Source organism: Neoarius graeffei, chromosome 22 (genome assembly GCF_027579695.1).
Source record: "Neoarius graeffei isolate fNeoGra1 chromosome 22, fNeoGra1.pri, whole genome shotgun sequence".
Classification (NCBI taxonomy): domain Eukaryota; kingdom Metazoa; phylum Chordata; class Actinopteri; order Siluriformes; family Ariidae; genus Neoarius; species Neoarius graeffei.
Window position 1 is genome coordinate 230,977 of NC_083590.1, and position 72,089 is coordinate 303,065.

At 43.1% G+C, this 72,089-nt stretch overlaps 2 protein-coding genes across 3 annotated transcripts; one reads left to right on the plus strand and one right to left on the minus strand.

The window, feature by feature from the left end:
• Nucleotides 1–6,442: 6,442 nt before the first annotated feature.
• Nucleotides 6,443–23,707, minus strand: LOC132870480 (DNA-directed RNA polymerases I, II, and III subunit RPABC2). The gene is made up of 5 exons (XM_060904124.1): nucleotides 23,605–23,707; nucleotides 11,442–11,511; nucleotides 11,200–11,330; nucleotides 8,438–8,509; nucleotides 6,443–6,950 (listed from the first exon to the last, which is right to left on the minus strand). The coding sequence occupies exons 1-5, from the start codon at nucleotides 23,622–23,624 to the stop codon at nucleotides 6,860–6,862; spliced, it is 384 nt and encodes a 127-aa protein (XP_060760107.1). The 5' UTR covers nucleotides 23,625–23,707; the 3' UTR covers nucleotides 6,443–6,859.
• Nucleotides 23,708–26,489: 2,782 nt separating this feature from the next.
• LOC132870477 (GTPase IMAP family member 7-like) lies at nucleotides 26,490–56,070 on the plus strand. 2 transcript variants are annotated; one of them, XM_060904120.1, is made up of 4 exons: nucleotides 26,490–26,575; nucleotides 27,151–27,219; nucleotides 51,338–51,415; nucleotides 52,408–56,070. In XM_060904120.1, the coding sequence occupies exons 1-4, from the start codon at nucleotides 26,563–26,565 to the stop codon at nucleotides 53,319–53,321; spliced, it is 1,074 nt and encodes a 357-aa protein (XP_060760103.1). In that variant the 5' UTR covers nucleotides 26,490–26,562; the 3' UTR covers nucleotides 53,322–56,070. The 2 variants fall into 2 exon arrangements, with proteins under 2 accessions (XP_060760103.1, XP_060760104.1); XM_060904121.1 differs by lacking the exon at nucleotides 51,338–51,415.
• The last annotated feature ends 16,019 nt before the right edge of the window (nucleotides 56,071–72,089 follow it).

Sequence of the window (72,089 nt, forward strand, 5' to 3'; positions counted from 1 at the left end):
CCATATGCACTTTACACCAATCACATACACTTTCACACCGATCACATACACTTTACACCGACCATATGCACTTTACACCGACCACATGCACTTTTACACTGATCACATACACTTTACACTGACCATATGCACTTTACACCGACCACATGCACTTTACACCAACCACATACACTTTACACCGACCACATGCACTTTACACCAACCACATACACTTTACACCGACCACATGCACTTTACACCGACCACATGCACTTTACACCAACCACATACACTTTACACCGACCACATACACTCTACACCGACCACATACACTTTACACCAATCACATACACTTTCACACCGACCACATACACTTTACACCGACCATATGCACTTTACACCGACCACATGCACTTTACACCAATCACATACACTTTCACACCGATCACATACACTTTACACCGACCATATGCACTTTACACCGACCACATGCACTTTACACCAACCACATACACTTTACACCGACCACATACACTTTACACCGACCACATACACTTTACACTGACCACATACACTTTACACCGACCACATGCACTTTTACACCAATCACATGCACTTTACACTGATCACATACACTTTCACACCGATCACATACACTTTTACACCAATCACATGCACTTTACACCAACCACATACACTTTACACCGACCACATACACTTTACACCGACCACATACACTTTACACCGACCACATGCACTTTACACCGACCACATGCACTTTTACACTGATCACATGCACTTTACACCGACCACATACACTTTACACTGACCATATGCACTTTACACCGACCACATGCACTTTACACCAACCACATACACTTTACACCGACCACATACACTCTACACCGACCACATACACTTTACACCAATCACATACACTTTCACACCGATCACATACACTTTACACCGACCATATGCACTTTACACCGACCACATGCACTTTACACCAACCACATACACTTTACACCGACCACATACACTCTACACCGACCACATACACTTTACACCAATCACATACACTTTCACACCGATCACATACACTTTACACAGACCATATGCACTTTACACCGACCACATGCACTTTACACCAACCACATACACTTTACACCGACCACATACACTTTACACCGACCACATGCACTTTACACCGACCACATGCACTTTTACACTGATCACATACACTTTACACTGACCATATGCACTTTACACCGACCACATGCACTTTACACCAACCACATACACTTTACACCGACCACATGCACTTTACACCGACCACATACACTTTTACACCAATCACATACACTTTCACACCGATCACATACACTTTACACCGACCATATGCACTTTACACCGACCACATGCACTTTACACCGACCACATGCACTTTACACCGACCACATACACTTTACACCGACCACATACACTTTACACCGACCACATACACTTTTACACCAATCACATACACTTTCACACCGATCACATACACTTTACACCAACCATATGCACTTTACACCGACCACATGCACTTTACACCGACCACATGCACTTTACACTGACCACATGCACTTTACACCAACCACATGCACTTTTACACTGACCACATGCACTTTACACCGACCACATTAACTTTTACACTGACCACATACACTTTACACTGACCACATACACTTTTATACTGACCACATGCACTTTACACTGATCACATGCACTTTTATGTCTATCACATAAACTTTACACCGACCACATGCACTTTACACTGATCACATGCACTTTTACACCAATCACATGCACGTTTACAATCACATAAACTTTACATCAACCACGTGCACTTTACACTGATCACATACACTTTTACACCAATCGCATACACTTTACACCGACCACATGCACGTTACACTGACCACATGCACTTTACACCGATCACATGCACTTTTACACCGATCACATGCACATTTACAATCACATAAACTTTACACCAACCACATACACTTTACACTGATCACATACACTTTTACACCAATCACATACACTTTACACCGACCACATGCACCTTACACTGACCACATGCACTTTACACCAACCACATGCAATTTTACACCAATCACATGCGCTTTACACCGACCACATACACTTTACACTGATCACATATACTTTTACACCCATACACTTTTACACCGACCACATGCACTTTACACCGATCACATATACTTTCACACCCATACATTTTTACACCAATCACATACACTTTACACCGACCACATGCACTTTACACCGACCACATGCACTTTACACTGATCACATATACTTTTACACCCATACACTTTTACACTGATCACATATACTTTTACACCCATCACATACACTTTTACACCCATTGCATACACTTTCACAGCCTTTACAGACACTTTCCACCCATCACATATACTGTACTTTCCACACATTACAGACACTTTTACACCCATCACATACACTTTCCACACATCATATTCACTTTACATCAATTGCATACACTTTTACATTCATCACATACACTTTACGCCAGTCACATACACTTTTACACCCATCAGATACACTTTTACACCCATTACATACATGTTTACACCCATCACATACATTTTCAACTCATCACAGACACTTTTACACTCATCACATGCACTTTCCACCCATCACATACACTTCACACCCATCACATACACTTTTACACACATTGCATACACTTTACACCCATTACATACACTTTACACCCATCACATACACTTTACGCCAATCATATACACTTTTACACCCTTCACATACAATTTTACACCCATCACATACACATTACACCCATCACATACACTTTACAACCATCACATACACTTTTCACCCATCACACACACTTTACACCCATCACATTCACTTTACACCCATCACATACACTTTTACACCCATTCCTTACATTTTTACACCCATCACATACACTTTACGCTCGTCACATACACTTTTTGTGCATTTGTGTCATTGACAACTGCAACAATCTCCTTGCTGGCCTTCCAGCTTCTGCCATCAGAACCCTGCATCTCATCCAGAAAACTGCAGCCTACCTGGTCTACAACCTCCCTCATTCTTCCCACATTACCCCTCTGCTTGCTGACCTGCACTGGCTCCCTGTTGCAGCTCACCTCAAATTTACAGTTTTTACCCATTGCTTGAACACTATAGACGCATGCTTAAACCAAAGTAACATAACTTGAAGTTGTTGTTACTATACCTTAAACAAAGTGTAACCATACCTTAAACAAAAGCATTGCTTTGCACTTTAGTTGCAATTCTGCAACACACTTGCTCCTGCACACTACACACTATTTCATACATAAGACACTTCATTCAAAAATGAAATCTCAGGGAAAACACATCTATTCAAAATACAAAACACATTGGGTAATTGAAAATACTGAGACACACACCTGAAAATACTTACTTACAAAACTGAACACCAATCAGCCAGCTACAAAAAGGCCTCAGTGAAGCCATTTTGAGAACTTTGCAAGCATGGAGAGTTAGAGGCAGAGTTAGAGGAAGACAGAGAGAGAGAGAGGAGGAGGAGGACGACGACGACAACAACAACAACAACGATGATGACGATGTGGTCGAAGAGGCCATGCAAGGACCATTATTTCTGATGACATAAAAGCAACTTTGGTGGACCATGTCATAAACCATGGTCTGACTGTGAGGGAAGCTGGCAGAGAGTCCACCCTAATCTAAGCCGTTTCACAGTTTCATCCATAATAAGAACATTCTGATTGGAAAACAGGTATGTCTTCAACTCTCTACTCTACTCAGACTGTATCTAGAGTATTTACAGTACTGTACCATATCACATTACCGTATCACATGTACTGTATTACAGGGTGGCTAATGCTCCTTTTCGAACAAAAGTGGTAGTTTTGTGAAACATACTGTGATAACATGTTGAGATGTTTCAGTACTGTGTATGGTATATACAGTAAAGTACAGTATATACAGTATTGTAAAAAAGAAGCAAACCAATAACAATTTGTGGTTGTATTTTTCTACAGAATGGCTAGAAGACCTACTGGGGGTGGATGCCAACGGCTGTTCACCCAACAGCAGGAACTTGCCATTGTGAACCTAGTCAGAACAAACAATGCAATCCGTCTCCACCAGCTACGGCAACAAATACTTGCAGATAGGCAAGTATTCAACAACATAAATCGAGTAAGCATTACCACTTACTTGGACGCATCTTGGTAAAGCACAACATGACCATGAAGCAATTGTACAGGGTCCCATTTCAGAGGAACAGTGTCAGGGTCAAAGGACTTCAACATGAATATGTACAGGTAAGTGTTACAGTCCTTTACATTTACAGTACAGAATGGGTGCAGTCCAGTAACAGATGAATATGTACCGTTGGATCACTACCACATAGGTACCTGTGTGGTGGGGTGGGGCGGTTCTGTATGTGTAGTACTGTAGTTGTGTGCTTTGAGTAATGCCATCCACAATATGTATTTTTTGTTACAGAGAATCTTGGACAGGCGGCACGGTGGTGTAGTGGTTAGCACGGTCGCCTCACAGCAAGAAGGTTCTGAGTTCGAACCCAGTGGCTGGCAAGATGAGAATCTTGGACATGGATGGAGCTGCACAGCCTCATGAATTTATTTACATTGATGAGGCTGGATTCAACCTTAGCAAAAATAGACGATGGGGATGTAATATAATTGGCCAAAGGGCAAACGTTCACGTCCCGGGGCAGCGTGCCGGAAATATCACCTTGTGTGCCGCCATAAGCTTTCGAGGGCTACTGCACCATCATGCCAAGCTGGGTTCCTGTAATGTGCAACACATAATCGCACTTCATGATGCAGTTCTACAGGACAGACCAGAGCAGCCCAAGTTTGTTGTTGTCTGGGATAATGTTAGTTTCCATCGGGCTGCGCTGGTCCAGAACTGGTTCACCAACCATGATCAATTTGAAGTTGTGTACTTGCCCCCTTACTCGCCATTTCTAAGCCCTTTGGAAGAATTTTTTTCCCTCTTGGAAATGGCGCGTATATGACCGCCAACCACATGCCCACATGCCTCTTCTGCAGGCAATAGAACAGGCCTGTGGAGATATTGAGGTAAGGTCAATCCAAGGATGGATTCAGCACACAAGGGGATATTTTCCCTGATGCTTAGTGAGAAAAGACCTTGCTTGTGATGTTGAGATCCTGTGGCCAGACCCCAACAGACGGCAGAATCCTTAAGCCCACTTGCGCACAATTGTGTTTTTCTGTGTTTACAGTAGTGTATTTTTTGTTTTATTTTTGCTTTAACTGAATTTACTGTACTGTAATGTACACTACAGTAATGTACAGCATTATTTCATTTTTTGGTTGTTGTGAAAACGTGCCTTCTGTGGAACTGAATAAAAACAGTGGAAACAAAAGACTGCAGTTTTATATGAAGTAGACTCGTGTGTTGCTGCTGATCTGAAAGCGTATTCATATGATGCAAGTGGGTATCATTTTGTCATCAGAGTGACATTTTGACAAAGGATTGTTAGGTTTTGATAGCAGAGTTTCAATTTGACATAGATGTGAATGGTTTATTTCCCAGTGTTGTGTCTTATTTGCTTGTGTGTAGAGTTTTGACACAATGAGCCAAGTTTTGCAAAATGTGTTCAAGCAATGGGCAAAAACTGTAAGGCATTGGTGCTAGCTTACCAGGCAGTCAAGGGGTCAGGTCCAGCATACCTCCAGAGACTGATCTGACCCTATACGCCAGCCAGTTCCCTACGTGCCCCTCCTGCTCTCTGCTCCTGCCCAACCTGCTGTCTGTCCTGGTTCCTTGTTGGTGGAATGACCTTCCTATTGAGGTCAGAACTGCCAACTCCCTGACCACCTTCAAGCACAAACTGAAGACTCACTTCTTCAGGCTGTACTTCTCCCCTGCCTACTGTGTAATTGTGTAGCGGTCTTGACCAATTCAGGCTGTGTACCGTCTAGCCTGGGGTTAGCCACTGGAGTTTTATTTTCTCTATTTGGTTGTACTTTGTCAGTTAATTTGTGTGGTTGGTTTGTTTCCTTGGCTTTGCTGAGTATTGGTATTTCAACAGAATATTACACCCAGTGTTATTTTGTCACTTGTTCAGTTGCACTAGAACTTTCTTGTCTTGAAGTTTAGCACTTTGTGTACCTGACTTTTGCACTTGTTGTACATCATTCTGGATAAGTATCTGCTGAAGGCCATGTAACGTAATGAAATAAAGCATGTTTAAATTTTAATACAAAGATCTAATTATTCAGAGCCAAAGCTGTCAGAACAAGACAGGGCTATATTCCAGAACCTTTACACTCACATATTCTGGATCTTACGTCAAAATTTAATGACAAACACCAGCCTCAGAACCAGATCTCAAGCCATCACTTTATTTATTTCAACATTCCTTCAAGAAAGTACAGCTTTATTAAAAACATTGAGCTCTTTTATTGAGATAAATAAAATGTAATAACTCCGAATATCTTTTATACAAAAAGATGTATTGTGTTACTTTAATAAAACAAACTATAATTCATTTCAAAATGAAAGTGTGACTACTCCCTCTAGTGGAGAGAGTAATTCACTGCGCGCGCACACACTGAGGCTATTGTACAGGGCCGTGTGTACTGAGGGGTGTGAGCTGCAGTGTGTTTACTGGTGTGTGTTTATTTTAAACCAGAGACCCTTACTGATGATTAAGTTTACACGCATGTTTTAGCTTTAATCACCGTTTACAGATTCACTGGTGTTTCCTTTCCAGTCAGAATACCGAGACTGTGTGTGTGTGTGTTTAGTCCGTGATGATAAGCTCGTCACAGCCCCAGTCCTCATAGCTCCCATCAGGCAGATACCTCCGGATGATGATGGGGATCTTTCTGCCTCTGTAAAGCACATAATGAATCACCTTTAAACACCACATCAGTGTCTGAACACCACAGTAAATGTTTCAGTGTTCTGATACTGCCTCAACACCAGGCACTGCCCGAATGCCCAATCTGCCCGACCAAGACATTCGGGCAGAAATATTTGAGTGCGTTAGGCCCATTCGAGCACACCTATGGTCGGCTTCTTTAAGCACAAAAATAATTTTCGAGTGAGTACATTACAAAAAACAAGACGCATTAACCAGCATCCTCGCCTCCCCTCTGATCATTCTGATTTTTTCTTCCCGATTTGTAACGGTGATTCTGATTGGCTTACTTCAGGCGCACGTGCGCATGTGTGTGTTCTTAAAGTGGTGCTTATAGTGTTTACCATCCCCCTATCAAGTAGCATCTGTGACCGGGGATTCTCAGCAGTCAAAAGAATCAAAAGTGACTGGAGATCGCGCGTGCACACACACACACACACACACAGAGATATGTTTGTGGGTAATTCTATGGATCTGTGATGCCTGCTGGAAGAGAAGAGCAGGGAGGATTGGGAATCGAGTGGCAAAAATTTGTTTACACAAGATACCAAAACTTGTAGCGTCCTAGCAACCATCCCAAAGATGCGGACAAAAAGCCCAGACACTCCTATTTACTCTGGCAAAAACGATACAGGATTAATCTGCAGGGCAAAAGGTGTCAAAAATTAACGTTGAGGCCTGTACAAACATGCCACACATTTCCTGTTTAACAGGAAGCAGAGGAAAAAGGAACAGTGTGTAAATGTAAACCAGACAGCGCATTCAAATTTTTATAAAAGTCTCATCACTGCTGAGTTCTGGACTCTGATTGGTCAGAAGGTGGTGATTAATTTTCTATAACAGCAGCTCTGACAGTAGTGCAGCTGCACATCACAACAATGTTAATAAAACACTTAGGGACATGCTGTTATAGGAAAATAATCAACTTCAGAATGGTAACACTAACTTAACTTCAGCACACCACACTGTAACTCACACACGCACGGTTTTTAAAGAACTGGTTATTATAATGAATTACAGGCAGAAATCGTGAGGATCAGAGCGTGTGGTAAACGCCTGTAACGCACACACTACAGAGCAGGTCAGTAATCAACACTCAGGCTTAAATATACAATCACGGAAAATAAAATAGAACATTAATTCAGGACAGTGTTTGTGCCAAGGCATACAGCGCACACCTTCAGAGTAACCATGGAGACGGTTCAGCGTGTGTATGATGCCTCCCTCTGGTGGTGAATGCTGGAACTGTCAGTGTGTAAACACTAGTGGAAAACGAGTACTGAAATGCTGAGTTTTGTTTCTACACAAACAAATCAGTAGCGCCACTGTACTGAGAAACTGAATCCAATAAATATCAAGATAAACTAGAGCTGCTTTGCACATCTGTGAGAGAGCACACACACGGCGTGAATGTCGAGTTATTATTACTGCTACTGTGTGTGTGTGTGTCAGTCATACTTGAGCTCCTTCATGGCGATCTGCAGAGGGTCCGTCTCTCCCTCCAACTCCACCATCACTGGTGCACACATCCTGTGTGGACAGGAAGTGATGTCACTCAACTCTTACTGGTTTATCATGATAATGGCTGTGTCCAAAACCACTCACGTGTTCACGACTCCCTATCTAAAGGACGATACAGTGAGCTCATTGGGAAAATGTAAAAACGCTTTCGAATGCAACTATGCCGCACCGTTATTTGCGTCATTACTGTTGCACAATTAAAACGTGCCAGATCAGTCGGCTGGTGGGTTTCAAAATAATAAACACATGCATGTGTTTGCGATAAATCCATATTATACTAAGCGTATTTCCCACGTTAATCAATACAGAGTACCTGCAGCTTTCAGTTCTTTTAAATCAAGGCTGAACACTTTCTTCTTTGCCTTTTATTAAATAAAACTTGAGGCTTTTGATTAATTCCTCACTCTGCAACGTAACTTTTACTCCTATATTTTATGTCTTATTCTATTTTAGCTTTTTTCTGTTCTCTTACTATTTTTAATTGGACTTGAATGTCTGTTTATGTGTTTCTTCCTCCGTCCGTTCACCCCAACATACTTTGTTTCCAGTGCAACCACAGTGCATGATGGGATATATTGCTTGGTTAGTGCCCATCAGTTGTACACTACTTTTTGTGATGCATCGTGGGACACAATGAGTTCACTATATACAGAGGTGCTCGAAAGTTTGTGAACCCTTTAGAATGTTCTATATTTCTGCATAAATATGACCTAAAACATCATCAGATTTTCACACAAGTCCTAAAAGTAGATAAAGAGAACCCAGTTAAACAAATGAGACAAAAATATTATACTTGGTCATTTATTTATTAAGGAAAATGATCCAATATTACATATCTGTGAGTGGCAAAAGTATGTGAACCTCTAGGATTAGCAGTTAATTTAAAGGTGAAATTAGAGTCAGGTGTTTTCAAATCAATGGGATGACAATCAGGTGTGAGTAGGCACCCTGTTTTATTTAAAGAACAGGGATCTATCCAAGTCTGATCTTCACAACACATGTTTGTGGAAGTGTATCATGGCACGAACAAAGGAGATTTCTGAGGACCTCAGAAAAAGCGTTGTTGATGCTCATCAGGCTGGAAAAGGCTACAAAACCATCTCTAAAGAGTTTGGACTCCACCAATCCACAGTCAGACAGATTGTGTACAAATGGAGGAAATTCAAGACCATTGTTACCCTCCCCAGGAGTGGCCGACCAACAAAGATCACTCCAAGAGCAAGGCGTGTAATAGTCAGCGAGGTCACAAAGGACCCCAGGGTAACTTCTAAGCAACTGAAGGCCTCTCTCACATTGGCTAATGTTAATGTCCATGAGTCCACCATCAGGAGAACACTGAACAACAATGGTGTGCATGGCAGGGTTGCAAGGAGAAAGCCACTGCTCTCCAAAAAGAACACTGCTGCTTATCTGCAGTTTGCTAAAGATCACGTGGACAAGCCAGAAGGCTATTGGAAAAATGTTTTGTGGATGGATGAGACCAAAATAGAACTTTTTGGTTTAAATGAGAAGTGTTATGTTTGGAGAAAGGAAAACACTGCATTCCAGCATAAGAACCTTATCCCATCTGTGAAACATGGTGGTGGTAGTATCATGGTTTGGGCTTGTTTTGCTGCATCTGGGCCAATGATTGCCATCATTGATGGAACAATGAATTCTGAACTATACCAGGAAATTCTAAAGGAAAATGTCAGGACATCTGTCCATGAACTGAATCTCAAGAGAAGGTGGGTCATGCAGCAAGACAACGACCCTAAGCACACAAGTCGTTCTACCAAAGAATGGTTAAAGAAGAATAAAGTTAATGTTCTGGAATGGCCAAGTCAAAGTCCTGACCTTAATCCAATGGAAATGTTGTGGAAGGACCTGAAGCGAGCAGTTCATGTGAGGAAACCCACCAACATCCCAGAGTTGAAGCTGTTCTGTACGGAGGAACGGGCTAAAATTCCTCCAAGCCGGTGTGCAGGACTGATCAACAGTTACCGCAAACGTTTAGTTGCAGTTATTGCTGCACAAGGGGGTCACACCAGATACTGAAAGCAAAGGTTCACATACTTTTGCCACTCACAGATATGTAATATTGGATCATTTTCCTCAATAAATAAATGACCAAGTATAATATTTTTGTCTCATTTGTTTAACTGGGTTCTCTTTATCTACTTTTAGGACTTGTGTGAAAATCTGATGATGTTTTAGGTCATATTTATGCAGAAATATAGAAAATTCTAAAAGGTTCACAAACTTTCGAGCACCACTGTAGGGTGTAATAATTCTCACTATACATTCAGACAGCACTACAAAATGGTGACCTCACTGTACAGTTCACGACAGAGTGAGTCGGGAGTGATTTCGGACACAGTGGATGTTCACACACAAAGAGAGAGATGGTGTGTATCAAGTGACTGGTCACTTTATTAGGAACACCTGTACATACAGTATTCATTATCCAATCACATGATTCAGTAGTTAAGGCACTGTGTTACTGATCAGAAGGTTGCGAGTTTAAATCCCAATAGACCCACACTGAGCCACACATTTAATACTCAAACACTCCGCTGTGTCCTGTCTAAACGGAAGGGGTTTTGGGTAGGTGGGTGGGGGGCGAGTAAGGGAGATGAATATAAATAATATCCTGAATGAGCAGGTGTTCCGATGAGACAGGACTGTGTGTGTGTGTGTGTGTGTGTGTGTGTTTTTACGCAATCTGCAGTGCTCTCGTGCCCAGCACTCTGGCTCTCTCGTATTTGGTCATGTACGGTGTAGTGATCCTCTTCTGATTGGCCTGCTGTCCTTCTCCTGCAGGGAGGATCTGTACGTTCTCCTGATCCTCCTACACACACACACACACCTGGTCATACACTCTGTATTGAGAGTATAGTGAACTGCAAGTTTGGTCAGTTATGAAAACTAAACTGAACCATGGATTGAGAGTAAATCTTACATCCTCCACATTTTCCAGGTCGTCCAGCCCCTCGTCCTCCTCCACATCATCAAAATCTCCATCATCAAAACTGTGACACACACACACACACACACACACACACACACACACACACACACACACACACAGAGATTTGATTGTGTGATCATGTGCAATTACATTTCCACATCGTCAGATCTGTCTGAGCCACTTTCAGTTTTTTATCAGCGTTATTATAAATCTGTAGCACTCTCACACAAACACGGCCACATCCACGTCTCCAGCGTGAACAATTAAAACTCAGCAGCGTGTTTTATATACAAATACCATTCAAAATTCTAAAGTTTGGACACACCTTATAATTCCATACTTTTTTCTTTATTTTTATGAATTAAAAGTCCCTTCCTGTCAAAGTAATGATGGATGTCGTTTCTCTTTCCTTGGTTGTTCGGTTCTTGACACAATATGGATTACTGCAGCTGTGGAATCGGGCTGTTTACTGTATTTTATTATTTACTGTTTAATATTTTATACGATCATGTATTTTGTTTTTTTAAACACTTTTGTTTACCACAAAATTCCAAAAATGTTCCAGATGTTATTTCATAGTTTTGATGTCTTCAGTTTTGTTCAAAAACATAGAAAAAAAGTCACAATATAGAAACCCCTCTGAATTCGTAGAATAGGGGGGTACAAACTTTTGACTGGTACTGTACACAAGTCTTGGCACCCCTTTTTAGTACTTCTACATAATGGATTCAGTATAAAAACATTTTCGATTCCAATCACCAGTTTTCAGGCAGAAAGTGAAATGTAGAGGGAAATGTTTGTCTGTCAGAACAGAAAGCAGCATGTTGTGTCAGAGACTCTCCGGATAAACTCACGGTGAAAGCTGCTGGGTTTCTGCACCAATCACAAGCGAGTGAGAGACTTAAAGGGTCCATTAGAACCGAGACTGGTTCTGGAAGCTGTTCAGTAAAACTTCCAGCTCATTTCCTGAGGGGAGCGGACACAGTGTCCCTGAGAGGAGCGGACACAAGGAGCAGACACAGTGTCCCTGAGAGGAGCGGACACAGTGTCCCTGAGAGGAGCGGACACAGTGTCCCTGAGAGGAGCGGACACAAGGAGCAGACACAGTGTCCCTGAGAGGAGCGGACACAGTGTCCCTGAGAGGAGCGGACACAAGGAGCAGACACAGTGTCCCTGAGAGGAGCGGACACAAGGAGCAGACACAGTGTCCCTGAGAGGAGCGGACACAGTGTCCCTGAGAGGAGCAGACACAGTGTCCCTGAGAGGAGCGGACACAAGGAGCAGACACAGTGTCCCTGAGAGGAGCGGACACAAGGAGCAGACACAGTGTCCCTGAGAGGAGCAGACACAGTGTCCCTGAGAGGAGCGGACACAAGGAGCAGACACAATGTCCCTGAGAGGAGCGGACACAAGGAGCAGACACAGTGTCCCTGAGAGGAGCGGACACAGTGTCCCTGAGAGGAGCGGACACAAGGAGCAGACATAGTGTCCCTGAGAGGAGCGGACACAGTGTCCCTGAGAGGAGCGGAAACAGTGTCCCTGAGAGGAGCGAACACAAGGAGCAGACACAGTGTCCCTGAGAGGAGCAGACACAGTGTCCCTGAGAGGAGCAGACACAGTGTCCCTGAGAGGAGCAGACACAAGGAGCAGACACAGTGTCCCTGAGAGGAGCAGACACAGTGTCCCTGAGAGGAGGGGAGCGGACACAGTGCCCCTGAGGGGAGCGGACACAGTGCCCCTGAGGGGAGCGGACACAGTGCCCCTTTTCCACCAAATCAGTTCCAGGGCTGGTTCGGGGCCAGTGCTGGTGCTGGTTCACAACTCGTTCAACTCGCGAGCCAGCTGAGAACCAGTTTGCTTTTCCATACCTCGCGGTGCTAAGAGGAGACACGTCATTACGTCGCTGCATACGTCAGTTACGTCGCTGTATACGTCAGTTACATCGCTACGTTTGCATAAACCTTGGCGTGAATATCGAAGCAAAAACAACACGGAAGAAGCAGCAGCAACAACAACAACAATAATAATAATGGATGACTTCGTGTTTGTACAGCTGCGGCTTCTCGTCGCTTAAAAATGGCGATCTTCCGCGGTCTTGTTATTGTTGTTGGTCTTAACAACTCCGCCCCCCCCCCGCTGACATAAGCGGTTCTTTCCTCTGGCCCAGCAGAGAGTTGGTGCTAGCCTGGAACCGGTTTTTCTGGCCCCAGAGCCAGTTCTTTGTCAGTGGAAACAGAAAACCCGGTTCCAAACTAAGCACTGGCCCCGAACCAGCCCTGGAACTGCTTTGGTGGAAAAGGGGCAACAGTGTCCCTGAGGGGATTATACTTCGTTTACACGTAGCCAGGTATTTATGAAAACGGGTATCTTCTCCTCCCCGGACTAGAAAATAATTCCGTTTACACAATGCTGAAAAGCAGCCAGGGAAGGCTGTCAGAAACATGTCAAACAAATAGAAAGCCAACCAGAGATCTGAAAGCCGAGGGGGAGGGACTGTCAGATCACAATGCTGAAACTCCTCCCACTGTTTACACGCAGCATGAAAATGGAGTTTCACAAGTCTCCACTTTGCCCGGAGTTTTTGAAAGCAGCTGATTTCAGTGACTGAAACTCCATTTACAGGTAAATGATGGGCGCAACCGCATAAATAAACCTCCGTGTTTACAGACACCCGGCTGCGTGTAACCGGGGTCTCAGTCTCACCCGATTCACCCCTCCGGAGAGAGAGATAGAGCGCAGACTCCACACACACCAGCTCCGAGCTCACGGAAACTAACATACATAAACTTTATTTCAGACACCAGAAGTCCATATGGCATTTAAATATATATAAAAAAAACAGTATAAATGATAAATTAAGACAAAAAATAAAAGCAAAGAAATAACAAGCACATACGTAAGGACAATTATAAAAAATATAAACTCTTGCACCAATGCCTCCTAATCCTGGACGTAAAACGGTAACAGCTTTTTAGCGGACTGGCCAAGGCCTCAATTATAGCATTCTCAGACCTATCTATATGACACATAAAACTATACATTAAATGTCTTAAAAGTGCCTCAAAAGTTGGCACTGCAGAGGACACAAATAATTCACTGGCACTATGCCACCTAGGGACCCTGAGTAACAGCCTCATTGCATCATTATATGCTACCTTGAGTCGCTGCATATTACCCTTTTTAAAGCAGGACCACAATTGAGAAGTGTATAAAGGTGTGATGTATGTTCTGAACAAGGAGCATTTCACATCATTGGAGCACATAGAAAACTTGCGTATAGGCATATTAGCTTGGGACTAAATTTTACATCTCTGTCGATAGATGTCCTTGTCATCTGACCAGTCATCGGATATGACCTGTCCAAGATATTTTATTTCATCACACACAGCAAGAGGACCGCCTGACAAGGAAAACGTGGGAAAATTTGATTTCCTGTCCCCAACGCTTCTAACTATCATTATTTGGCTGCTCTTAGCATTATACTGTATATCAGGGGTGGCCAACCAGTTGGAGACCAAGAGCCACATTTTTTATTGTATTACCGCAAAGAGCCACATCATACACATGGGCACACGAACATCACCCATCCCTTCCTCTCTCTCTCTCTCTCTCACACACACACCTCTGCTCAGCCAGATTAATAGTAAATGTCACACACCAACATATTTACTCCTACAGTACTAAGACCACAGGCTGAGGCCAGTCATTTTTAACAATGAACATTGTGTGCACTTACTATGCATGCTGCTTAGTGGGACTCATGGCATTACCAAAAAAAGCCGCACCATACACATGACCACACATGAACATCGCCCCCACAGACGCACACGCTCACGCACCTCTGCTCAGCCAGATTAATAGTAAATGTCACACGCCAACATGAGAGAAATTTACTCCTTCAGTCAGTACTAATACCACAGGCCAGTCATTTACAGCAATCAATATCGTGTGCACTTACTATGCATGTTCAGGGTCTCTGCACATTTCTGACCAGCAAAAATAATACTTTTTAAGACCATTTTAAGACCATTGAGTATAAAAAATAAGATCACTACCGCGGAACAAATACGTACAGTAAAAAAAAAAAGCACACTCTAGGTTAAGTTCAAAGCATTTTTTTTAATAAATAAGTGCATCTTCTGCAGAACCCACAGTATTTCTGCCTTCAGCGTAGCGGTTGGGGCGAATGCCGCGAAAGCACTTGTGCTGGGACCCGGCAGAGACGCTAAAGCTGGCATTGCACTTTTTGTGACCGTAGAGGCGAACATTGGCATGGGGACTGTTGTTGCCCGACTAGCAGCATAGCGCATATGCTTTTCCCCTTTCGAGTGAGCGTCAAGGGCTTTACAGCCCATTGTTGTTAACTTGATGTCTTTCCGACATACCTTACATCTCGCTTCATATTCTGAAGTTGCTGTTGTTAGCCAACTTTTGTATTTTGGCTCCTCAAGCCACTTGTTACTAAACTTACACTTCCCCATCTCCGTTCATGTTCAAGTTCAACCACTTCTTCCTCGTCTGCTCTACTCTCAATGGTTCTACTACATGGATAAAAGAACACACTGCCCCCTGTGGCGTGGTTCCTGCACTATTAGAACTAGTGCTAGACACACAACGGCTCTTGTGCTACTTGTTCAGCATCTTGATAAACGACGCTGGTTGAATAAATAACGTTAGCGCGAAAAAAAAATCCAGACATATGTTTTTTTTTTTCCATTTACCGTAGGCTACCTGGATGAAATTTAATACCTCCCATGTGAAATTTAATACCATAGCTCAAAAAATAGCGAAATATAATGCTTTTTAAGACCTTAAAAAACACATATTAAAAATAAGACTTTTTAAGACTTTTTAAGGATCCGCGGAGACCCTGATGTTGCTTAGTGGGACTTCTGACATTCCTTGCCTTGAACAATCCTCTTCAAATCTGGCTTGTATTCCGTCGTTGCCACTCGAAGCAGTTCTTTCACATGGGTTTCAGTCAGAACAGAACGATGCTTTGACTTCACGTGTTTCATGGTAGAGAACACAGACTCGCAGACGTATGTTGACCCAAACATTGACAGTATCTTAAGCGCAGCCTGTTTCACATTCGGGTATTTTTCCAATGGCACACTTTTCCAAAACTCAATGGTGCCTTCCCTCAAAACAGGTTTCAGTTGGTCTTCCTCACGAAGATCGATCATCTCCAACTCAGCCGCAGCCTCATCTGTGACAAGCGGGGCTTTCAAACAGTCCATCTCCGCATTGAATGGGTCGACGAGGAACGTAACCTGTGGCCTTTTCAGTTGTATATCACGGAACCGGGTTACAAAGCTTTCGTGCAGGTTTTCAATTAGTGTTGCATATCTGGCTCCTTGCTTATTCAGGGAGGCGGGAAGCTTTGAAATGAGCTAATGACGACTGACATATAAGGCAGAATGGCTTGCCATTACGTTCAACAAAAAAGTATAAACTCTCCCACTCTGTTAAAAATGTCCTATGTTCGTCTTCATATTTTCGTTTTGCTGTGCATTTTTTCATTGCCATTTTGAGAGGCTACTTGACACAAGATACACCTTGCCCAAAAACTTAGCGACTATCTCACGCACATGCACGTTTGATATGACCTGAAAATACCGTAATATACCCAAGCAAAGCGAAGATGCATTTGACAAAAATACCATACTGAACTCAAGCAAAGCGCACACGCACATAAAAAAAACCACAAACACCAACTTCGATATGAACGTAAGAGCCGCATGACACCGGGCAAAGAGCCGCATGCGGCTCGCGAGCCGCGGGTTGGCCACCCAAGCTGTATATCATGATCCAGGCCATACTGAGAGCACAGCACACCTTTAACATCTGCTGTCGCCCAGCACTATAAGGACACAGCAGGACCAAGTCATCTGCATACATCAAATGGTTAACAATAGTGTTGCCCACAAGGCAGCCAGTTTTTAGTCCATTTAACTGATCAGAGAGATAATCCATATACACATTAAATAAAATAGGAGACAAAATCCCACCTTGACGCACTCCATTACTGACAGAAAATGGAGCCGACACAACATTATCCCATTTAACCTGAAACATTTGATGAGCATACTAAAACACTAATATTCTCACTAAAGGCTTAGGGACACCTCGATCTAACAACTTTAGAAATAATTTTTCATGATTGATTCTATCAAATGCTTTAGATGTGTCAATGAAGCACAGGAAAACAGTTGAGTTCAGGCTAGTGTATCTTGCTACAATCTCTTTGAGAGCATATATACATAGATCAGTCCCATGCTTTCTTTTAAAACCAAACTGATTATCATGAGTATACACATACATTTCTATCTTAACTAGCAGTATTCTCTCCAAGACTTTGGACAAGACACTGGCTAGTGCGATAGGTCTGTAATTGCTAATACTGTTAAGCTTACCAGCTTTATCCTTAAGTACAGGCACTAACATTACGGCCATAATAGATTTGGGTAGGACTCCATGAACTATACAGCCAGTAAAGCACATAGACAATAAGTGACAGAGCTTATAACTGGCAAATTTTAAATGCTCTGCAGTAATGCAGTCCAAACCACAGGCCTTATTATTATCCAGAATGTTAATGGCATCAGTGACATCAGCTGCCCTTACTACCATATCAGCAGAGATGCCATGTTCAAGACGGATATGAACAGAGTTACTTTTCACACAGTTAAAAAGGTTACAATAATGCTCACGCCAAAGATCAGCTATTTTTTCTGGGCCACTGACACCTTCAATGTCTGAGGGCAGGGGAGTTTTACTATTGTTCATGACTTTTACTTCTTTCCAGAATTCAGTAGGGTTACTACTCTGTAGCTTTCTAGCAAGTGAGTCTGCTCTCATTGTGTCCTCATTTTTCTTAATAAAACGGAGGGCATATTTAAATCTAGCATTGGTACGTTTTTTCAACTCTAACAAATCTCCCTGTCTAGGTCTACCAGCCTCAACCCAATTTCTAAATGCCTTTCTTGCCACAGCATGCTGTTCAGCCACAAACTCATTACACCCAGGTCTAATGTTTGGAACTTTACACTTACTATTAAACAAAGATACACTGGAGGTATTAAGACATTTAACAATATCATCATACATGACACACAGTTCATCAGTATGTTGTACATTCTTACAGTTGATATCTGTGCACATTAAAGCCTCTTTGGGCAAGACAATATTATTTAGACAACTATTGCCGCTTTTCCACTACAAACGCGGCTGAGTCGGGCTGAGCCGTGCCGTGCTGAGTCGAGCTGGGTGGGGCTGTTGGAGTTGCATTTCGACTACAACCGCGCTGAACCGTGCTGGCTGGAAGTGGGTGGACACATTGGGTGGAGTTAGCGAAAGTGGGTGGACGTCAGGTGATGTCGTTAAGCAGCGCAAACAGTGACATCAGTGATCTTTTAAGCGGTAGTCTCACGACCCGAATAGTAAACAATAAACATGGAGGACATGGAGTCGTTAGTGTTGCTGGTCTTGGTGCTGTGGCTTGTTGTCACTGACAACGCGGACAAATACTGGCAAGAGCGTATAGATGAGGCGAGGCGCATAAGGCTTCAGAAATTCTCGTAATTCTTCTCCTTCCGGGTTTGCGGTGTTTACAGATCCCAGCGCGCTCGCGGGGCGTGTGTGGGCATGTGAGGACACTCCTCCTCACCAATCAGTGCACAGGGGAGTGTCTGCTCACGCCCCCAACCTCACTCGGCTCGCTTTGGCTCGCTTCAGCCCCACTCCAAAACGGTGCGAGTTTTAGGGGCTAAGCAGGGCTGAAGCGAGCGGAGTCGTGCTGGTTTTTGGTAGTCGAAACGCGAGCCGTGTCGGGCTGAAGTGAGCTGAAGCGAGCTGAAAAAGGGTAGTGGAAAAGGGCCATATCTGTAAGGTTTAAATACCCAGCCATATCCTCATCACACAGTTTTGACCAGTCCAGTTTACTTGAGGGAGCAGTGTTATTATTGCTGGCCAGCAGGGGGACATTCTCAACATTTAACAGTGCAACTAAGGCTACGTTTACATTAGACCGTATCTGTCTCGTTTTCTTCGTGGATGCACTGTCCGTTTACATTAAACCCCCTGGAAAAGCCGGGAAACGGGAATCCGCCAGCGTCCACGTATTCAATCCAGATCGTGTCAGCTCCGGTGCTGTGTAAACATTCAGAATACGCTGTGCTGAGCTCTAGCTGGCGTCTCACTGGACAACATCACTGTGACATCCACCTTCCTGATTCGCTGGCGTTGGTCATGTGACGCGACTGCTGAAAAACGGCGCGGACTTCCGCCTTGTATCACCTTTCATTAAAGAGTATAAAAGTATGAAAATACTGCAAATACTGATGCAAATACTGCCCATTGTGTAGTTATGATTGTCTTTAGGCTTGCCACCCTTCCACTTGCAAGTAATAAGTGATCTGCGCTGGGATCACACACACAGCGGCTCAGTCCCGAATCGTGGCTTGTTCACTTCACTCGCGCGCTCTGTGAGCTGCGCAGGGCCGGAGTGCGCACCCTCCAGAGGGCACTCGCTGTTCAGGGCGGAGTGATTTGGAGCGCAGGATGCCTGCGGAGCAGAGTGTATCCGTGTATTGGTGTTGCTGTGTGCACGGCTAACGGTTTAAGTGTAAACGCGAATCGTTTTAAGAACGTTAATCTGATGATCCGCTGATTCGACGTAATGTAAACGTAGCCTAAAGGGATGTGATCAGTAGTGGCAAGATCATAACAAATCTCCACATTTTCCAGAGAGGCATGGGCATCAGCTGTTGTCACAATGTGGTCTAACCATGATGTCGTGTGCCAAGCTTCACTTATGTAGGTAAAACTAGTGCTAGGCAACATAGATGTACTTGATAGTATTAATTTAGACTCATTACAAAACTTCTGCAGGTGTTTAGCAAACAAAGACTTGCTGTCTGACATGTCAGCATTAAAATTGCCCACAACATAAACCCAGGATGAGCTGTTATCCTCTACAAAAGACTGGATAAGAGTTAATCTATTCAGAAATTCATGCTCATATGCTTCATATGGTGTATAGACATTCAAAACAGTGAATTTATTTTCATTGTAATTGAACTCTAGCCCTATGGCCCAGTTAACATTTAGTCTGACCACTTTTACCATAGGGTCATATTTAATGTTCCACAATATGGCTACTCCACCAGCCATCCTACCTCGCACCAGCCTAGTGCTGAGGTCGGTAGTGGACTCACCAGCCCCATGGAAGTTCATGTGCAGAGAGTTCAGATTATCCAGATCTTGTATCGGTAACCACGTTTCTTGCAAACACAAAATATCACATTTATCCAACAGCATATCAACCACCAGACGGCTTGCTTTATCAGTAGCGGTATGGCCTACTCGCAGGCCATGAGTGTTATATGAAGCAAGACCATACCTGTCAACCCTCCCGTTTTTCCCGGGAAATCCCTTATTTCGACTTATTTCCCGCTGTCTTCCCGTTTTTTTTATTTTCCCGAAAATATCCCGTATTTTCACATTATATAAAAGTCGGTAGGTCCAGAATTCATGACGCGCCTCTGACAGGAGTTTACAGCAGGAAGTCGGGCCATGAATTCACATCCCCGCCCTCTCAGGCATCAGTAATTACAAAACTCCGTCCGGAGGCGAGGCTGAGCAAGTGATTAGGTCCAGTGTTGCCAGATTGGGTGGTTTCAAGTAGGGTTGGGCAGTATTACGGTAAGAAGGTATCCCGAGGTATCCAAAAGTACCAACGGTATCGGTCTCATTACCGTCATTTAAAAAAAATATATAATATCTAAATAAATATGGAGTACATGAGGTCATAATATAAAATAATAAATTGAAGATCATCCCGAATAACTGTGTGATCGTATTTTCACTAATTCTATCAATTTCCTAAAGAAGTTCTCATCACGTGCAGGGTTGTTTATGTCGTTACCATGGCAACCCTGCGTGACATTTGGAGTCTGACAGAAAGCTTCGCAAGAGACTGAGACCGGGAGTGTCATGGCTCAGATGGCTAAGGCACCGTACCATAAATCCGGGGACCCGGGTTCGATTCCGACCCGAGGTTATTTCCCGATCCCGTCTCTCTCTCCCCCGCTCATTTCCTGTCTCTCTATACTGTCCTATCTAAAAAAAAAAAAGAGAGACTGAGACCACGGTTGAAAGATGGCAAGTCAAGATAACGAGTTAGTGGCAAAAAAAAAAAAAAAAAAACATCGGCAGTGTGGCAGTATTTTGGTTTCAAACCAAATGAAAAATCTAATATGTCCCCTAAGGCACACCATAGCCTGGGGTACTCCACTTCCACGAGATCTCTCCAATGAGTTGTGTTTTGAGTAGGTTACATGAGTAACAACAAGGTAAAATAATATAACGTATGACATTTGGGATGTGGGTAATAAACGTTTGAAATGTCATCTACTGAAGAAACGGAAGAAAACATCGTAGCGTAAACTGTTCGGTTTCTGGTGGGAATTAGCAATGCGCTTGCTATCTTTGTTGGGTGTGTTAAACCGTATGGATTTAAGTGGAATAATTGTAAGGAGTTATGTGATCAAGACAACGTTTTAAGCAAGGTAAGGCCATTTGATTATTAATTTCCCCGCCATGGCATGACGTGGGCCCATATGATTTTGCCTTGTGCAGCTATCACGCATTTGAATTAGGTTCGCCTCATTTGCGCTGAAGAATATGGTTTATCGCGCAGTCTAAACGGACTTGGGTGTTGGTTGATTCGTTTTCTTTTTTTTATTTCCCATGCTTGAAAGGGTATGATCCTGCTCATCGTGTACTTTTTTTTGATGGAGTAGGTGAAATAGTGCTGCAAATGGCATTTCAACGCAGACGTGTAAACGACAGTTGAATGCTATTTTCAAGATGAAGGAAGAGTTGCGTGATACTTTGAAATATCTCTTAATCCATTCATCAATGCACAAAATTCGCTTTGCTGCTTAATCCATACCACAATGCACACAATTCGCTATGCTGCTTTTAAATAGTACATTTGAGGCATAGGCGCACGTTACACAGTAGGCCAAAACAAAATATTTTTTTCTCGGTAATACCGTATACCCCGGGAAAACACAGACAGTTTAAAGGTATCAAAATTTGGATACCGCCCAACCCTAGTTTCAAGTGCATTTTGGCGGGTTTTGAACATATTTTGGGCTGGAAAACGTCAGCAGTATCTGGCAACACTGATTAGGTCTGAGGTGAAGATGGCGATGCTAATAGCTAAGAAAAACATTAGCCTCTCTTTCTTTGATGATTTCAGCAAGTGCGTGGCTGGAATGTTCCCAGACTCTTCCATCGCAAAGAAATTTTCCATGGGGAAAACGAAAGCCTCCCAAATAATCAAAGGTAAGCTACACATGTTTACATTAAGTATGTCCTGGCTAAGACCTCATAAATAGCCGAGTGTAAACTAATTGGTGTATTAACTGTTTTATCCACTCATTGTCTATTTTATTTTCTATCTGAAACTTACCCATTTTAAATCACTCTTGGTTTAATATTTTATATTACTCTTTCTCTCTTTATTACTCTATCTATCTATCTATCTATCTATCTATCTATCTATCTAGTGTTCCGAGGCCATGACTATGGTAAAACCATAATAAATTGCAATGGAATTGAATTTATTGACTGGTTATATAATGACCTTTCTTATTTTAACATAAGATCCGTATTTTAGCCCTTAATTTGGGAAATAACTGGTACCACTGAAAGCAAATAAAAATAAATGTATAGTTTATTCACAAATGCACTCTATAAACCATAAGCATATTGAGTTTGGGTCTTGGCTATCACCAACATGCACCAGAGTGCAGGAAATCACAAATACTACATAGAAAATTGCCCCCCATTCAACTACACACCCACTTTTGGTGAAGGGTATGACTTTCCGAAATTTTCCCTTATTTTGAGTTAAAAATCTGGGAAATATCCCTTTTTTTCAAACCTCAAAGTTGACAGGTATGAGCAAGACGCGTTTAGTTACTTTTGGCGTTCCCCGCAGAACAGCTAGCCTTCTTCATCTCGTCGTCACCCACAGGCGCAACTAACCGCCATTCACCCTCTCATCTCAGTCATTCAGCGGATTCGGTTTATTTACTCTTTACTGTATTCACTCTGTAATCACTCTATAAACTTTACTTACTTATCTTCGTTGTCAGACATTTTTTTTCGACGAAACAAACAGCAGCGAGTTTCACCTCAACACCGCACACACCGGCACGATAAATAAACTTCCGCTTGCTTTCTGCCGACTTCCGGTTGGGGCTCACTTATAATACCTCCGGGTAAAACCGTGCGCTGTCACACTGCGGTTCCGGAATTCAGAGACCCCGCTGACTCTAAACCCGAACCTCCCACTTCCGGTCTGTAACTGTGGTTCTCCATCTCCATTCTGTGACCCTTTACTGCACGTTCCGGCTCACACTGTACAGCTCGGCGATTTATTTACCCCCTTACACACATTCTCTTCCTCTCACTCTCTCATCAGGGCTCTTCTTCATCTTCATCATGTGACCTGTTTTTGCACATTCCGGGTCATACAGCACAGCCTGGACTCCAACAGCTCATGCACATTCCCCTGAAACATGTCCACTTCTCACACTTGTATATTTCATATTTCTTTGATTTCTTATTATATGCATATAGCTACTTTTTACTTTTTGTCTTTGCTAAATTCTTCTGTCTTAACTGTTCAAGCACCAAAGCAAATTCCTTATGTGAGAATGGACTTGGAATCGATTCGGATTCAGTCCAAATTGTAAACAGACTGTTTAAGGTAAATTCACTAAAACACCCCCTGCCTGGGTCACCTGGTGTCCAAGCAGCACTTAAAGACAGCGAAGGCTGGAACATTTCTTGGAACAGCAACGTACTACATCATACCCATGAGAAATCCTCATCCCAAGCCCTGGTCTCTCTCTCTTTGTGAGTGTGTGTATATGAGAGAGATCTCAGTTTTATACAGAATATATGTATCTTATCATATTTTATGCTTTCTATTGTATTCTATCATAATGCATTCAATTCTGCTCTATTCTGTCAAATTCCCTTATTTTCTCTTATATTCTATTACCTTATCATAGCTGTCGATCCTGCTCTATATAGAATGTGTATACTATTTTTGTTGTATTCTGTTCGATACCACCATAATGCTTTTGATTCTATTCCCATCTGTTCTATTCTATTCTATTCTATTCTATTCTATTCTATTCTAAAGCATCGTGATACATTCTGTTCTAGTTTGACATGTTCCCTTCTTTTTTCTCTTGTGATGTATTCTACTGTATTGCCATGGCTGTCTGTTCTATGGATAATATGTGGAGTGTTTTGTTGTGTTCTGTTCTGTGTCTTCGTGATGCTTTCTATTTCTCTCATATTCCCTTCTTTCTTTTAATCTATTCTGCTGTATTGTCCTGACTGTCTATTCTTTTCTACAAACTAAATAGAATATATGTAGCATTTTGTCATATTCTATGTCTTCAAAATGCTATTTGATCATATTCCCTTTTGTTCTCTTAAAATATATTCTATTATATTGTACTGTCTATTCTATTCTATATTATTGTTTTTTGTCATGTTCTCTTCTGTTCTGTGCATGTGCACTCTATCTGAATATATACTAATTTTTCATTCTATTCTATTCTATTCTATTCTATTCTATTCTATCCATAATGCATTATACTGTCCTGGGTCTGACTTTAAACTGTAACCGGTGGTGAGTCTCAGGTCCAGGAGGACTTGAGTATTGGGGAAAGTGGAGTTACCCCTTAAGCCCCATTGCACCAAAGTTCGCTGTGATCCGGAGTGGTAGCATCTGCCTGGGTTCCAGCTATGGGTTAAATAGTACATCACCAATAAGGCCCTGGCAGCAGAGCGCTTTTCGGTGCAATGCGGCAGATGAACCCAACAGGGTCAATGGCACACCACCAGATATCATGTGGAGGAGCCACTCAAATGGCCAATGGATGGCATCACTTGGCAAGTCAGTTGTCACTGCAAGGCAACTTCCATACCCGTTGGGTCTGTGGCACTTTTGTGAACCACTTGGCATCAGGTCTGGAGGTCCAGAGAGACGACATGATGGGGTCACGACATCATTTGTCTTACCTTACTGTGCAAGGTGCTTTGTTAGGGAAGGAGAAAGAAAGTCACTACTGTGGACAACTCTGTTGCTCTGGTGTGGGCCTTATGGCCCATCTCTGTTTCTGCACATCCTAATGAAGCAGTCATCATCACTAGCAATAGACAGCTGACAACACTAAAACATCACTAAAGTAACGACTCAATCCACACATTTAAGCACAAAAGGTTTCCTCTGCTGGTGTTAAAACAATTAAACCAAATTATTCATCCTAGAGCTTTTTAAGTGTTCAAGGAAAACCTGAGAAATATTAAAATATTCACCTCTGTGTCATTCCCACAGTTTTCCTGTTGAGTCCTGTGTGTTTTCAGAAGCTCCTCATAGGTGTTTGTTTCAGTTTTAATGTTTTCCTGTTATTCCCATACCGACTGTTTGTTTTAACTCCATGACTTTAGTTTAAATTGAGTGCAAGTATATTGATAAGTACTCTTAAATCAGGGTGGGTCATATTTCCTGGTCAGTGGCATATTTCCCAGACGGCGTCCGATATACGATTTCCTGTACAAAGAAAAACTGAAATAATCTCTGGAAAAATAAATTGTAGTAGTAAAAGAGCTGTTCAAAAAAAAATGATGAGACTGAACTGGAAAAGGGAAAAAACAGTAACAGTGAAGGAGAGCGCTATAAAGATCTGTAAGGAATGGGAGTAAAGTTGAGAAAATAAGAGGAGGTAATGAAAGGGGAAGAAAGTCAGGAGATACTTTTCTTGGAGCAAATTTGATCAGATACAACGCTTTAACACACAAATCAAATCCACACGGTGGCTTCACTCGCCTCTACAGTGGGGAATGATTTTTACTCCTAGCTCAGTGGAGGAGAACTGAAAGTCTGGCCACCAGGTGGCGCTCAGCTCCCTCTCAGCTCCCCCTCAGGAGGAGGAAGTTGACTCTGATCTGGAGGAGGACTTTACCCTGACTGCGAGACTGGATTGAAGAATAAACAGCGTTCAGATGACAGGAAATGTCGCGATCAGGTAAAGAAATAAAATAGAACCTTGTGTTTAAAGGCGCATGTTTACACTGAGCTCTGTGTGAATCAGACTCATGTAGAAACTGTGGAATGGAAAGAGACACATTTAGTTTCGGTTTAACCCGCGACTGCTGCGTACATTACAGGACACAGTCTCTCTCTCTCTCTCTCTCTCTCTCGCTCTCTCTCTCAGGTGGATCAGGGATTTATTATCTGCTGCTGTTCTGGATCATTGTGTAGTTTTTAAAAACAGCAGGAGGCTGAGTGTAAAGCTGATTAACATCTTCATCACTCACAGTGGGTCTCTGCCTCAACTTAAGTTGTTTAATGGATCAAAGTGTAAATATCAGGAAGTGAAAGCTGGAATTCTGATCCATGATATCATACTCCTCTCTTCATCTTGAACCAAAATGTCTTTGGTGTAAAGCAAAAGATCTGGCCTCGTTGTTCCAATACTTTTGGAAGAGACTTGCAAAAATCTTAAAAATAGTTACACACTAACCAGAGAGTAATCTGAAGAATATGGAGTGTGCTTGTGTGTGTGATTTATAAAGGACATTTTCATTTTCAATTCTCTAGTGGGAAAGCATGAGAGAGAAAAGGAGGGACCATCAGGAAGACAAAGTCCTGATAGGCTGCGTCCAAACAGTAAGAACACACACACACACACACACACACACACACACACACAATAACATTGATTTTAAGCTTTTGGCTGATTACTGCTTCATGGTGATATTCATTAGTCTAAAAACTAGGGTTACTACAGTTGTGTTATAGGGCTATTTACTGTATTATTATTATTTACTGTTTGATCTCAAAGCTCATTAAGAAGGCAAGAATCTCGTCCACTAATTAACTTTTGACGAGACACAGCTGTTAATTGAAAAGTAATCCACGTGACTCCCTCATGAAGCTGGTTAAAACGATGGCAATAGTGTGGAAAGCGTCATCAGAAGAATCACTGGGTACACTGAAGAATCTAAAATGGGTCAGTCCATATGAAATCACCGGAGGCCTCCCAACTGACCATCTCCGATTTGCTTCATCCTTTCACAAACTGTTATTATTCCCAGTAAACACCAGACAACATTTCAGTCTTATATTTTTATTAGTTTTTGAGATATTGAGGCTTTAAAAATGGGGCGTGACACTGATTTTACTGTAAAAATGAGTGGTGCAGAAGAAGATGCTAAGTTCAGTAAGTCATTACTTTTGAAATATTCATGCTAGATGCATGAAATTTTCAGGAGTTGTTCTTAGGTACTAGGTGTCTTTAACTACTATAAAAGAAGATCCACAGTTGCATAGTTGTCAGTTTATAGCTTGCTGTAAACTGTGTTAAAAAAAAATTTGTCCTTTGGAGCATTTTTGGCCCTCTGTATTTCCACACTGAAGCACGTCAGATCTTTCAAATTTTGGCATTTATTTCTCATGTTGTAATACTACTTTGGTGATGAAGTATTTTTCTAAAAGAAATACAATTTTCTGATTCATAAGGCATTAAAAATGAAAAAAAAATCATTTCATGTGTATATTTCAAATGTATATTGCTCATGTATGACCAGGTCTACCATAAAAATAATTACACCACTGGAAAGAGCATGTCTTCATTAATGTATTCACAAAATAAGAAGTTGGTATCTTGACCCAAACTATATTTATTAAGGTATCAAATACGCATGTTTTGCTACAGACCGAAATGCCATTTCAAGGCGTATGATATATACTCCAGATAATACATAAAACCTGGAAACTGACATTCATATAAATTTTTAATATTAGGCTATTATTAGCATCCTTCAGAAGCACATAGCTGTTTGCTTCTACTTGCTGTCGAGATACAGTGGCTGATGTTTGAAGTTTTGCTTCTACTGACACTGTAGTTTGTTTAAATTGTAGAACTGGGTATAGTAAAGCTTGCAGAATAAAGATAAGGTGAATATTTAGACATAAAATACAAATATTAGTTCTCTGATACAATTTTGTGATTGTATTTTAAGTACAGTGGCTCTGTATTTTACATTTCTGTTTGTGGTGAAACATGGCGTATTTGATACCTCAGTAGTTTGGTTCAAGTTACCAACTTCATATTTTGTGAATATATTAATGAAGACATGTTCTTTCCAAGGGTGGCACGGTGGTGTAGTGGTTAGCACTGTCGCCTCACAGCAAGAAGGTCCTGGGTTTGAGTCCAGTGGCCGACGAGGGCCTTTCTGTGGGCAGTTATTTTTTCCATGGGGCCACATGAGAAACAGAAAATTTTGTGGAGGGCCGGACCAAAAGGCTGAACTAAATTCTGCATAATATTAATTGTGTTTGTTTATATAAAGATATATATATCGGTGCGGTGGTATCAAGCGGTGGTATCCATGTCATCCTCAAGCTCGGGTCCTCTACCAGAGGCCTGGGAGTTTGAGGGTTCTGCGCAGTATCTTCGATGTTCCTAGGACTGCACTCTTCTGGACTGAGGCTTCAGATGTTGTTCCTGGGATTTGCTGGAGCCACTCTCCCAGTTTGGGGGTTACTGCCCCAAGTGCCCCCACTACCACGGGGACCACGCAACCCTTGACCTTCCACATCCGTTCCAGCTGCTCTTTCAACCCTTGATACTTCTCAAGTTTCTCATGTTCCTTCTTCCAGATGTTGGCGTCAGCTGGGATTGCCACATCTATCACCACCACCCTCTTCTGCTCTTTGTCCACCACCACTATGTCCGGTTGGTTAGCCAGGATCTGTTTGTCAGTCTGGAAGCTGAAGTCCCACAGAACCTTGGCCATGTTGTTCTCAGCCACCTTCTGTGGTGTGGCCCATTGGGACTTGGGTACTTCTATTCCATACTGGTTGCAGATGTTCCTGTATACTATCCCAGCCACTTGGTTGTTCCTCTCCATGTACGCTGATCCAGCTAGCATCTTACACCCTGCTACTATGTGCTGGACTGTTTCAGGGGCTTCTTTGCACAGTCTGCATCTTGGGTCTGATCTATTCTGGTAGATCCTGGCCTCTATGGCTCTTGTGCTTATGGCCTGTTCTTGTGCTGCCATGATTAGTGCCTCTGTGCTGTCTGTCAGTCCTGCATTATCCAGCCACTGGTAGGATTTCTTGATATCAGCCACTTCCTCTATCTGACGTGGTACATGCCATGTAGGGGTTTGTCTCTCCAGGTTGTCTGTTCCTCCTCCTCCTCTGCACTCTCATCAGGGTTCTGCTGCCTGAGACATTCACTTAGCAGTTCATCCTTTGGGGCCATCTTTCTGATGTATTCTCGGATTTTCGATGTTTCATCCTGGACCGTGGTCTTGATGCTCACTAGCCCTCGGCCTCCCTCCTTTCCGCTTAGTGTATAGTCTCAGGGTGCTGGACTTGGGGTGGAACCCTCCATGCATGGTGAGGAGCTTTCTAGTCTTGATATCTGTGGCTTCTATCTCCTCCTTTGGCCAGTTTATGATACCAGCGGGGTATCTGATGACTGGTAGTGCGTACATGTTGATGGCTCGGACCTTGTTCTTACCATTCAGCTGACTTTTCAGGACCTGCCTTACTCTCTGGAGGTATTTGGCTGTGGTTGACTTCCTTGTGGCTTCTTCATGGTTTCCATTAGCCTGTGGGATGCCAAGGTACTTGTAGCTGTCTTGGATATCACCTATGTTGCCCTCTGGTAGGTCAAGCCCCTCAGTCCGGATCATCTTGCCTCTCTTTGAGACCATCCGGCCACACTTGTCCAATCCGAATGACATCCCTATGTCATCGCTGTAGATCCGGGTGGTGTGGATCAGCGAGTCCATTTCTCGCTCGTTCCTGGCATACAACTTGATGTCATCCATGTAGAGCAGGTGGCTGATTGTTGCCCCACTACGGAATCGGTACCCGTAGCCGCTCTTCGTGATGATCCGACTGAGGGGGTTCAGGCCTATGCAGAACAGCAGTGGTGATAGCGCATCTCCTTGGTATATGCCGCACTTGATGTTGACTTGGGCAAAGGGTTTTGAGTTGGCCTCTAGGGTTGTCTTCCACATTTCCATTGAGTTCTGGATGAAGGTCCTTAGGTTCCTGTTGATCTTATACAGTTCCAGACATTCCAGTATCCATGTGTGTGGCATTGAGTCGTAGGCTTTCTTGTAATCAATCCAGGCAGTGCACAGGTTGGTCTGTCTCTTCTTACAGTCTCAGGCGACTGTTCTATCGACCAGTAGCTGGTGCTTGGCTCCTCTGGTGTTACTGCCAATCCCTTTCTGTGCCTCGCTCATGTATTGAGCCACATGCTTACTCATTTTTGCCGCAATGATGCCTGACAGGGCCTTCCATGTTGTGCAGAGACAGGTAATTGGCCGGTAGTTGGATGGGATGGGGTCCCTTCTGGGGGTCCTTCATGATTAGGACTGTCCTGCCTTGGGTTAGCCATTCTGGGTGGGTTCCATCCCTCAGCAGCTGGTTCATCTGTGCTGCTAGGCATTCATGGAGTGCAGTTAGCTTCTTCAGCCAGTACGTATGGATCATATCGGGGCCTGGTGCTTTCCAGCTCTTCATGTTTGACACTCTTTCTTGGATGTCTGCCATGGAGATGGTTACTGGTTCTTGTTCTGGGAGGTTGCTGTGGTCAGCTCTTAGGTCCACTAAAGGCCCAGTCCCACTGGCCGATGGACACAAAACGTATGCAAAAAGGACACAGCGGACGAGCAAAATTTCGGGGGTGGCTCTATCCATTTTCATCCGCTCCAGAAATGGACAAAATTGGTGAAAATTTGCGAAAACAGAACGGAAAAGAATGGACGTGGGTAGTATATAGTGGGGATGTTAAACGCATTTTCATAGGAAGCCAAGCGGATGGAAGTGGATGACAGCTCCGAAGGGGTTACCGGTGATAACTGAGAAGCAGATGCATAGCAGAAAGAGCGGATGCATCACGTACGCCTAACGGAAATGAAGGGGATGTTGCGCGGATGTATATCGGATGGAGACCGATTGTCCGCTAGTTGTCCTTCTACATACTCTAGACATACTCCAGACATCCTCAATATACGAGATACATCCCAGATATAAACGCTTTGTCCGTTTTGAATACTTTATATACGAGATGCATACGCTTATATCCTTTCTATTTCCGTGCTACTAACGATGAATAGATGTTTCATGTACCTTATCTTTCCTCCCTCTTTCCATTTTCAGCTGCAGTGGATGTGAGTTGCGAGGATGCCCAGAGGATGCAGAGAGGATACAGCAGACGTTTAACGGATGATAACGGACATAGAACATTTGTTGCTCGTATATGTCGCGGATTTACATCGTACACGGCGGAAAGTTCATCCGTTCTAAAAGTTTTGTGCAGCTCAAAACTTTTTGCGCGGATGAAATCACAGTGGACGGATGCTCGATGGATAGAGCGTATGAAGCACGTATGCAATGAGTACACAACGGATGCATAGCGTTTTCCAACGGATGGCAAAGATTTTTTTACATTTTACATCCTCTTTGCATCCGTAAGTGCAGTGGGACCGGGCCTTAACCATTGGGCATCGGTGTTGTGTGATGCCGTTCTTTCCCATATGTCTTTCCAGTATTTTTCTTTGAGTTATACTTCCTGGGTACTGAGTTGTACTTCCTACTTCCACCTCAGCTCTTGGTGGGTCTGACCAGTTGTTGTTCCCCTGCCACTGAGAGTACACCTTGGCTGGTTCAGTGGAGAACAGCTTGTTTATTCTTCTGGCCTCTCCCTCCTTGGTGTATCTCTTCAACCGGGTGGCCAGAGCTGTTAGTCGCTGTTTGGCAGTTTCGAGTGCCTCTGGTATGGAGAGTGAGTTGTACTTCCTGGGTGCCCCTTTATTCACCATGTTCCCTTTCTGTAGTTCATGATTAGGACTGTCCTGCCTTGGGTTAGCCATTCTGGGTGGGTTCCATCCCTCAGCAGCTGGTTCATCTGTGCTGCTAGGCGTTCAGCTAGCTGGCTAACTTCTCTCCATGCTGCCTTTATCTTGGCCTCTAATCGTCTCTTCCATGGTGGATACTGTTTGTTATGTCCTGAGCCCACCTTGTGTCCAAGCATCTCCATGATTACTGTTGCTGTACTGTGTATCAGCTTGTTGGTCTGTTGGAGATTGTCTTCAGAGCAGCATTCACATCTACTAGTAGATCTTCTGAAGGTACTTGGCAACTCAGCTTTGGTATTCGTTGGGGGCTCCAGGTTTCCAGTTGGGTCACGATCTTCCTTCTCAGGTCAGCAGCTCTTGTGTTGAGGCTGTTAGGTGTTGGGGCTTGGTACCCAATTTCTGGTTGTGGGGATGATGACATCTCCCCGCTGACCTGTCTCCCCCTTGCCGTTGTTGTATTTCATTAATCTCTAGTTGTGATAGTAGATTTCGATTACGGATGTTGGAACACTGGGCTAATAGCTAATAGCTGATTGTGGGTTTCGAAGTATCCAATGGTCCCACATTCGCTGCATGTATCCCCTCTCTCTGGGATTGCTTGTATAGTAGCATTCCAGCAACTCCGTTTTTTCTGTCCTCGTCCATCGATGTCTTGTTCCAGTAGCCCATTTCTCATCAGTTTGCCCTGGTTCCCTAGCAACCGACGCAGACCTTGTTGACCCGGGCGATGTCTGAGCCGGTATGACTCTATCAGTTATGTCTTCACTCATTCCTGAGGTAGGCTGAATATATGGAATGAAACTTGGCTGACGTCAACATGAACGAAACTTGCCTAAGGACCCTTACTGGATGATGTTTTGCCCTGACCGGGATTCGAACCCCGATCTCCTGTGTCATAGTCAGTGAGCATTACCACTGTACTATCCAGCTGATATATATATATATATATATATATATATATATATATATATATATATATGGCATGCCATGCCATTTAGGAAATTAATCTTTGAATATATGGAATGAAACCCTGAATATATGGAATGAAACTTTGTATTCTGCCCCCACTCCCACAGCTCGGCAGATAGACAACAGGTCCCAAGAAAAACTCTGACTCAGAGGAGAGTATTAGAGTATATTGAGAAACGCTGTAAAACTCAAACAAAATTTACAAATTAGTTTTATATACAGAAAATACCGTTATACAAATATGATCCACGAGGGAAATGACTTTGTCACCGTAGCTTCGTTGCACATAAAAGAAGTAAACACTAATAAAACCACAAGCATTCGCCAGAGTGTTAACAATGTCTTTATTGTTTAAAATAGCCGCAACCAAATCCCGAGCCAACTGACTCATTTTTGCTGCAGGACGGCGGCAGTGCCTTCATGACGTCAGCCAAGTTTCGTTCCATATATTCAGAGTTTCAATCAATATATTCAGAGTTTCATTCCATATATTCAGAGTTTCATTCCATATATTCAGGGTTTCATTCCATATATTCAGGGTTTCATTCCATATATTCAGGGTTTCAATCCATATATTCAGAGTTTCATTCCATATATTCAGGGTTTCACTCCATATATTCAGGGTTTCATTCCATATATTCAGGGTTTCAATCCATATATTCAGGGTTTCATTCCATATATTCAGGGTTTCAATCCATATATTCAGGGTTTCATTCCATATATTCAGAGTTTCACTCCATATATTCAGGGTTTCAATCCATATATTCAGGGTTTCAATCCATATATTCAGGGTTTCATTCCATATATTCAGAGTTTCATTCCATATATTCAGAGTTTCATTCAATATATTCAGTTTCATTCCATATATTCAGAGTTTCATTCAATATATTCAAAGATTAATTTCCTGAACGGCATGCCATAATTTTATATATATATATATATATATATATATATATATATATATATATATATATATATATATATATATACACACACACACACACACACACTAGTGCATCTCAAAAAATTAGAATACCATGAAAAAGTTCCTTTTTTCATAATTTAATTCAAAAAGGTAAACTTTCATATATTCTATATTCATTGCATGTAAAGTGAAATATTTAAAGCCTTTTTTGTTTTAATTTTGATGATTATGGCTTATAGCTCATGAAAATCAGAAATCCAGTATCTCAAATTATTAGAATATTCCCTAAGATCAATCAAAAAAAGGATTTACAATACAGAAATGTCCAACTTCTGAAAAGTATATTCATTTATACACTCAATACTTGGTTGGGGCTCCTTTACCCCATAGATTCTCTATGGGGTTCAGGTCAGGCGAGTTGGCTGGCCAATCAAACACAGTAATATCATGGTCAGCAAACCATTTGGTAGTAGTTTTGACACTGTGGGTAGGTGCTAAGTCCTGCTGGAAAAGGAAATCAGCATCTCCAAAAAGCTTGTCAGCAGATGGAAGCATGAAGTGCTCTAAAATCTCCTGGTAGATGGCTGTGTTGACTTTGGACTTGATAAAATACATTGGACCAACACCAGCAGATGACATGGCACCCCAAATCATCACAGACTGTGGAAACTTCACACTGGGCTTCAAACACCTTGGATTCTGAGCCTCTCCACTCTTCCTCCAGACTCTAGAACCGTGCTTTCCAAATTAAATCCAAAATGTACTTTCATCTGAAAAGAGGACTTTGGACCACTGAGCAACGGTCCATTTCTTTCTCTCCTTAGCCCAGATAAGACACTTCTGACATTGTCTCTGGCTCAGGAGTAGCTTGATATTAGGAATGCGAAAGTTGTATCCCCTTTCTTGAAGATGTCTGTTCGTGATGGGTCTTGATACACTGACACCAGCCTCAGTCCACTCCTTGTGAAGCTCCCCCAAGTTCTTGAATCAACTTTTCTTGACAATCCTCTCAAGACTGCGGCCATCCCTGTTGCTTGTGCACCTTTTCCAGCCACCCTTTTCAGCAATGACCTTTTGTGGCTTACCCTCCTTGTGGAGGGTATCAGTGATCATCTTCTGGACAACAGTCAAGTCAGCAGTCTTCCCCATGATTGTGGTTGTGTGTACTGAACTAGACCGAGAGATACACTGTGTTCATACTGTTTTACTCAAAATGAAATATTCTAATATTTTGAGATGTTTTTTTTAATGTTTTTGTACTGTATGCCATACTGATTAAAATTAAAATAGAAAAATGCTTGAAACATTTTAGTTTATGTGTAATGAGTCTATAATATATAACATTTTCACTTTCTTAAATAACTGATGGAAAATATTGAACTTTTTCACAATATTCTAATTTTTGAGATGCACTATATATAAAAGTTTGGTGTTCAGTGCAGTCATCAATGCAGTCACATCAACAACAAATGCAAAATCTGCCATCCAGTCCTCATCTGAGAGCTCTGGGATGCCTTTGCAAAAAAAAAAAAAAAAAGTCAAAACTTGGCACTTCATGTTGCAGCTGAAGCTCCAGATTTCCCACAATGTCCTCGATCCTTCTGGTCACGGTTCGCCTGGACAGCGGGATTTGCTCAAATGCTTGTTTTTTTTCAGGACATATTAGCGCTGCAGAGTCCACCAAGCACTCTTTCACAAATTCCCCTTCCGAGAATGGCTTACTGTTTTTAGCGATTTTGTGGGAAAGCACAAAGCTGGTCTTGGTTGCTGCATCTACGGTACCTTTCTTCTTTTTGTGGACATTTTGGGGGCTAAAGTCTTCTTGTGACCTGCTTACAACAACATTGATTCGGTGTAGGTATCAGATCTACAGATTGGCTCCGGCGCCTGCTGGTGACGTCACACTACGTGATTGGCTGGACCATTTGAAGGATGACGTACAAGTTTGTGGTTGGTCTGGACAAATTACGGAAGTAGTTATCGCGGGATTAGGTTTCGTGGGATTTCATGTCATGTTCATGTCACGCGCATTGCGTTTTTGTTGAACACAACTTCAAAATAAAAGCAATGCACATTCAGTCCATGCATGAGGTAAAATTAGAAAATACGTTTATTTTGTAATTTCTAATTAACCTTACACAGGCCGGTCAGAATGAACCAAAGGGCTGGACACAGCCCGCGGGCCATAAAATGCCCAGGTCTGCTGTGCAGAGTTTGCATGTTCTCCCCGTGTCCGCGTGGGTTTCCTCTGGGTGCTCCGGTTTCCCCCATAGTCCAAAGATCAAATCAAATCAAATCAAATCAAGTTTATTTGTACAGCGCTTTTAACAATAAACATTGTCGCAAAGCAGCTTTACAGAATTTGAACGACTTAAAACATGAGCTAATTTTATCCCTAATCTATCCCCAATGAGCAAGCCTGTGGCGACGGTGGCAAGGAAAAACTCCCTCAGACGACATGAGGAAGAAACCTCGAGAGGAACCAGACTCAAAAGGGAACCCATCCTCATTTGGGCAACAACAGACAGCCTGACTATAATATTAACAGTTTTAACAGGTATAACCCTCAACTGTCCTCATGGGGCCGTCCTTCACAGGAGTGGGGTGATAAAACTCCGACCAGACACAGGGCACCAGGATGGATCAAGCAGGTCTGCTCTGGCTGGATGCTTGATTAGGTGATGGGAGCACACTCCTCAGCAATGATGAGATGCAGATGGGACCCTTAGGCCTGGCCAAGACAATTCAGTTACATTTCACCGGGTCTGGGACAAGCGACAGAATGTCTGACGGCCGATTCCCTGCAGGCTACGATAGCCAGTCGAGGTCCCCACCGTCTCCACCAAAAGATTTCCTGTTGACTCCATGTAACTCAGAGGGACAGATTTGGAGTGGGGGGGGGAGAGAAAGAAAACACAGGTGGTTAGGTATGCCCAATGTCACCTGAATAAGTAGGAACAGTATACATATTGCACCGAGTACAAGCAGGGACTCCGGCAACTAACTATGACAGCATAACTAAAAGGAGAGAGCCAGAAGGTAACACAGGCATGAGGGAGCCCCGGGACATAGCGCAGCCAGCCACTGCACCGTCAACAAACTCGAGTGAGCAAGCGAGTGGGGACTGACAGCATCCATACATCCCAGTTTACCAAAACACTCTATGTCTGAGGACCCTCCAGATCTACTCCTTTACCTCATAAATACCATTAACAAAAGGCTTGACTAAACAGATATGTTTTCAGCCTAGACTTAAATGCTGAGACTGTGTCTGATTCCCGAACATTACTTGGAAGGCTGTTCCATAACATTGGGGCTTTGTAAGAAAAGGCTCTGCCCCCTGATGTAGCCTTCACTATACGAGGTACCAGCAGATAGCCTGCACCTTTTGATCTAAGTAGGCGTGGCGGGTCATAGAGGAGCAGAAGTTCACTCAGGTACTGTGGTGCGAGACCATTTAGTGCTTTAAAGGTCAATAGTAGTATTTTATAATCAATACGAAATTTGATTGGGAGCCAATGCAGTGTGGATAAGACAGGCGTGATGTGGTCATATTTTCTAGTTCTAGTAAGGACTCTTGCTGCTGCATTTTGAACTAACTGGAGCTTGTTTATGCACTTATTGGAACATCCAGACAGTAAGGCATTACAATAATCCAACCTGGAGGTAACGAAAGCATGGACTAGTTTTTCTGCATCATGCAATGACATTAAATTTCTTATCTTTGCAATATTTCTGAGATGAAAGAAAGCTATCCGGGTGATGTTATCAATGTGAGTTTCGAATGAAAGACTGGGGTCAATAATCACTCCGAGGTCTTTTACTGCTGCACGTGAAGAAACAGAAAGGCCATCCAGAGTTACTGTGTAATCAGAAAACTTACTTCTAGCTGTATGTGGTCCTAGCACAAGTACTTCAGTCTTGTCAGAGTTAAGCAGAAGGAAATTTATAAGCATCCAGTGTCTAATGTCCTTAACACATTCCTCAATTTTATTAAGCTGGTGTCTCTCATCAGGTTTTGCAGAGACATACAACTGTGTGTCATCAGCATAACAGTGGAAACTAATACAATGTTTACGAATAATATCGCCCAGAGGTAACATATATAGAGAAAAAAGCAGTGGACCCAAGACAGAACCTTGTGGAACACCAAACTTTACCTCGGTACGTCTAGAAATATCACCATTTATATCAACATACTGATAACGATCAGTTAGATAAGACCTGAGCCAGGAGAGGGCCATTCCCTTAACTCCCACAACATTTTCTAGTCTATCCAGAAGAATGGAATGATCAATGGTATCAAATGCTGCACTAAGGTCAAGCAACACAAGTAGCGAGACACAGCCCTGATCAGACGCCAACAGTAGGTCGTTTACTACTTTAACCAGTGCTGTCTCTGTGCTATGATGAGGTCTAAATCCTGACTGATACATTTCATGGATGTTATTCCTATGTAAATATGAGCATAACTGCTGTGCCACAGCTTTTTCAAGGATCTTGGAGATAAAGGGGAGGTTTGATATTGGCCGATAATTGGACAGCTGACAGGGATCAAGGTCAGGTTTTTTAATCAGGGGTTTGATAACTGCTAGTTTAAAGGATTTGGGTACATAGCCAATCGTAAGAGAAGAAGTTATTATTTTTAGAAGCGGTTCAATTACTCCAGGCATTATCTGTTTGAATAGATGTGTCGGTAAGGGATCTAGTACGCAAGTTGAGGCTTTTGATGTAGAGATTAATGAAAGTAATTCAGTTTCTTTTAGGGGAGTAAAACATTCTAACTGATGATCTGATACAGTTATATTGTTAACTACAAGGTCACTTTCATTGTCTAACCTTAAATTAGTAGTTTGAATTTTTTGTCGGATATTCTCAATTTTGTCATTAAAAAAATTCATGAAGTCGTTGCTACTACATACTGCAGGTGTGCATGTGTCTATAGTGGACTTATTCCTGGTTAATTTTGCTACAGTATTAAATAGGAATCTAGGATTATTTTTGTTATCTTCTATTAGGGAGGAGAGATATGTTGATCTCGCAGCACTAAGAGCTTTTCTATACTTCAGGAAGCTCTCCTTCCACGCCAATTTGAACACTACCAATTTTGTTTGACGCCATTTACGTTCCAATTTTCGAGTGGTCTGTTTTAATGTGCGAGTGTCATCATTATACCAGGGTGCTAATTTTTTGTCTCTGACCATTTTCCTTTTTAGAGGAGCTACATTATCTAAAGTATGGCGGAATGTTGACTCTAAGCATTCAGTTGCCTGATCGAGTTCTGCAGGGGCTGACAGTGACCCAATCAAAGTTGACAGCTCTGGGAGATCATTTATAAAGCTCTGTGCAGTAGTTGACGTGAAAGTACGTTTAATACAGTAGCGTGGTGAGGTGCATATATTATTACTCAGACATATTTTGAATGAGATGAGACAATGATCTGAGATAACTTCAGACTGTGGAAGTATGACTATATTGTCTACGTTTAATCTGAATGTTAGTATTAGATCAAGGGTGTGACCACCATTATGGGTCGGTCCTATGACATTCTGCTTAATCCCGACTGAATCTAAGATGGACACAAACGCTGTTTTTAAAGGGTCTTCTGGGTTATCAAAGTGAATATTAAAATCTCCGACAACTAAAGCTTTGTCTAAGGAAATAACCAAATCTGAGATAAAATCTGCAAATTCAGAAAGAAACTCAATATGGCCCCGGGGGCCTGTAAATAATAAGCAATGGAATTAACTGGGTAGACTTATTTTTCGAGGCTACATACATTATATGAGTATGAAGAACTTCAAATGTATTAAATTTATAACCAGGTTTGTGTGTTACACCTAGATAATCGTTATAAATAACCGCGACACCTCCTCCTCTGCCAGTTAGACGAGGCTGGTGTATATAACTGTATCCAGGAGGACTCGCTTCATTTAATGCTATATATTCATTTGGCTTAATCCATGTTTCTGTTAAACACGGTACATTAAACTCCTGATCAGTAATGAGTTCATTAACCATTAGCGCTTTAGATGTAAGAGATCTAATATTTAATAGCCCCACCTTTAGATCAAAGGTGCTGGCAGCAGCTGTACAGTCAGTCTGATCTAATTTTATATTGATTAGGTTACTGGAACAAACTCTCTGAAAATTTCTACCTTTTTGTTGAGCTCGGGGAACAGACACAGTCTCGATGTAGTGGGCCCTGAGTGACGACTCTGTGCAGCTAGCAGACAGTCGGTTTAGCCTGTTCGTCTGCTCCCTGGCCTTGGCTCTGGATTGTCAGAAATTAACTAGGCCTGTTCTGAGACTATGACCTATGCTGCAGGAAATGAGAGCAGCACCTTCCCGAGTGGGATGGATACCGTCCCGCCCTAACAGGCCAGCAGTGCCCTCAAAATTAGCCCAATTATCTATAGAGCCCACACTGTTTTCAGAGCACCACCTGGACAGCCAGCAGTTCAGCGACCATAACCTGCTGTAAGCTACATCGCCACGCCGCATTGGGATGGGGCCAGAGCATACTACAGCATCGGACATCGCCTTCGCTAATTTAAACACCTCTACAAAGTTACTCTTAGTAACCTCAGACTGACGAAGGCGTATATAATTAGCTCCTGCATGGATAACTATCTTTGAGAACCTGTGCTTGCCTAGGACCCTAAGATTACCTGCTATGTCCGGCGCCCTGGCTCCCGGTATACACCTGACTAAAGCTGCTGGTGCCCCTAAAGGCTGAGCTAATTTCACGTGCCGTATGATAGAGTCCCCTATAACCAGAGCTCTTTCAGGTTTCTCAGTGGGTGCATCACTAAGGAGAGCAAACCTGTTCGACACGTGACGCGGAGAGGAGTGGTGCTCCCGTGGGCGAGCCTCTGCGGTAGCTTTGGCTCTACGCTTATGCCGCCGAGCCGTCACCCATTCGCCCCGCTGTAAGGGCTCTAATGCCGGAGTTGGGGGATTGCTAACTCCACCTAGGGCGTCCAGACTTTCCCTAACAGAAACTACACTGTTCTCACGCTCACTAACCTGCTCTAAAGCCTGGACACGCGCTTCTAGCACTGAAATCTTCTCCGTCAGAGAGCTAACTAATCTGCACTTATCACAAATAAAGCTAATAAAGCTATCGCTAGCGACAGAGGAAGAATGACTAAACATCCTGCACTCAGCACACTGAACAGGCTGAAGGTGTGCCATGATGAAAAGATTCACGTACCTTAAATGAAGATCTGTTGATATTAAAGCAGATCAGATGGCCTCCGCTTGTGGACTTTACACAGGAGGAGAGAAAAAGAAAGCTTCCGGTCTCGGCGTTCTTCCGAAAAAAGAAGGAGAAAAAAACGGGAAAAAAAACGGAAAAAGGAAAGCGAAAGTGAAAAGTACAAAAATGAAAGCGACAGTATAAATCGAAGACATGCAGGTTAGGTTAACTGGTGACTCTAAATTGAGCGTAGGTGTGAATGTGAGTGTGAATGGTTGTCTGTGTCTATGTGTCAGCCCTGTGATGACCTGGCGACTTGTCCAGGGTGTACCCCGCCTTTCGCCCGTAGTCAGCTGGGATAGGCTCCAGCTTGCCTGCGACCCTGTAGAACAGGATAAAGCAGCTACAGATAATGGATGGATGGATGCTCTTTCCAGTGCTTTAATTATTTTTATGGTAGACCTTATCATACATGAGCAATATGCATTTGAAATATACACATGAAATGATTTTTCCCCCATTTTTAATGTCTCATAAAATCAGAAAATGTTATTTCTTTTAGAAAAATACTTAGTCACCAAAATAGTACTACAACATGAGAAATAAATACCAAAATTTGAAAGATCTGATGCGCTTCAGTGTGGAAATACAGAGGGCCAAAAATGCTCCAAAGCACAAATGAGTTTTTTTTTTTTAAACTGTTTTCAGCAAGCTATAAACTGACAAATATGCAACTGTGGATCTTCTTTTATAGTAGTTAAAGACACCTAGTACCTAAGAACAACTCCTGAAAATTTCATGCATCTAGCATAAATAGTTCAAAAGTAATGACTTACTGAACTTAGCATCTTCTTCTATACCACTCATTTTTACAGTAAAAGCCCGAATATCTCAAAAACTAATAAAGATATAAGACTGAAATGTTGTCTGGCATTTACTGGGAATAATAACATTAGTTTGTGAAAATATGAAGCAAATCGGAGATGGTCAATCAGGAACATTTTCTGAAATCTGTTGATTTGAGGTGGATTTACCCAAATAAACCGATTTAGTTTTTTAACACTTCTTTTGTTTATTACATAATTCCATATACAGTCATCTGAAAAATTAAGTGCATCACATGGAAATTGTAGCTTTTTCTCAACACATTTAAAAAAGCAAACATTTCACTCTTGATAGAGCACCTACAGAAAAAGAAGAAGAGAAGAAGCAGCTTTTATTTGTCACATGTACACTCAAGCACAGTGAAATTCCTCCTCTGCATTTAACCCACCTCCTGTGGGTTCACCACCCACAGAGGTAGCAGTAGGGGTTTGGTGCAGTGTGGATTGGGTGGCAGTCGAAGGCAGGGGCCTCGACGACCTGACCCCCGGACACAGCGGCTGGCTGTTGGGACATGGAATGTCACTTCGCTGGGGGGGAAGGAGCCTGAGCTTGTGCGGGAGGTTGAGAGGTACCGGCTAGAGATAGTCGGGCTCACCTCCACGCACAGCTTGGGCTCTGGAACCCAGCTCCTCGAGAGGGGCTGGACTTTCCACTTCTCTGGAGTCGCCCATGGTGAGCGGCGGCGGGCTGGTGTGGGCTTCCTTATAGCTCCCCAGCTCAGCCGCCATGTGTTGGAGTTTACCCCAGTGAACGAGAGGGTCGCCTCTCTGCGCCTTCGGATTGGGGAGAGGGCTCTTGCTGTTGTTTGTGCCTACGGGCCAAATAGCAGTATAGAGTATCCGGCCTTCTTGGAGTCCCTGGGAGAGGTACTGAGGGGTGCTCAGACTGGGGACTCCATTGTGCTACTGGGGGACTTCAATGCTCACGTGGGCGATGACAGTGACACCTGGAGGGGCGTGGTTGGGAGGAACGGCCTCCCCGATCTGAACCCGAGTGGTGTTTTGTTATTGGACTTCTGTGCTAGTCACAGTTTGTCCATAACGAACACCATGTTCGAGCATAGGGGTGTCCATAAGTGCACGTGGCACCAGGACACCTTAGGTCGGAGGTCGATGATCGACTTTGTAGTCGTGTCATCTGATCTCCGACCCTATGTCTTGGACACTCGGGTGAAGAGAGGGGCTGAGTTGTCAACTGATCACCACCTGGTGGTGAGTTGGATCCGCTGGCGGAGGAGGAAGCTGGACAGACCTGGCAGGCCCAAACGTATGGTGAGGGTCTGCTGGGAACGTCTGGCCGAGCACTCTGTTGGGGAGGTCTTTAACTCCCACCTCCGGGAGAGCTTTTCCCAGCTTCCGAGGGAGGCGGGGGACATTGAGTCTGAGTGGACCATGTTCTCTACCTCCATTGTGGACGCAGCTGTTCGGAGCTGTGGCCGCAAGGTCTCCGGTGCCTGTCGTGGCGGCAATCCCCGAACCCGGTGGTGGACACCGGAAGTAAGGGATGCCGTCAAGCTGAAGAAGGAGTCCTATCGGGCCATGTTGACCTCCGGGACTCCTGAGGCAGCCGACGGGTATCGGCAGGCCAGGCGTGCTGCAGCTCGGGCAGTTGCGGAGGCAAAAACTCGGAACTGGGAGGAGTTCGGGGAGGCCATGGAGAAGGACTATCGGTCGGCCTCGAAGAAATTCTGGCAAACCGTCCGGCGCCTCAGGAGGGGGAAGCAGTACTCTGCCAACACTGTTTACAGTGCGGGTGGGGAGCTGTTGACCTCGACTGGGGACATTGTCGGGCGGTGGAAGGAATACTTTGAGGATCTCCTCAATCCCACCGTCATGTCTTCCACTGAGGAGACTGAGGCTGATGACTCAGAGGTGGACTCGTCCATTACCCAAGCCGAAGTCACTGAGGTGGTTTGCAAGCTCCTCGGTGGCAAGGCACCGGGGGTGGATGAGATCCGCCCTGAGTATCTCAAGTCTCTGGATGTTGTGGGGCTGTCTTGGTTGACACGCCTCTGCAACATCGCGTGGCGGTCGGGGACAGTGCCTCTGGAGTGGCAGACTGGGGTGGTGGTCCCTCTTTTTAAGAAAGGGGACCGGAGAGTGTGCTCCAATTATAGGGGAATCACACTTCTCAGCCTCCCAGGGAAAGTTTACTCCAGGGTACTGGAGAGGAGAATTCGACCGATAGTCGAACCTCGGATCCAGGAGGAACAATGCGGTTTTCGTCCTGGTCGCGGAACACTGGACCAGCTCTATACCCTTCATAGGGTGCTCGAGGGTTCATGGGAGTTTGCCCAACCAGTCCACATGTGCTTTGTGGATCTGGAGAAGGCATTCGACCGTGTCCCCCGTGGTATTCTGTGGGGGGTGCTTCGGGAGTATGGGGTTCGGGGCTCTTTGCTAAGGGCTGTCCGGTCCCTGTACGAACGGAGCAGGAGTCTGGTTCGCATTGCCGGCAGTAAGTCAGACCTGTTCCCAGTGCATGTTGGACTCCGTCAGGGCTGCCCTTTGTCACCGGTTCTGTTCATAATTTTTATGGACAGAATTTCTAGGCGCAGCCAGGGGCCGGAAGGAATCCTGTTTGGGAACCACAGGATTTCATCTCTGCTTTTTGCGGATGATGTTGTCCTGTTGGCTTCTTCAAACCAGGACCTTCAGCATGCACTGGGGCGGTTTGCAGTCGAGTGTGAAGCGGCTGGGATGAGAATCAGCACCTCCAAGTCCGAGGCCATGGTTCTCGACCGGAAAAGGGTGGCTTGCCCTCTCCAGGTTGGTGGAGAAGTCCTGCCTCAAGTGGAGGAGTTTAAGTATCTCGGGATCTTGTTCACGAGTGAGGGAAGGATGGAGCGTGAGATCGACAGGCGGATCGGTGCAGCCTCCGCAGTGATGCGGTCGCTTTACCGGTCCGTCGTGGTGAAGAAGGAGCTGAGCCAAAAGGCGAAGCTCTCAATTTACCGGTCGATCTACGTTCCGACTCTCACCTATGGTCATGAGCTTTGGGTAATGACAGAAAGAACAAGATCGCGGATACAAGCGGCTGAAATGAGTTTCCTTCGCAGGGTGGCTGGGCGCTCCCTTAGAGATAGGGTGAGAAGCACAGTCACTCGGGAGGAGCTCGGAGTAGAGCCGCTGCTCCTCCACATCGAGAGGAACCAGCTGAGGTGGCTCGGGCATCTTTTTCGGATGCCTCCTGGACGCCTCCCTGGGGAGGTGTTCCAGGCATGTCCCCCCGGGAGGAGGCCCCGGGGAAGACCCAGGACACGCTGGAGGGACTATGTCTCTCGGCTGGCCTGGGAACGCCTCGGTGTTCTTCCCGAGGAGCTGGCCGAGGTGTCTGGGGAAAGGGAAGTTTGGGCTTCCATGCTTAGACTGCTGCCTCCGCGACCCGGTCCTGGATAAGCGGAAGAAGACGAGACGAGACGAGACGAGGCATTTAACCCATCTGAAGCAGTGAACACACACACACACACACACACACACACACACACACACACACCCAGAGCAGTGGGCAGCTATGCTACAGTGCCCAGGGAGCAGTTGGGGTTAGGGGCCTTGCTCAAGGGCACTTCAGTGATCTACTCATTTGAATTAAGAATTTGATTCTTAAGACATGAGTAAAACATTTCTTTATCCTCAGCTAACGAGTTTAATGTCGGAGCATAGAGGCTCATAAGTGTACAGAAATTTTTCTTCCCTATTCTCACATGGAGTATCATAAGACAATCGTTTATGTCTGTGGGAAGAGAATCAAGACGTTATACAACATCATTTCTGATAGCAAACCCTACACTGGACTGTCTTTTCTCATTTGTAGGCTTACCAATCCAATAAAAAATATATCCACCCTCTACTTCCTCCAGCTGATCAGTATCGGCAAACCTAGTCTCCGAGAGTGCAGCAATGTTAATATTCTGATGAGATAGAACACGTGTAATTGTAGTAGTTTTTCACTTAGGGTTTCTTCTGTTGTCTTGTAATATTCACACATTCCAAGAAGCTATTTTCATGTTTGTTCCAGATAATTTAGTTTTGTATTTGATTTTGTGGGTGTATATTATGGATGCCCAGTCATTTGCACCAAATGACATGGTAGAACATCTCATCTCATTATCTCTAGCTGCTTTATCCTTCTACAGGGTCGCAGGCGAGCTGGAGCCTATCCCAGCTGACTACGGGCGAAAGGCGGGGTACACCCTGGACAAGTCGCCAGGTCATCACAGGGCTGACACATAGACACAGACAACCATTCACACCTACGCTCAATTTAGAGTCACCAGTTAACCTAACCTGCATGTCTTTGGACTGTGGGGGAAACCGGAGCACCCGGAGGAAACCCACGCGGACACGGGGAGAACATGCAAACTCCGCACAGAAAGGCCCTCGCCGGCCACGGGGCTCGAACCCAGGACCTTCTTGCTGTGAGGCGACAGCGCTAACCACTACACCACCGTGCCGCCCATGGTAGAACATGAGCAAACAATTTTTAGGTCGCATTTTCTTAACCCTCCTCGTACAGAGGAAAGCAGCGTCATGCTGAAAAGGGCTGCTTTGTCATAAAAGGAGGACTTGAATCTCACACTTGCTTGTAGGCGTTACAAGAGACGGCCATCTACCTTCCACCACCTACATATGTGCAAAGTTCATTCTAGGGACTGCCAGTGACATCCTCCACCTGTCCTTGTTGTAATCCCTTCATCGCCACAGGGTTTAAGAAGGAATGCTGCTTGGTTTGCCAAAGAACCTGCACAAGGATTAGTTTATAATGTGTAACTGCTTGTGCTGCACAGTACACACTCCATCCGAGCAGGGTAGCCTGTACTGGTGCACGGTATGCCACATGTCAGGTCCTAGTATGATCGCAGACACCACACACACACACACACACACACACACACACACTACATGCACCACTACGCAATTCAAGATTCTGCACTACAATCCTTCCCCATTCCAGATCAGCAGAGTAATAAATTAGTAATTTTAGTCAAAAATAAAATGCAAGAATTTTTCTCTCACCAAATTGTTTGGTCCTAGCAGCAGTGGTGAACTTCTTTTTTTCCCTTTTTAAAAAAAAATAATTTATCTTTTTTCCCCCTTTCTGTCTTCTTTGCCTCACTTGGTGTGTGGACTGCAAACACAGATCACCTCTAACCAGGAAAATAAATTCCCCACTGTGCATAGGATCCTGCCGACTACGCCAAAATGGCACGGTTCCGCTATCCCAACATTTTAGCTGTATTCAGCAGGTGGCACTGTGATCACCTCCACTTCTGGGTCGTTCCCAGCCAAAACAATACTCACTATGACATTGGTTTGTATAACGTTTCGCTGAAATAAGATAGAATTAATAAATTTTATTGACGTTTAACTGGAATCGACGCTTATAAAATGTTGTCAAACGTACAAATGCACGAATTATCGCCCATGCCACATCCATTATTGTGCTTAAGTTAGGGCTTGTGGTCTGGGTAACCGCGTAACTTTAGTGATCACTGATGATGGGGAAAAAAACAAATATATAATGATGGGGAATAATAATATAGATATACCATGTGGAATTTTGATCTAATTATACTTGTATGTTAAGCTCCAAAATCTATAGATCTACTCGGATATCAGTTGATTGGGGGCAGTGCATGTTAAACATGTTAGAGTGATATTTGCAGGATATTTATATATATTTTAAACAGTCAATGTGTGTCGAACAACCAAATAAGTTCTTAAGTGGGGCGTTACAATCTTTCATAACCCATCATTGATACATAACCAATACTGGTTGATATAAGCTTAAAACAGGGTCTGCACGTGTTTGTTTTCACCGATTACGGACCATCAAAGTATATTTGTATACACCACAAATGGGGGAATCCCTCGAGATTGCCTGCGGTTATGGAGAATGTGGAGAGAATGCATGGACATGCAAGTTCAATTAGTTGAAACAATCACAGCATTCAGTAATGCATGAGTCCTCGTGAGTTTTCAAACATTTCAAATTGTCAATCCCCAAATATTTGAGAAGTTGATGTCTAAATACGGGGCGGCACAGTGGTGTAGTGGTTAGCGCTGTCGCCTCACAGCAAGAAGGTCCGGGTTCGAGCCCCGTGGCTGGTGAGGGCCTTTCTGTGTGGAGTTTGCATGTTCTCCCCGTGTCCGCGTGGGTTTCCTCCGGGTGCTCCGGTTTCCCCCACAGTCCAAAGACATGCAGGTTAGGTTAACTGGTGACTCTAAATTGAGCGTAGGTGTGAATGTGAGTGTGAATGGTTGTCTGTGTCTATGTGTCAGCCCTGTGATGACCTGGCGACTTGTCCAGGGTGAACCCCGCCTTTCGCCCGTAGTCAGCTGGGATAGGCTCCAGCTTGCCTGCGACCCTGTAGAACAGGATAAAGCGGCTACAGATAATGAGATGAGATGAGATGTCTAAATACCAGCATAACATCCTAACTCTGGTTCATAGCCCAATTCCTAAAACCTACCCAATAATAATATCCCTCATATTCCTTGAAAACTTTCAATGTTTTGAGGATGTTTTGAGTTGGGAATATAAATTATGAGCCTCTTCAGTAAGTATATGTTAAAACACCAAACACCAATGCAAACAGAAATGAAATTGGACATGTCCATTTCCTGCAAATATCACTCTAATCAACTAATGTCAAGGAGTCCAGGGGTTACACTCACAGTGACAGAAATGATCAAATTGACGATTTAACAGACTATTTTCATCACGAAAAACATTTACTTGATGGCTCCGTATCTTTAAAATTTACAAGATGTTATTAAACTTAAAACAAACCACAATAAACCCTGAATAAACATTTTACTTTTGTTGGTTTGGGCTGTGCGGCGTTCACCGTTGTTGACATTGTTGAATGACCCAGTGACGCGCGCGCCACCTGTTGACTACTCCGCACATATCATAGCGGAACCGTGCCATTGTGGTGGAAAAAAGAAAAACACTCACTCGTTTGGATCCAAGCAGGGAAAAATAATCTTTATTGCTGGTTTCTCAATGCAAAAGAAATGCAGAAAAGAAAATGGTTCTGGGCACATGCCCCTCCCCTTCTTTACAATGGCATTTTATTTCTTTGTGAAATGTTCTTTTAAAACCATAACCCAATCAGAAGCAAGGATTTAAGTCAAGTTTATTTGTATAGCGCTTTTAACAATAAACATTGTCGCAAAGCAGCTTTACAGAATTTGAACGACTTAAAACATGAGCTAATTTTATCCCTAATCTATCCCCAATGATGAAGCCTGTGGCGACGGTGGCAAGGAAAAACTCCCTCAGACGCCATGAGGAAGAAACCTCGAGAGGAACCAGACTCAAAAGGGAACTCATCCCCATCTGGGCAACAACAGACAACATGACTACAACATTAACAGTCCTAACAAAGTCAGCTTCGTTGATGCTATAAACCCCCCACTGACAGAAACCCGAGCACAAAACCGTTCACGACAACCGTAGTCCCAAAGTCAGCAAGTCAACTGCAGTCCTAAAGTCAGCAAGTCAGCTGCAGTCCCCAGCCACAAAAGCACCACTGCAAGAGTCCAAAGCGTCCTCCAGGCGCAACCCCCAACTGTCCACATGGGGCCGCCCTCTACAGGAGTGATGCGATGAGACTCCAACCAGACACAGGGCACCAGAATGGATCAGGCAGGTCTGAGGAGCAGAAGAGGTTCAGCATCTCGATCCCAGGACCAACATGTAACTCAGAGGGACAGATTTGGGGGGGGGGGAGAAGAGAGAGAAAACACAGGTTGTTAGGTATGCCCAGTGTCACCTGAATAAGTAGGAACAGTATACATATTGCACTGAGTACAAGCAGGGACTCCGGCAACTAACTATGACAGCATAACTAAAAGGGGAGAGCCAGAAGGTAACACAGGCATAAAGGGGCCCCAGGACATAAAGCAGCAGCCACTACACCATCAACAAACTCGAGTGAGCAAGTGAGTGGGGACTGACAGCATCCATACATCCCAGTTTACCAAAACACTCTGTCTGACGACCCTACAGATCTACACCTTTACCTCATAAACACCATTAACACAAGGCTTGACTAAACAGATATGTTTTCAGCCGAGACTTAAACACTGAGACTGTGTCTGATTCCCGAACACTACTTGGAAGGCTGTTCCATAACTGTGGGGCTTTGTAAGAAAAGGCCCTGCCCCCTGATGTAGCCTTCACTATACGAGGTACCAGCAGATAGCCTGCACCTTTTGATCTAAGTAGGCGTGGCGGGTCATAGAGGAGCAGAAGTTCACTCAGGTACTGTGGTGCGAGACCATTCAGTGCTTTAAAGGTCAATAGTAGTATTTTATAATCAATATGAAATTTGATTGGAAGCCAATGCAGTGTGGATAAGACAGGGGTGATGTGGTCATATTTTCTATCTCTAGTAAGGACTCTTGCTGCTGCATTTTGAACTAACTGGAGCTTGTTTATGCACTTATTGGAACATCCAGACAGTAAGGCATTACAATAATCCAACCTGGAGGGAACGAAAGCATGAACTAGTTTTTCCGCATCATTTTAAGATTTAAACTCTTACCACAGAAGGAATTGTCCTTGCTCAACATGTATGTCTCTTTTAAGTATTCTTGCCTGCTTTTTACTGGACCCAAAGGGATTCACACCATCCTTTCCCCTCATGTTTCACACATATGCACATAGCATGAACCCATACCACGCGCGTGCACACACAGAGCACTGGATTCATGAACGGGTCATGAACCCCTAACACATACAGGGCTATACCTAAAATTCCATTACATTTTTATTCTGTGTTTTTAGTGTCTGATGGTGAGAGTGCAAGTCTTTATAGAACTGAACGGAATTGGTTCACAGACTGTTTTGATTTTTTGTGCCAAAATAAGATTATATATTACTGATGGTTTTAATGACTATATTTTGAAGTGTCTGAAGTGGGGAAGGAGGATCGCTCAGACCAACAACCATCAGGAAGACACAGTCCTGATCAGGACCGTCCAACCAGTATGTACACATCCTCAATACAATTAACATCTCATCTCATTATCTGTAGCCGCTTTATCCTGTTCTACAGGGTCGCAGGCGAGCTGGATCCTATCCCAGCTGACTACAGGCGAAAGGCGGGGTTCACCCTGGACAAGTCGCCAGGTCATCACAGGGCTGACACATAGACACAGACAACCATTCACACTCACATTCACACCTACGCTCAATTTAGAGTCACCAGTTAACCTAACCTGCATGTCTTTGGACTGTGGGGGAACCGGAGCACCCGGAGGAAACCCACGCGGACACGGGGAGAACATGCAAACTCCTCACAGAAAGGCCCTCGCCGGCCACGGGGCTCGAACCCGGACCTTCTTGCTGTGAGGCGACAGCGCTAACCACTACACCACCGTGCCGCCCTTACAATTAACATTTTTATACCTTTTATATCTGAACACAATGACATTCACAAACACACGGTTCATTAATAACACCATTCATGAGTGTGACAGTGATGACTGTAGACAGTAACAGTGACAGGACTGTACAGCAGTGTGAGCTTCAGCTCTCATAGGGCTGTTTGTCATGGTGTCAGTGTCCTGTAAGGCTACAGTGCACTCGGCAAATGAACACTGATCCTCTATATACTGACTACGTACATTTTAATTTATTTACTTCTGTTAAGCTCAAGGTGATTTTTCATCCATCCATTCTCAATAGCACTTATTTGTCAGGGTCGTGGGGGAAGCTCAACCCAATCCCAGCTAACTTTGGAGGGGAGGTGGGGTTCACCCTGGGCAGGTCACCAAACTATTGTAGAGCTACAAAGAGTTGAACAACCATCACACTCACATTCATACCTATGGACAATTTAGAGTAGAGATGATTTTAATAATCTGAATTATTTCCATAGATTAATTAGTTTAGTTAATTAATTAGTACAAAATAACGATTTTTAAAAAAAAAATCTAACTCAAGTTTTGAGGTTTGACAAATTCTTCTGTCTTCAGTGTCCACATTGAGGATGGTGCTGGTGGGGAAAACTGGAGCTGGGAAAAGTTCTTCAGGAAACACCATCCTGGGCAGGAAGGCCTTCAGAGCTGCCCAGAGTGGATCATCTATAACTAAAGAGTGCTGGAAGGAGACAGAGGAGGTTGCTGGAAGGCAGCTGGCCATGGTGGACACTCCTGGTCTTTTTGATGTAACTTACTCTGAAGCAGTCTTTAAAAAAGAGGTCGGGAAGTGCATTAACATGACGGCTCCAGGACCCCATGCCATCATACTGGTCATTCAGCCTGGTCCCTTCACCAAGGAGGAATGCCTCTCAGTGGAGAAGATTAGAGTTCTTTTTGGAGAAGAAGCAGATAAATACACTATGATCCTCTTTACACACAAGGATGAACTAACTGGAACCATTAAGGAACATCTGAATGAAGCTGGTGAGAAGCTCAACACCCTGATAAATGCATTTGGAGGGAGGTATCACGTGTTTGACAACACAAGAATGGATGATCGAACTCAGGTTCTGGAGTTCTTGGACAAAGTAGAAAGCATGGTGTCTGTAAACAGGGGTGAACACTATACTAACCCCATGTTTCTGAATGTGGAGGAAAAACTGAAGGAGACAGAGGAGAAGTTAAAGAAACAATACACAGAAAAAGAGAGAAAATTAACCTCTCAGTTCAATGGGGATATCAGAAAGTTTCAGGAGATGATTAAAAATCTAAAAGAATCAGAGCACAAAAAAGAGAAAGAGATTGAACAGTTGAAAGAGTTGATTAAAAAGAAGGATATAGAGCTGAATGAATACAAAAGATTTTACAAAAAAAAGTGTAGGAATGTGAGACTGGAGGCAGAACTGACAGAAGTTGATGAAAACATACCTACGACTGTGTCTGCCAAATTAAATCAACTTCGCATTTGAAAATATTTGAATTGATATGTTTTAAGTGATAAATGTGCTTGAGTACTAAAAATAATTTAACAAACTAGCTGGTACTTTTGTTGCATTTATTCTCAAGATGTATTAAACTTTTGTACTGATAGACAGCTCATATTAAGGTGTGTTTTTGTAAGCTAATTGTAGTTAGCTGATTAGAATTAGCTAGGTTAGAAAATATTCCCATTGCTCTTGTTAATGTTTATCAACATCATGTTTAATGTTTTTGTAGCTGAACAGTGTTGGGAGTAATACGTTACAAAAGTAACGAATTCTGTAATGCATTGCTTTTTGCAGTAACGCGGTAATGAAAGGCTTTACAGAAAAAATTTGGTAATATTTTACTTGGTACAAATGTCAGTAACGCGCGTTACAATGCATTTTTAACCTGGAATGAAGTGGTGGGGTTTTTTTCCTTCATACAAATTCGCCAAAATCACCGCGAGATCAGCAGAGGTGAAACGTCTACGCAAAATGTTTCACTTTTCCTTTAGGCTAGTCAGACAGAAGAGAGAGATGAGTGAACCTGCAGCTGATCTAATGTCGGATAGCACATTCTCCAGATGGGCACACGCCCATTACTTTAAGTTTGTGAAAAATAAGGATGTGAAGAACATCGTAGTCAAATGCACTTTGTGTGCTAAACCTAAAGAACGGTCCACTTCCCGAAATAGCACCAGTAATTTAACTAAGCATTTACAGAAGTGCCCAATGGAGTAACTTTGATTTTGACATTGGTGGGGACACAAAAGTGATCCAAGGCAGAACTTCCAAAAGGTGTTTTTTTTTCCATTAGCAATCATAATTTCATGTCATGCAGATCTTATAGGTTAACGAGGGCAGCCGTGGCCTAATGGTTAGGGAGTTGGTCTTTGGATCCCAGGGTTGTAAATATTGTTGTTGTTGTTGTTTTTTTTTAAATTCAATATCTGTATTGTTTGACATGGGGGGGGGTCTCAAAATTCACTGACTGCCTTATTGAGAAACTCAGGTGCTACTGGTGGCATTTTCTATTCTGTAATTAAGCTCAAATTTAGTTAAAATTATATTTAGATATATAATTTAGTGATTGCCTATTATAGCATGATTATGATTACATTAGTATTGCATTTGTAGTATACCCCCCATTTTTTCTTTTTGTTGCCCCTCCATTTTCCATATTATGTCTTTTTGTTGCCTGTTTCTGTGTTCGTAATGTGTGTTATGATTTTCACTGCAGATGTGCTTGTGACTTCTTTTATGTTCATGCTGCAGTTACCAATATTCGTCTGTATGTGGCAGTAAAGGACCATGGATTTGTTGTATCTAGCCTAGCCTAGTAGTAGTAGAAAGAGGTCTCTGTAAAACGGTGAACGCAGCAGACTCAGCAGCAGACACAGCGGCTGTCACGCTGTTGATTCTGAAATGCAAGTCGCACATCTGCATGGCCATGCAGTAGCCTACATCTGACTACTTACATTCTGTAAAACCGTTAGGTCTATAAATTTAACATTCATTCATCAAGGATATTATCTAACACCAAGTTACATTGCTCCAGCATTCCTTTTCTCTGCAGCTATGCAGTAGCCTAGCTCTGATGCGTCCTGTCACGTTGCTAAACCTGCCTAAGGAGCCGCAGCAATAGTTTTATGAAGGGTTTCCATACATCAAAAGGATTTTGTTGAGTTTTTAAAGCTCGACGGAAACCCTGCACTTACATTCTTGACTTTGAAGAAGAATGAACGAATGTCTCATTTCTTGGGAGGGGGGCTGTCATCCATGATACTCAAGTCAGCATGCGAGTCGTAGGGCAAGCATGCATGGACATCGAAGTCCAGCTCAATTTGTAGGCTGACGGAGAGTGGGGGGGGCGTGGGGTAGGTCAGGTGTGTACGTGTGAGATACGGGGGGTTGATGGGCGGGTAGTCACGGCTGCTGTGGGAAGTGTGCTGATTTTACAGCAGATGGAGTGACAGCTGGGATAGCCAACCATGCAAGTTAGCGAGAAACAGGTATGAATAACAGAAACAGAGAATGATATCTACGTTAGAGGGGGGATTATTAGCAGTGTCATACATTTAACCCTTTGTGTGCCATATAATCATTGCTCAGGTTAGGACATCGGTTTTATTGATTGTGATTACACAGTAGCGGCTGAATATTGGTAGGGACACGTCCCTAGCGTCCCTACCCAAAATTACGCCCTAGGAAGTGCCATAGTAACATGAAGTTAGCAAGGAAGCAAGCGGAGGATGAGAGTGGCGATAAAATCACAAAGCAGCCAAAATTAACGTTCTGCCGCTCTGAGATGCTCCTTCAGCCTCAGGAGGTGAGGAGACCTGTGGTGGAGTATGTTGTTGAAGATATGCTGACAGTTTGTTTACATTTTTGTCCTGTATAACTGAGTTTTTTTTCTGGTCGGAAGTCAGACTAAAGTGACTGAGCTGCCTTTCCTTCGAGGGCTAATAGGCCTTAGCACTTCAATATCAGTAAAAGCACTTTGATTTTGTTATTTCTAATTCTGTTTTTCGAAATGTGACTGGGTAGCCTCATATAGCTAATAGTCATTGTCTAGCTGTGATTTAAAAGGCTTGTGGGTTGTTTCTTTTTTCAGGCCAGTTCTATTGTAGGCTATGATTTGCCATAATATGTTCATTTTTGTTAAATTTCTGAAATGGAGTCATATCCCTTAGGGCTAATCTTTTTTTTTTTTTATGAAACATAAACTATGCTTAATGCTATAAACTTGGAAAACAATAAAGGCATAGAAATGCTAATTTTGTATCCTGTCATATCTTTAGACATTACAATACAATACAGTTCAATTAATGTTAATATGAATAGACCTAAAGTTACAGTATTTCTATCACAGTTTGCCAGACTTTGACCTTTTGTCTGTTCTTGCGATGATTGTTCCTTGTATTGTGCCATGAGCCATCACTGTGGCTATTATATTCTAGTGTTTTTAACCATAAGCCGAGCTCAGTCAGATACCACATCACCTTCCACTGGATGTGTGATGAGCTAATTGAGCGTCTTGAGCTACATTTAGATTGCCAAGTCCATACGTCCAGTTATTTTGGTGAGAGTAACTTAAAAGTAATGCAATAGTAGTTTAATGCCTTACATTTTAAATACAGTAATATTGTAATGTAACTAATTACTTTAAAATTACAGTAACAAGTAATAAATAATGCAAAACAGTTTTGAAGTAACTTGCCCAACACTGTAGCTGAATGATTTCATTTGTTACTGACATACAGTTTTCAGTTCATTTTTATATTCCTATAGGATTAATGTGTATCATGTAGCCAATGGGGGACACTTCAGCTTTGTTGTGTTCATTTCCTGCTCTAAAAGTTACATTTATTGCTGTAGTGATCAAAATGGATGTGGGAAAGATGCAAAGGGAAAGTTTCTAAGACAAAGAGCACACTGAATGATATATTTTGTTAATTGTAAATCAGTTCAGAAATAAAACACTGTGGATCATAGTAAGGAAGTTGTATGCAATAGATACATGTAACAACTTAGAGTGGGCAATGAGGAACTGGAGACAGATGCTGCAATTCAAGGGGTGTTTTTACTTTATTGTCACTTTTCAGTACTACATAGGCGCACACACAAACACACACTTGGGGAGATACAGCTCTCTCTCTCTCTCTCTCTCTCTCTCTCTCTGTCAGCCAGTCATTAGACACAGGTGTACCTCATCACATGTTACCTACTGGTTCAACCTGACTCCTAGCCGTTCACAGCCAACTCTTGACCACACCTCCCATTGCCACATACCCCCACCGCTTGACTCAGGGCGGGAAGCTACCCAGCCTGCAGCTGACCCCCCGTGTCCCCATCACCATCTACACCCCTGGCCTGTGGACCACCTCGAATGGAAAGGGCTGAAGGGCCAGATATCAACAAGTGATCTGCGCATTGGCATCCTTCATGCGGTGGAGCCACTGGAGCAGAGCACAGTCGGAACAGAGGGTGAATGGGCATCCAAGCAAGTTGGACTGGAGAGTGAGGAATGGCCACTTGATTGCCAGACACTCCTTCTCTATGCTGCTGTACTTTGATTCTCACATGAAGAGCTTGCAGCCGATGTACAGCACCGATGTAAATGATTGTCATCGAAATAGGCCGTGGCATACGCATTGTAGGGAGGGAGAATTTGGTCCATGAGATGCTGGAACGTTGCTGGAGCCCAAAACAACCTGAAAGGAAGAGTGACAAATTGGTGTAAACCAAACAGAGTGGAAAAGGTCATTTTCTCGGGGGATAATGAGGTCAAAGGGATCTGACAATATCGCTTTATTGAAGTCAGTGTTGAATAAAAGTGAGCCATACCTAACTGATTGCATAGTTCATCAATGCGAGGTATCGGATATGCATCAAATTTAGACACTGCATTGACTTTCCTATAGTCCACACAGAACTGGACCGACTCGTCAGTCTTGGAAACCAAGATCGCCGGGCTGCTCCAGTCACTGTACGACTCCTCAATTACTCCCATCTTAAGCATTACCTTAAGTTCATCCCAAACCACATTTTTCTTGTGCTTGGGGAGCCGATATGAGCAGCTGTGCACTACCACCCCTGGAGGAGTCTCAATGTGGTGTTATATCCAGTGTGACCCAGGAGGGAGTTTGCATGTTCTTCCCGTGTCTGCATGGGTTTTCTCTGGGTGCTCTGGTTTCCTCCACAGTGCAAAGACATGCAGTTAGGTTAACATGGGGTGGCCTTGCACTGAAGTGCCCTTAAGCAAGGCACCTAACACCCAACTGCTCCCTGGGTGCTGTAGCATAGCTTCCCACTGCTCTGGATATGTGTGTGTGCGCTCATTGCTCACATGTGGGTGCTCACTGCTTCAGATGGGTTAAATGCCGAGGAGGAATTTCACTGTGCTTAAGGGTATGCGTGATAAATGAAGCGTGTTCTTCTTCTAACATGTCACAGAACTCCAAACTGATAACCTGTGCTCTTTGGGATGGTGAGAGGGGGTCTCCACAGGGAACTGCAGTAAATTGGGTAGCACTTTTTGGACTTGCCTCCGTTCCCAGCTCTGCTCTCTCCAGAACTACAATCTCCTGAGCCACAGGAACCTCCTCTCTCCACGATTTTAGGTGATTGAGGTGGTAAATTTGACATATGTCGCCTCTATCATTTGACCTCATAGTTGACTTCCCCAATTTGCTGTGTGACCTCAAAGGGCCCTTGTCACTTGGCGAGTAATTCTGAGCTTGAAGTGGGCAGTAAAATGAGCACTTTATCTCCTGGTGAAAATTCTCTTAGCCGTGCCCCTCTCATGTACAGGCAGGATTGACATTCTTGCACCTGAGTAAATTCTCCTGGGTTATGTGACTTAGTGCATGGAGTTTTGCTCTCAGGTCAAGAACATACTGAATTTAATTTTTGCTTTGAGAAGGTGCCTCTTCCCAGTTTTCACTAATGATGTCAAAGTGATCATGGGGCTTGTGCTCAGACAGTGTTCAAATGGGGAAAACCTGGTGGAGACTTGCAGAACCTCACGCACTGCAAAAAAACAGAGGGTCTAGCTATCTATCCCAGTTTTTAGAATATTTGTGAACACACAAACAGAGGTGGACAAAGTACCCAACTTCATTACTTAAGTCAAAGTACAGATACCGGTGGTCAAATGTTACTCCAATACAAGTGAAAGTTGTACAGTCAAATTTTTACTTAAGTTAAAGTCCTGAAGTACTTGCTTTTAAAAATACTTAAGTATTAGAAATACATTTTCTGTCAATGCATTGTTGTATTATTGCCACAGTGCTTACAAAACCTAATGCCTCTGAAGCAACTAACTGGATTTACTGACTAACTTGTAGAACCGGTAAAATAAACACCTGGTAGAATGTTACAAAATGAAACACAACTGAACTGAAAAAGAGCCATTGTTATTTTCTTCTTCTTTTTTTTTTAATTGTAACACTCCCCACCCCCACAAAGCAGCATGGTAGTGTTCTGACCCGGCTCTGGCAGTGTGTGCACATATGCATGTATGTGTGTGTTAATCAGGAAGACAGTGGAATAGCTGTAAATGCAGCTTGCTCAGAAAATAAAAATGACAATCCAACCTGATTAAAACCCAGATCCACACCTCGAGCTTAATAACTGCCCAACAGCAACACTGCTTTAAGCAAGACAAAAAGATGCTAGAGCATCATCTGACATCAAAACAAAAAAATTCCCGCAATTTTTTGTGACTGACTAGTACAGTACTGTCCATCTTATAGGTCTCACGTGCGCATATGTACAAGTGTATGTATTCATGCATATATGAATCTGCCTGTGCCATCATGGTGGTTTAATGTTACGCTAGCTAGTCAGTGAAGCTCCACAGCAAAATCTCTTCAAACTCAAAATCATATTGGGTAGCTAATGCTACTAGAAATGAAAGATTTCTACATTTTGTTTATTTGGCAAGATTATGTTAAAACATTTCTGAAAACACTTCAGATAAGATAACGTTATTCATGTTGGTGTAACTCCATTTTTACATACTAACAGTGTCCAAGTTAACTAGTTATGTGTTAAAGTGCATATTCTGGACCAATTTGGGTTTTTTTATATGAAAGTATGTCCCTTTACACACTCATCCACAAGGGTAATTTTGCACAAGTCAAGTCAAGTTTATTTGTATAGCGCTTTTAACAATAAACATTGTCGCAAAGCAGCTTTACATAATTTGAATGACCTAAAACATGAGCTAATTTTATCCCTAATCTATCCCCAATGAGCAAGCCTGTGGCGACGGTGGCAAGGAAAAACTCCCTCAGACGACATGAGGAAGAAACCTCGAGAGGAACCAGACTCAAAAGGGAACCTATCCTCATTTGGGCAACAACAAAGGCCATCTGTCTACAGCAGAAAAAAAATAAAATAACAAAACGCATCTGGAAAAATCCCAAGGGAGTCTGGAGCCAGAATCGTGACATTATCTGCGGAAGCGCCGGCAGGCTGCGCGAGCTTTGCGCAGTTTCAGTGCACAGCCTGTGTAGACCAAGCGCTCCCATTTCTCTCTCATTGTCCGGTCTTTTGGGAAACGATGAGTACTAATCCCATCAAGATTGGTGTTGCTACACCCTCCTACGATACATCTGTTAACTATTTTAATAATTACGCGATAACGTTGAAATTTGCAGAAAACCACCAGGTCGTTTTCTCATAAACAAACCAGCACTGACGTAGGATTCAGAGGGAGGCGTCCCGCATGCAACATCACGGAAATCAATGTTTGGCGGGAAATCCAAATGCCAAGTTTTTTTCAGAGGCGGGGCAATTCGCCTCAAATGGCTTGATTTCAACTGAATTTTTCTGGTATTGCGCAAGGTAAAAAATTGCAGAGAATGCAGAATGTTACAGATATTTGACCAAAGTTTAATATAAAATAGGAGAATTACATTGATCTTGCTCCTGAATTTACCCGTGACATGCACTTTAACATTAGCCGTGGACAAGGCTATGGCAACTTGGCAGGAAAATCTGAAGAAAGTCATTTGACTAGCCAGACTGCATAGCTATTGAAAATTATTGCTGGATCTAAAAGCACAGATGACTTCATTGCAAGCTTTCTTTTGGAATAAAACGTTTATATAACTCAATACACTGTAAAAAAAGAAAGGTTCGCTGAACTTAAAATTAAAAGTCAACCGATTTCACTGGCTTTTTAAAGTTAATTCAACTTCAGTGTGCATAACTTTTTATATTTCAATTTGGAGGACTCATTAAAGTAAGTAAGTTTTTTTTCTTAAAAGATATTTATTGGGCTTTTTCCACCTTTATTGGAAAGGACAGTGTAGAGACAGAAAATGAGCAGATGAGAGACAGGGAGGGATCGGGAAATGACCTCAGGTCAGAATCGAACCTGGGTCCCCGGATTTATGGTATGCCACCTCATCCAACTGAGCATACCTAACAACCTAACCACGATTGAGCAAACCTAACCCCCAGTCTGTCCCTCTGAGTTATATGTCGGTCCTGGGATCAAGATGCTGGCCTCTTCTGCTCCTTGGACCTGCCTGATCCATCCTGGTGCCCTGTGTCTGGTTGGAGTCTCATCACATCGCTCCTGTGGAGGGCGGCCCCATGAGGACAGTTGGGGGTCGCACCTGGAGGATGCTCTGGACTCTTGCAGTTGACTTGCTGACTTTAGGGCTGCAGTTGACTTGCTAACTTTGGGGCTGCGATTGTCGTGAACAGTTTTGTGCTCGGGTTTCCGTCGGTGGGGGGGTTTATAGCATCAACGAAGCTGACTTTATGTTAGGACTGTTAATGTTATAGTCATGTTGTCTCTTGTTGCCCAAATGAGGATGGGTTCCCTTTTGAGTCTGGTTCCTCTCAAGGTTTCTTCCTCATGTCGTCTGAGGGAGTTTTTCCTTGCCACCGTCGCCACAGGCTTCATCATTGGGGATAGATTAGGGATAAATTAGCTCATGTTTTAAGTCATTCAAATTGTGTAAAGCTGCTTTGCGACAATGTTTATTGTTAAAAGCGCTATACAGATAAACTTGACTTGACTTGGCAATGGCACTTTTGGTGTGACTGCTGGATTTGCCAGCTGGCATTTGCGACAAACTGCATACCTCTGGCACAAATCCCTGGCCAGTAGAAATGAACTGTGAGAAGATTTAGTGTCTTATCCTGCTCCAAGTGCCCAGCCATAGGATTATGATGAGCTGCATAGAATAAAATTTCCCTGCAGCTCTTTGCGACCAACAACTTTTTCATCTCTACCTAAGGTTGAGTGTCCTGCATCACTTGATACAGCCTATTTTTAATAATGCAAAAATACAGAAAGGAAAGCACAACATTAGGCTGGAGGGTTTGGCCATCAATTACTTTCACTTGGTCACAAGCATGTCATGCATCCATTCCAATGAGAATTCCCCTAAGGGATTACTCAGAGAGAGAGGAGGGCTCTTCCCACTTTCTATGTCATCATGATGTGGAACTGATGTGAACAGACCTGGGACCACCTTCCCAGCTAATGCTGTGGTGAGATTCCCTCATGACATAATATTGCAGGACCTACCCACTCCTAACTGTTTCATTAATGTTTTAAACCCCAGCCAATCAGTTAGGGTTGCACACACACACTGTACACACACCTTCACCAATTGTGCATTTGCCAGTGCCCCACATTGAATCAGGCTTTGATGCATGGAGGTCTGATTACAACCCGATTCCACCAAACCCTGATGTGTACCCCCTTGAATACTCACAGAGATTCTGTACGGTACATTCCCACTCGATCAGGGGAAGCCTGAAGTGTATCTGGAATGCAAATCAGTAGCCCCACCTCCTTGTGGAAATGCTGATTCCAGGAAGTCCCAGCCTTCTCTCTGTGCCAATATACCTGCCAGGGCTCGCTCCCGGTTCTTGTGGGCATGGATGATTCCACCTGTGGAGAGAGGGTTAACAACAACACAGACATGGAACAAGAAGGGAGAGGAGAAACAGGGCAATTGTTCAGCAGAGAGGCCAAAATTATGAAATTATTAAGATTGCTTTAACTTGTCAGCTCAGTCATATTGCTAAAGTATGGCATCTAAGGCAACATGGACTGAAAACCATTTAAAAATCACCACAACAATTCTAGCAGTGTCACTTCAGACAGATCTTTGTTTGAATTTTAAGAAATGAAAGTTAATTTTTTTCTGACTTAATTCCATTACTGACTATTCTTTCCTCATAAAAGATTTTGCATTCGGAGTTAAACCTAGCCAGTTTTTCTGGGTTTTTTTTAGGGTCAAAAGATACCCTGTACAGTGTGAACTTTTTAATTAATACCATTATCTTGAGTACTGCAGCTAAAAGAGTTACTTCATTTAGCTGTGAATGTAATTCCATTACTGAAGAACTACTCAACATGAGGACAGACATGAGTGCAGACAGCAGGTTTTGAGGGAATTGGCCCCTGTTTCTGCAGAGCTGGGGTGGGAGAGGAAGGGTGAGAAAGTGAAAGTGAGAGAGAGGAAGAGAAGCTGTGGGAGCACCTGCTCCTGGAAACACCATTAGGTGATCCTCTGCCAGCTGGACTGCCTCCTCCACCAATGCCGCACAGTGACACTGGATCCATGTTGAGGTCTCGCTTGGCAGTTGGGTGATAAACTGCTCCAGTGTCACAAGGTCGATGCCGTCTTCCACGTTGCACTTGTGTCGCAACCACTGTCGGCAGGCAGTGGCGGGTCCTGAAAATTTTCTCAGGGGGGCAAATTATCCAATAATGTCATAAGGTGATTCATTCAACAGGTACATTATAGGTAGCCAGACATTATTGACTCCTTTTTGTTTTCTCTCTGCATATCACAGTTCCATGCCACTTCTGTCCACTAGATGGCAGCACATTACAGAAATCTTTTCCCTGTACCTACCTAACTTATCGGCTGTGGTGTAAAGTTGCAAACAACATTCACAATCGAAGAATAGTTTGGCTCCACAATGACCAATTACGCCCTGTTCACTATTCACATTATTTCAATATTGTATGATGTGAATGATATCTTTATAAAAGATATGTCCAACAACTAAATAAGAAAGGAAACCATATTTTTAAAAAATAATACATATTTATTTGCCAATCTTGAAAGTACTGTTCTACAGAATGTTCTGTAAATAGATTTTGTACTTCAGACTCCATGACCAGCAAGAATTTTACAGACTGCAACTTCAGGACAAACAGGAAAGTGCACTTACTGTAACAAAACATTGTAAATAGTTGGCTAACATAACAATAGGAGTTGAATAAATAGATGAGTGGATCTTTAGATCTTGCAATTACTGGTATTTACCAAGGATATTACCAAAGTGCTAACTCTCAGAGCAAAGTGTGGCAAATATAAAAATGCACATTGAAAACATCAGAAGTGAACGGATTCTGTGACTGTGTGTGTGTGAGTGAGAGAGGAGGGGAGGAGGATTGAAGAGTGGTAGGCTATTACATTGTCTTTGCCTCATAGAGCTACTCGAACACTCCACAAAATTTCACTCATTGGGTGAGCCGGTTTAATATGTGCCTGTTCTTGCTCACCTCATCGTTGTGGCGACGAACTGCTAGCCTGTAGCCCTCATCCAGTTGTGTAGAGATGTTCACTCTCCCAAAGGCCGAAAATTTCAGGCAGCTGCCTATGTGAATCTTTGATGACTCATGTTTTTTTATTTTCTCCGACAAATGATGCATATCTGAAACTCCAGTGACCATTCAAGCAGTGTTGTCCATGGAGCCACCTCCAGGGTGGGAAAGTAAGCAGGGGTAGCAGAAAACCGCTGAGGCGTCCTCGCAGCCAGCTCGCCAGGATTTGTGCTGGGACCATGTTGAAGTAAAACCTCGAGTATATGATTTCCCCCCTTTGTCGAAATTTGTTTTATGTTTAGGTTTGGTCGAGGGGGGTCTAGCTTGTTTTGTTGCCAATTTAGCTCAATTTGATCACTGACTAAATGGAACCTCTTTTAAGGACCGCACTGAATTGCTTTCCACATCCATCTCACCTCAGAAACTGAGATGATCGAACGCAACTTTGCCGCGCTTCGCAGTGACGAAAGCATGTTAGGGCAAGCCCCCCCCGGAACCCATAGAGATTGCATTGAAGTGTCAGTCAGGAGAAAAAAAATATATTAACATGGGACTCTATCAGTGAACTCTTGGGCGATTTTCAATGTGACTGAAATCGCCCCAAAAGGGGCGGTACTCTAGAAGCAAGACCACCCTGATTGGACAATGATACCCAGAGACAGATGGCCTAGAGCAGCACTGGTGAAAGTTTGTTTAAAAAAAAAACTTTTTTTTTTCCATTTTGGCAGTGCGTCGCCCAATCGCCCTTATGCACCACCCGCCCTTGTCGGCAGGCATCTCAGAGCTGCTGCACGAATACAAATGGGCAGCTGACTTCACTGTAGGCCAGCACATGGAACTGCTGGCGATGCTTTTCTGGGCCATGGCCAACTTGTTGCATTATAGCTCGCTTCAGGTCTGGGTACTCCAGCATGCTGATGGCCGGGAGGTGTAGCGCCACCAACTTTGTTTCCCCAGATACTGCAAAGTTGGCCACAAGCTCACGTCTACAGCATGATCAAACAGCTTGAGGAAGACTTCTGTGTCATCCTTAGGTCCCATTTTGACCAGCTGCACAAGAACGCTGACTGCACGAGCGACTGCTGGAGTACCCGTTGACTGGACCAAGCTCCGCATCACCTGCCAGTCCTTCGCCTGGGCCACTCACAAGCCCTGGAAGTGCTGCACCTGCTCATAGGACAGTATGAGCAGCTCTTGCTGCTAGTGTTGGAGGTCAACAGGGAGGGTCTGGAGGAGCTCCCTGACTGGTTTGGAGTCCATGGCAGCATATGTTCCTCTAGTACTCGGTTTCAGCGCCAGTGTAACAACTTGTCAAAGTGGGCAATGAGAAACTGGACACAGACCCTGCAATTCAAGGTGTGTTTTTACTTTGTCCGTTTTCAGTACTACCTAGGTTCACACACAGAAACACACACACATAGGGAGATACAGCTCTCTCTCTCTGTACTGGCTATTTGAAAGACACACAGATGCACATGTTGATAGGCAACCAGTAATTAGACCCAGGTGTACCTCATCACCTGTTACCACTGCCATACCATACTATAAAAATTAAATTGTTCTTTACTTCTTTAAAAAGTTTCTTTTGTACTTTTTTTAATTCTATAAACAAACAAATAACCTCAGGTAAAAACAAAACAAAAAAATGTTCAATATCTTATTATGTTTCTCCAAAATGCAAATAAACATTTAGAAACCACGTGTGAGAAAGTAAGTACACCCTATACTTCAGTAACATGCAGAACCACCTTTAGCAACTGTACTGCCCTCATCAAGGTGTAGCAACCCTAACTAGGCAGTGAGCTAAACTCTCATACAGCCTTGATTGGGACTTTATTCTGTTTCTCAGACCATGAGACAGTGCTTGAGACAAGATCTTAGCCCGTACCGAGACCATGTAGAGAGTGAAACTAGAATAGAAAACAAGGGAGTAATACAATTAGCTAAGTTTCCAGCTCCTATTAACATTATGGTGTGAAAACATACTTCAAAATCACATTGTAGGTCCAGGTTGCTGTTATTACATTATCATTACAGCAGGTAAGTGCCTAGCATAGCAAAACAATGACACAGACTAGCATCACACATTAACTCAATATTTCCCTGTTTTTAACAACATGTACTCAAAAATATTCATGAATTTACATCAAACTAATAAAGACTGATACACACAGACGATGATTCTGCTGAAGTCTTAAACATGAGAAAAGGATGATTAACGATTCTGATGAATCATGACCTTTTCAGGATGGTCCTACGTGTCAAAATAAGAGTCAGCACGAAACTGAAAGAAAGCATGAAATAAATGTGCAAAATCAAACTTAAAATGCCTGAAGGGCAGAACAGCAACAATTACTTCAAGTAAATGTTTTCTGTCAGAGTTTATCAGTCTCTCATATCAGTTTGGGGAAATTTTGGGCCACCCTTCTTTACAACATTGCTCCATTTCATTGACATTTGATGTCATTTTGTTTATGCACAGCTCTCTGAAGATCCCACCACAGCATCTCAATGGGGTTGAGGTCTGAACTTTCACTTGGTCATTACAACACCATGATCCCCCCCCCCCCCCCCCCCTTTAGTCATTCAGATGTTCATTTGCTGGTGTGTTTGAGATCGTTGTCCTGTCACATGACCCATTTTCATCCCAGCTTAGATGGAATGGGTTAGGGTTATGTCAAACGGACGTGAGATAAATGTTACGAAAATATTGTTTTGCTGCATTTATTTACTTTTTTTTACATCGAGACAAACGCTGTCCAGAGAACTTACATTCCATTGTTTTTAATGCATTTCCTCATATAAATGAAACATACATTGAAATGCTGCTAAATTTTAGTTTACTGCTTCATTTTGAAAAGCTACAATTAAAAAAAAGAAAAGAAATGTGACATTTGGGTTGTAAATATACAGATGAGGTTTTCATGATTGATGGTTAACTACCAACTAGCAACACCTGTAAAAATAATTAATAATATATCTGCATATTAAATCCCATATTTCATAAATATCAGTGATTTCTGTAATATACTGTTTTTTATATTTACAACAAATGATCACTTGGCCAAATGTGACATGAAAATGTATGCCTTAGTGGGTCAGAAAGAGACTTTTCAGATCTGAAGTAAAACAAACTACAGCTTTCTGCAACTCACCACTTCTGGAAATATGCATAATGTAACCATATATGTATAAAATGATATAAAATATGCTTGTGTGTAACATGAATTAAAATTATCCAAATATCCATTCAAAGCACTAAAGAAACTGAGTAAATATAATTGAAAACATTTGTTGGAGATAACTGCAAATTTGCTAATCACTAAAAAAAAGTGTTGTGCTGACTGATTTTATTTAAACTTGATTTACTACATGCTGGATTTTATTTGAGAATATTTAGTACTATATACCAAGATCTCACAAAACATGAAAACTTTATTTTAAAACATTTTTCCCACAGAAAATAATTTTTCCAACATATGCACATACCAGCAGCAGCATTATTTAAGCTGTATAAGTAATAACCAAAAAGTGCATTTTAAGAAGGATTTTTTTTCAAATACTTGGTTTGGCAACTTCTCCATAAGAACTGGAGCAATATCACAACAACAGAGGGGTTTCAACTGTGTTTTTCATCTGAACCATCACCAACTATCCATCCATCCATCCATCCATCCATCCATCCATCCATCCATCCATCACGTGTAGCCGCTTATCCTGTTCTACAGGGTTGCAGGCGAGCTGGAGCCTATCCCAGCTGACAATGGGCGAGAGTATGGGTGAGAGGCGGGGTACACCCTGGACAAATCACCAGGCCATCGCAGGGCTGACACATAGGCTACGTTTACATTACGTCGAATCAGCGGATCATCAGATTAACGTTCTTAAAACGATTCGCGTTGACACTAAAACCGTTAGCCGTGCACACAGCAACACCAATACGCGGATACGCTCGGCTCCGTAGGCATCCTGCGCTCCAAATCACTCCGCCCTGAACAGCGAGTGCCCTCTGGAGGGTGCGCACTCCGGCCCTGCGCAGCTCACAGAGCGCGCGAGTGAAGTGAACAAGCCACGATTCGGGACTGAGCCGCTGTGTGTGAGATCCCAGCGCATATCACTTACTACTTGCAAGTGGAAGGATGGCAAGCCTAAAGACAATCATAACTACACAATGGGCAGTATTTGCATCAGTATTTGCAGTATTTTCATACTTTTATACTCTTTAATGAAAGGTGATACAAGGCGGAAGTCTGCGCCGTTTTTCAGCAGTCGCGTCACATGACCAACGCCAGCGAATCAGGAAGGTGGATGTCACAGTGACGTTGTCCAATGAGACGCCAGCTAGAGCTCAGCACAGCGTATTCGCGTATTCTCAATGTTTACACAGCACCGGAGCTGATACGATCTAGATTGAATACGTGGACGCTGGCGGATTCCCGTTTCCCCGCTTTTTCAGGGGGGTTAATGTAAACGGACAGTGCGTCCGCGAAGAAAACGAGACAGATACGGTCTAGTGTAAACGTAGCCATAGACACAGACAACCATTCACACTCACATTCACACCTACGGTCAATTTAGAGTCACCAGTTAACCTAACTGCATGTCTTTGGACTGTGGGGGAAACCGGAGCACCCGGAGGAAACCCACGCGGACACGGGGAGAACATGCAAACTCCGCACAGAAAGGCCCTCGCCGGCCACAGGGCTCGAACCCGGACCTTCTTGCTGTGAGGCGACAGCGCTAACCACTACACCACCGTGCCATCCTCATCGCCAACTAACATTTAACTAATCAACATGTCGTTTTGTCTTACCACTCAAGTGTGGACACAACCTACAGCAGCACACTCGAAGCGGTTACAGGAAAAGCAACTCAGGATACCAAGATCAAATGCCTCTGAACTAAAATGCTTCTTGCCAAATGGCCATGAAAAAAGATACATATTAAAGATGCATATTAATGCAAGGTGTAATCGTCACACTAAACACATTGATGACTAGTAGCTAGGCCTATCACAATCTGTAACATAAGGGCAAAAATCATCTCCACAGCAAATTTAGCTTCACGTTTAGATATGACAATACACTGGTCAACTCTTATGCTTTTTTAAACACCTGCATTTCTCACAATTACAGATAATCCAAACTGAAAATACAAAAACTACTTTCTTCTTTAGAAGTACAACATTTAAGTCACTTCTGGTGAAACTGCCTTGAAATTCAAAATTGGATGCCTCATGCCTCACAGGAATGATCAAAGAAAAAAAAATAAAACACATATTAATGCAAAATGTAAATGTGCAATCAAAAAAACCCACCAGATCATGCAATCAGTCAGACAACACCTGGAGATGTTCTGATGTAATGACGCTATAGATTGTCCAAGTTTCTGTCCAGAAGAACCTCACTAATTACTGAGGGTACAGTCCGTTTCTTGCCTTACATGCATGGTCCAGTTGGGTATGGGTCTCATCTGTGCTCATCTACCCTACAGCCAACTATATCATTACATTGTTTTTCAGTCTTTGCACCTTTCTTGATAGGTTTCCAGCATCCACTTCAACGAGCATCTTTTGAAATACTTCAAAAGTGTATTTTAGAGTTTTGGGGTATTTAAGGTCCAAGGCACAAGTTAGTCCAAGCAAGTAGCAGCAGGCTCTGCTGAGATCCCCAAGGTGGTGGAGCATGATGGAACCCTCAATGATGATCCCTACATCTGTGACTTGTCTACTTTCATTATGCACAAGGTACAGGGTCATCATCTCTGCTGCCAGCTCTTCTTCCACATTGATGGGTGAATCATCAACATTCTGTAGACAGTGTAAAGGAAACTGGTTATAGCAGGCAGGATGTCACCAAAATAAAATAAAATTACCAAACTAACGACTATTATTTTAACTAGCATATATAACAAATTTGAATGATGTGAACAGACACATGCAAATCACAATAATAATTACTTCACCACTAATGAAGGTATCCGTGCATATTCTCATTCATATCGAAACACCATATGTTTCAACAGGAGCCATTCACCGGAAACACCTTCAAATTTACAGATTACTGTAGGGCAGGGGTGGGCAAACTTTTTGGCTCAGGGGCCACATTGACTTTTGAAATTTGCCAGGCGGGCTGGGCCAACACCAAATTCATACATATCGAACATAAACCGGAAAAGCTTTAGTGTTATTGTAAGGCCTTCACTGACAGAGACCCAAATGCAGATCAGATTGACATTTATTTTAGTTCTCAGTCAACAAAGGCACACTCAAAAAAATAAAACATTGGATTTACTTAACCGAGTTATGGCAACCGGTCCCACAAAACTGTGTTAATTTAGATGTATTGAATACAGTTATGTTTTGAATAACTCAACATAACTGTATTCAATACATCTAAATTAACACAGTTTCATGGGACCGGTTGCCATAACTCGGTTAAGTAAATCCAATGTTTTTTTTTTTTTTTGAGTGTACCACACCATTCCAAAATGTTTGCAGTTCAACAGTTTGGGTACCACACCATGCCAACATGTTTGCAGTTCAGTGGTTTGGCACTGAATCCATCCAGCCCACAAAATCAAACAAAACAGCTCAAGAAAGCAAAAAACTCCAAATTGGTTTTCAGGTTCAAAGTCACTCACTGAAATATTTCCAGTCCTCAAAAAATCAAAACACAGGTTCCAAACAGGTTTTCATATTCCAAAAGGCCACTCATAGATCAGAATAACCTCCACAGGCAAAAGTCCAGGAACAGATATAAGCAGAAGCAAGGTCAGCTGCACATAATACACCTATAATAGCAGACAGGGACATAAATGAGGGGCGGAGCAGACACCCAAAAGCACACGGTACTTAAAAACAAACACCAGCACTACAGCAGCCACCCACGACAACCAAAATTATTAAGAGTTGTACTTTTTATATTATTATTGTCTGTAAACATGTGACTACCATCTTATTACAGCTCCAACATAGTTTTAAAAAGAGAAAGTGTTAATACTCACATTCACTCAGCAACCGCTGAGCTGTATTCGTCCGTGCTTGCGCTGACTGGTTGTTAGCATAATTAGCATGCTTGGAGGAAAAGTGCCGTTTGATGTTATATTCCTTTAAAACTGCAATGGTTTCTTTGCAAATAAGGCATACAGCCTTTGATCGGACTTCAGCAAGAAAAATTTAGTTGTCCATTCTTTATTGAACACCCTGCACTCACTGTCCACTTTTCTTTTTTCAGGACCACTCATTGTAAAGTTTTATCCTGTGTTCTCGAGATAATCAGTGGCACGGGCGCCAGAATGACTTCCATGGCACGCGCTGCACCACTCTGCAAATGTAATCTCGCGTGAATACGACTGACTGGAAAGACGGACCTCTAGAACACCTGTCTACGTGATAACACTGACGCTTATATATAATCCGTTTTTAATCCGCGGGCCAGATTAAAAACGCCAACGGGCCGGATGTGGCCCGTGGGCCGTAGTTTGCCCACCTCTGCTGTAGGGAGAACACTGAAAGCCATTTATTGCACTCACCTCAAACTCCTTGATTAAGGCACCCACATCTTCACCCAGGTGATCAATGAGACATCGGATGACAACTTCTCTGGTTTTCTCAATGGGAATTCCACTCTGTTAAGGAGAAAATGTATTTAAACAGCTGACAAGATACAGCAGTCACT

Coding starts and splice junctions, on each gene's coding strand:
- LOC132870477 (XM_060904120.1), top strand. Junction 27,220..51,337: donor TGATAGGCTGCGTCCAAACA/GTAAGAACACAC, acceptor TATATTTTGAAG/TGTCTGAAGTGGGGAAGGAG. Junction 51,416..52,407: donor TGATCAGGACCGTCCAACCA/GTATGTACACAT, acceptor TTCTGTCTTCAG/TGTCCACATTGAGGATGGTG.
- LOC132870480 (XM_060904124.1), bottom strand. CDS start 23,624: ATGTCTGACAACGAAGATAA. Junction 8,510..11,199: donor ACGAGAGCACTGCAGATTGC/GTAAAAACACAC, acceptor CTGTCCACACAG/GATGTGTGCACCAGTGATGG. Junction 6,951..8,437: donor ATCGCCATGAAGGAGCTCAA/GTATGACTGACA, acceptor TGTGCTTTACAG/AGGCAGAAAGATCCCCATCA.